Source organism: Vicugna pacos, chromosome 1, assembly GCF_048564905.1.
Source record: "Vicugna pacos chromosome 1, VicPac4, whole genome shotgun sequence".
Lineage (NCBI taxonomy): Eukaryota > Metazoa > Chordata > Mammalia > Artiodactyla > Camelidae > Vicugna > Vicugna pacos.
Window position 1 is genome coordinate 18,871,616 of NC_132987.1, and position 72,089 is coordinate 18,943,704.

A 72,089-nucleotide genomic window follows, 5' to 3' on the forward strand; every position below is an offset into this window, starting at 1 on the left:
AACAGGGCTGGATGGCTGGGCTGGCTCTGTCTAGCACAGTAGGAAGTGGCAACTGGTCAACCACAATTCTCCCAAGCCAAGAACTCTTTGTATATTAAAAGGTCAAAGGGAGCAACATTTATCTTGCCGTAAAGCTGAGCTCCCAGACTCCGAGGGATGTGTTACTGATATGCTGCAATATTTCAGAAGTGATTACCCAGACTGCTTTGGCTTAAAATTCATTTTGTGGTTAAAAAGTTGATAGGCTAAAAAAAATTCTAAATCTGGAGATAATGTTTGCTTCTCCCCAAATCTAATTCAAGCTTCGCACTGCCACTATAAAATCTATTGATCTGTCAGTTCGTCTCACATTGGAATAATGTAAAGTAAATTTATACACTCAAACACCTGGTGAATCAGTTAAAAACTGCATTGCTTCACAGAGCATCTTCCCTGCCTCTTCCAGCCTACTTCCTGCTGCTTCTTAGCATTCATTTATTTAGCTAACAAATGTGATAGTTGAATTTAATAACATTACTTTAGAGCTAGATAGATAGATAGATAGATAGATAGATAGATAGATAGATAGATATAAGACCAAGTTTCTGCCCTCAAGGAGTTCAGTCTGCTGATTAGTCTGGGGCAGGGTGTGCATCGTAGAAGGGGTGTAAGGCAGCCTAGACAGTGGACATAGAAGATGCAAAGTCCTAGAGGCAGATAGAGCTTGGAGTTTTGGAGGAATTGCATGTCGTTTAATGTGGCTGCAAGGCAGAGTGTAGGTAAAAACAGTGTCCATTTCAGGCAAGATGTAACCTACAGAGGCCTTGTTCCTTTCCATGCTGCTCTTTGTTTCTATTTCGTGGACCCCAGTCTATATTCCAATGCTTCCCCACCTTTCTAGTGTCAAACTCTGCACAAAGCCTTCCTAAGTACTGCCATGGTCCCTGAACCTCCTTTGACTCCTCATAGCTCTCAGGGTCCACACTCTGGACTGAGGTGCTTTGAGGGCAGGAATTGTGTCTTATGATTCTCTGGCTCCTCAGCAGACTTTTAGGAAAGGACCAGCTTTCAATGAATATTCTACTCTTTATTTCTTTTGGAATTTCAGAGCATTAACTTGAAGAGCTAGGATCGCTCATTCTGGGCACATTTGACTGAAATCCTACCTCTGGGATTCTGGCTCTGCAGGGCATCACTTGACATCACTCTGTCCTGGGTTTCCTCTCACTTCTTTGGTTGGTCCTTCTTGGTCTCCCACGACATCTTCTCTGCTTCAGTGGTGCCTGGCTTCCCTGAGGTTCTGTCCTTGGATCTGTGGTCTCTTCACTGTCTATCTGTTGCCTGGCCAAGCTCGCACACCTTGGTTTTAACTACTATCCACTTGGTGACAACTCTCAGTCCAGCTGAGAGCTCTGACTATCTCCAGACCTATCTCCACCAAGGACTGCCTCTGCCCATATGGCCTCCAAACTTACCATATGCCAAGCAGAATTCATCATCCTCCCCATCCCACCTCCCCAAGCCCGCTCCTTCACCTCCTGTGTTCTGTGGCCTGATGAATGGCACCAATGTCAATTCGAGGGGCCAGTCCTTGAATCTAGATAATGTTCTAGAATTCCCCTCCCTTCCCCAGTCCTATCAGACACAAACCCAGTAGAGTTTCCCATCAAATTTCTTCTGGACCTGAACCTTTCTCTTTACCTCTTTTCACTGACAGTTTAGAATTTATTCTCTTTTGCTGAGATGCCAGCCCTTAGTTGCTCCTTCTGTCTCAATGAGAGTCCCACTCTCTTTCTAAAATCCAAGACTGATCTTTCCATTCTTCTATTTAAATTTTTTAGGCAAACTATAGGGATGCTATTTAAAGGCTTTGGCTGAACCCTCAAGATGCTTTATAACCTTACTCCTGTTACCTTTTCCAAGAAGTTACTGGATGGCAGAGACCATGGAATGCAGGGCCTCCACAGTGTTTGTGCAGTGCATAAACATGTTTTGACTCTTTTGGATGTGATGTGAGTGTGTTTTTAGCTTGGAGTTGGATAACACAACCTTCTGCCCAGCATCACGTTTGAACCCTGTGGTTCAGATTCACAGGGTCTGACCTGTGACCTCTCTGCATGTTCTATCACCTCATTATCTGTTCCAGAGAAGGTCCTGTCCTGTTGTTAGGTCATTGTCAAATGTTCTGCCTTATCACTTGGGCTATGTCAGGGATGAGTGTTCTTCAAAAGGGAGCTGGTGTTCTTTTTATGAACAGGCTTGTTTGATTCCATAAAAAGAGGACTTAGAGCTTTATTCTATAGCAATCGTGAGAGAATCAGAACCCTAAGAGATTTTTATTTTGTAGGAATAAATTTGTCTAACATGGCAATGCTTACTGCATTGTTTATTACTACACTAGCAATAAAAGTATCTTATGTGTTAATGTTTTCATGATACAGAAGTGCCCTCTCATGCAGTATCTCATTTTTATTTTTGATCATTGTGAGTTTGGAATGGGAGGTCTTACTATCTGAGGAGCAGAACTGGAATTTGGACTAGAAGACAGTGGACTCCCTGTCCAGTGCTCATTAGTCTGGGGTTCACTGTGTCTTCTTTGGAAGACAACTCACCTTTGTAACACTACAGTTTCCAAAGTGGTCTTGTGTATGATTTTTTTAGCTTATTTTATTTAAGGAAAATATTTCACTTTCTGCCTTTATCACTTTGATTTATGTCTCATTCTCAGCACTAGTTGACTAAAACAGTGGGTAATGTTCTCTTTTTGTTCTAGCATTTTCTTAAAACTCACCAAGAAACTGCTGCTCTGGTACTAGTATTTTAGGACCTTGGACAGTGCTCAATATACCGCTTGGGACTTAATTAAGTCCCCGTCTTACATGAATTTCAGTCATGTAAGATCAAAAAGTTCTAGAGATCTGCTGTACAACGTACCTACAGTGAACAGTACTGTATTGTACACTTAAAAAGTGATTAAGAAAGTAGATTTCATGTTATATGTGTTTTTTTCCCCCACAGTAAAAAAATTATTATCTGAGCCCTTAAAGGTATTCTTGCCACGTTTGGGCACCAAAAAGCCATTGCAATGCAGAGAATCAGGTGACTAAGCTAGCAGCTGTCGAAGACAGTCTTTCCCTTTTATGTGGTGAAAATGAGTTCTGGAGAGCTTGAAAGCAAGAGCCAGGCTGCACAAATAGTGGACATGTCTGGTCCCATGGGACCTGAGTTCCTAGGGCTTTGACTTACAAGCATCACCATGCAATGACAAGGGAAACAGGGCTGGGGGTAGGTACATAGCTCAGGAGGACATCAGACTAACTGCTCAGTCACTCAGGTGACTCATTTTCTCTGTCCTCTGACTGTGCTGACTGAACTCAGCCTTCAGAACTCAGCTCTGATGTCCCCTCCTCTGGGAACTCTTCTCTCATCCTTCATCTTACAGTGACTTGTACCTGCCTAGGTGATCCCATAGCACTTTGTACACTTTTTGGTTCTGTTCCTTAGAAAAAGGCAATGTAGTGCAGGGTCAAAAACTTAGACTCTCCAACCATACTATGGGTTTGAATCCCAACTCTACTCGCTAGCTGTGTGACCTTGGGTGAGTTATTTCACTTTTCTACTTCATTTATGAAATGAGAATGATGATGATGATGATGATGATGGTGACACCGCCTGCCACACAGAGTGGTTGCAATGAACAACGTGTGGAGTGTCCTGGAATCACCATTGTCAGTGAGTAGCGTTAGGCCAAGATTAGCATCACCTACTTGAATCCCACGGCACTGAGCACATAGTTGGTTTAATAGGTATTTGTTGAATTCCAGACTTTACGTAGTAGGTGCTCAAAAGGCATTTGTTGAATCATTGATTGGATTGAAATTAATCAGGACTTATACAGGAAGAATATTATTGAATTAGCCAGCCAGTGAAAATTGTAAGTGCTGACCAAGGGACTAGCCTGTGAAGATTTATAGGTCTTAGTGTAGTATAAAACACAGTACTCTCTATAATGTAATATGGATGTTTACTGTAAATATAATTAATATATTCCTTTGAGTACCAAACTCAACAGTCTAGCATAGAGCAGGATACTTAGTAGACATTTAAACAAATGTCTAGTGAATCAAATTTTCTTTGTTGAGTTTAAATGAAAAGGATCAGTTTACAAAAAAACCAAAATCACCCGAACCCAGTCTGAAAATGACTCCCTAGGGCAAGTGGTAACAGCCTCCTCACATCGTATGCCGTTCACCAAGCAGTCTAGAATGAGTTCTTCAAGACCTGGTGCTTCTCTTTGAGTCTTTAACTTTAAAAAATAATTATAGATTCACAGGAAGTGGCAAAGACTGTACAGGGAGGTCCCGTGCACCCTCACTCAGATTCCCCCAATGACTGTATCTCATGTTACTGCAGCAGAATGTAGAAACAAAGAAAATGATGTTGGTACTGTGTGTATGTGTCATTCTCCCTTGAACCATAACTTTATTTTACCTGAGAGAGCAGGGGAAAGGGCTTCAGAAGAAGGCCCAAAGTCCCCTCCGTAGATGTTGGACCGAGGGCCCCTCCCGTCCACAGGAGGCCCCTGCAGGAGAAGCATGAGGGAGCTTCCTGACCGTCCAGGCTCTCACCACCAGACACGCAGATAAGCAGGTATGGAAGAGCAGGACATTTCAGACCTTGAGATTCATGTGCTAGCTTTCCCTAGCCCTGTCTCAACTTGCTTCTCCCCTCCTTTTGGAGATCACTCGTGCCCCAGGACATAATTCTTTAATGGATCCCCAGTCTTAGGCTGGGCTGGGTGCCTTCTGCGAGGCTCATAAACAGTCTTCCGAGGGTCTGATCCACATTTATGAGAAGGAACCGAGGTAGAGCCCAGTGCAGCTGAGACATCCACAACTTGCCCTGTTTATGAAGCTGCAAATAACCCACTCACTGAGGTGTCGGCGATGGTATTTTATAAGGGTTTAGAACACCTCATAAAGGACTTTTATTCAGCATGCTTAATTTTAAATAGATCCTTAAATTGTAGGGCATCTAAATGCCAGGATTCTCTGAATATTTATATGCCTTCTTTGAAGAGAAAAACAGCAGAAATGGCCAAGACAGAGAGCACAGGCCGCCATCCCCAGCTGCTTCAAAGGGCAAGGTTTGGAAAGGATGGGAGCGAGCTTTCTCTCTTATTAGTGGGGCTTTGAGAGATGTGGCAATTAAGAGCCGGAGGAAAATGGTAGGGAAACCTCCTCCGGCAAATAACATCACAGCTGGGGGACGAGCAGCTCCCGCAGAATGTCACGGAATACCTGTTACTGCGAAAGAGCCAGCACGTGATAGGGACCTACTACGCACCGGCTTCATTTCAGAAATTATTTTAATCCTCACTGCATGCAAATCAGGCAGGTGTTTTCATTTCCTCTCCAGAGAGGGCCAAAGTGATGCTCACTACTGTGGGGCCAGGGAGCAGTGGACCCAGAATTCAATTTCTGTTGGCCTCGGGGACTCACTCCCCAAGCTTCGTTTATTGCAAAATGGGATGAGAAGAGAAGCAACAAAGTGTGTAAGAGTCAAATAAAATCATCAGCACAAGCAGAGCCGAGTGCCAGGTGTATAATACGTGTTGGATCGATAGTAACTCCCATCATTATTTTATTTATTTTAATGAACAGGTACAGAGCACCTATTACGGGCTAAGTACTATTCTGAGCACTTTACAAGTCTCAAGTCATTTGATCACCCAGACAACCCTATTAGGTGGAATCCTTATCCTCTTACAGATGGGGGTGGAGGCACAGAGAGGTTAACTGCATCCCCCAAGGTCCCACAGCTAGGCAAGCGGCCGGGCTGAGGCTCAAACCTGAGCAGTCTGGCCTCAGAGCCCCTGTTCTGAGTCACTGCTGTGTGCTGCCTCTGCTGTGGGTGGGACCACTGTGAGAGTTCATGGTCTACATGCACTGCTGGCTAGACCCAGGCTTCTCCCATCACCCGGAGGGCTCATTGTAACGCTGCTTACTGTGTCCCACCCTAGAGTTTGGGTTCTCGGTGGGCCTGGGGTGAGACCTGAGAGTGTCCACTTCTAACAAGTTGCCAGGTGGTGCCGATGCTGCTTGGCTGGGGACCACACTTTGAAAACCATGGTGTAGAACAAAGGCTGGACCCTTTTGCTCCTACATCCAGCACAGGATGGGCTGTGAGAGCCTCTCTTGTCCTCTCTGCCCACTCCTCCCGCTCATGTCTCCCCAGGCTTTGTAGTGAGACCGGGTTTCACCCTCTCCTAGTGTTTGCTCTGGCTACCTGTTTCCCCTGCTCTTCTTTTCTTGACCCTTTAGAGGGCTGCTGACCCTCCATCTAACCGAGGCCTGCTTCATGGGTGCACAACCAGCGCCGTCACACAGGGCCCTGCATTTAGAAGGGCCCCACACTTAGAGTTCACTGCTCTGTGGTTGCCGTTATGAAATTCATAATAACTTGTCTTTGAATTTGCATTCTGTAAGCAAAGGGCATGGATACATGGAACAATGGAGCAGGCACCCAAGGCTGACCCTCAGCTCACATTTGGTCCCACCTTTTGCGGCCTCCCTGCTTCACTGGGGCAGATTCTCAGCAGCCTGTTCCCGCTCCCTGGGAGGCTTCCCTCCCAGCGTCCCGGGCCCTGCCTGGCCTCCCCCTCCCACCCCTGCCCTGCTCTGGGTGGTGACCAGCTTGCATGGCTTGGAGGAGTCCCATGCTGTGCTCTCACCCTCTGACTACCAGGAGGGCCTGGGTATGGCCACCGGGAGTGTGAGTGCCCCATGGCATCTCGGGGAGGGGGCAAATGGACGGTGTTCTGACTTGGGGCTGGCAGCGTCACAGCACATTGAGTGTGGACGGACTTGCAAGAGTCCCTCTGTCGCTTCCAGGGTGGGTGCCGAGCTTGGTGTGGAGGCGGAGAAAGTGCAAGGAGTTCGGCTTGCAAGTGAAGGAGCTGTGTTGGGGCGAGGACAGAGAAGGGTTCCAGACCTCCTCTCAGCACAATGCAGGTTGGCAATGATGAGCAAGGCAGGGAACTCCACCCTATTTTCTGAAAAAGTCATTCTGTAAAAGCCAGTATTTAAAGAAGCGTTTGCAGCCTTGGAAGGGAGCACCTCACGGCCACATGTCAGTCACTGCAGGAGAGGGCAGGAGACGTGGGCTAGCCACGTGCCCAGGGAACCATCAGCCAGCCTCCGCCAGGGGCAGTGCGGGAGTGCAGGAACACTGTCCAAGAGGGAGCTGGTAGCTTTTTGAGTAGAAAACCTGGAATCTTTATGCACTATAACGATGAGAGAGGGATGTCCCCCTCTGGGGAGAACATGTTTTATTTCTCGCTGCCCTTTGCACTTATACGTATTGTCACCCATTACTTAGCTCATTTTAAGACAATGTAGTGCTGGGGGTGGGGTGGGTGGGAGGTATAAACTATTGGGGATAAAACAGGCTCAGGGATGTGTTGTACGACACAGGGAATATAGCCAATATTTTGTAATAAGTGTAAATGGAAAATAACCTTTAAAAATTGTATAGAAATTTGTAAAAATTAAGAAAAAATAAAAAAACAACAAAAAAGTTACACTTAAAAAATATAAATAAAATAATGAAGTAAAATCAAAAAATAAAACCACCTACATGTGTGTCCGTGTGCTTCACAAGGGCCAGGGGACACTGGCAGGCTGTGAGCCCGTCCCCACCTGTGAGCTCCCTGTCCAGTGGGGAGACAGTGACCATGGGCTGTGCAGCATTTCACGTGCTCGGCTTGAGTCTGCCTGGAGGGGTTGTGCGGAGGGAGGCAGAGAAGCTTCTGGCAGAGTAAACAGGAATCAGGGGAGACCTCAGAGGAAGCAGGAACTGAACCCTGCGAGATGAGAGTCCAGCATTGAATCATCGAGTTTTTAAAAGCATAGAGTAGGTGGTGAAAGAGATCTCAGGTCAAAATCCTAGCTCTGCCACTTGCTAGCTGAGTTACCATAAAGAAGTTACTCAACTTTTCTATACCTCGGTTTCTTCATCTGCAGAATGGGTATAATAAGCCATACTTTGCAGTAATATAACAACAGTTCTCAATATGCAGTGTCACATGTGATCACCTACAGGGCAGAGCAGGGAAAGCATTCCAGGCGTGGGGAGCAGTGAGGGCACAGGTGAGCGGTACTGCAGACCCAGCACTTCAGGACAGCTGAAGAGCTGTGAGTGCAGGTAAGTGTGGGGCAGCGCTGGAAGGCAATGAATCTGGATGAAGGGTGCTTCTGAATGGCCTTACAAGATGGGGCGGGGAGTCTTTGAGGGGTTTTATACAAAGGCGTGACAGAGTCACTGGAGCACTGGCACCTATGTGTGCTGGAAGGCCCCTAAAAACATCCTTTTTTGGCACCCTGTGCCGTGGCAACTGTAGCTGTGGAGAGAGGTTGAAATGAGGGAAAGCACGGCATCTTGTCCTCTCTGCTGCCGTTGCCTCGACATCGCCCTCTCTGGGTGGTTCGTGGTTGTCAGTCGGCACGTCCCTGGAAGGACAAATGGTATCCCAGCGTTGATACATATCCCAGGAAAAGCCTCTAATGGAACCGTTTCGTTCCAAGTGAGCCAAGAGCTGGCACAGAGAGAGAAGTTGAGCCTAGTTCATTAATTATCCCAACTTCAAAACAAACAGAAGTTACGAGCTCAGCACACGGTGGGGGGAAAGCATCAACACCGTCTACAGGAAGGCACGGGAGCCGTATGCTGGCCACGCTCCACCCACGCAGCTCCTCCAGAAGCCGGCCGTTCACCCAGTGCCGTCGGCGGGCGACTGACAGGGAAGCACACATAGGATCAGAAATGGGCAGATGCATCAACTCCACCGCGACTGCTGTCACGGGGGCCCCCATCTCCGCTGCCTGTGTAGCTGGCAGCTGCTTGGCCAGGTGGGAAGGCTGACCCATGTGAGGGGCACTCGCTGGCTCCTCTCTTCACAATCTTAGGGTCTGAAGAGTGCCAACTCTGGGATCAGGAGTGCGGGGTGCAGGTAGGGGTCAGTTCTGCCTTTCACTGGATCCCAGGGGAACCTGGGACAGTTTGATTAATTTCTCTGACCAGATATCCCTCAACTAAATGGAGAAAATGATGCCCACCCCGGAAGTGAGTATGTCACTCATTCTTTCAGCAAATATTTCCTGGGTACTTACTCTGGTCCAGATGGTGTGCTGGGCCCAGGAGAGGGGGGATAAATAAGACAGGCTGTCAGGGAACTCCCAGTCTAGCAGGAAAGGCAGCCCCATGAACAGGGGTTTGTGCGGGGGCTTCATGGCTGTGAACATCTATCCCAGGTTGGGAGGTGATGGAGGAACTTTCTTAGAGGGCCTCCATCTTGGTGTGAAGCAGGCCACAGGTCACGGGTGGAGAGCAAGGGGCATGGGGAGACGGTAGGAACTTAAAGACTGTGTGAAGGGCGTGGAACGATTGACGAGGAGAACATCAGAAGCCGTTGCCCAGGGGTGGCCAAATGGTGGCTAAGAGGCTGTCTGGGACAGCTAAAGGAAGCTGTGCATGAGAGCAAGTGATAACCAGCTAAAGGCAACAGCGCTGTCAGTTTGTGCTGACCGTCATGTCTGTACTGACACTTCTCTTTACGGAACCTCCGTGGTATACTGGTTGGCTAAAGCAACTTCCCTGCTCTGTGTTCCCTGATGCACTCATGTGTCTTCCTGTCTGTCTGTCTGCTCATGTGCTCCTGTTCCTCCTCTCCATGAAGATAAACCCACCTCATCCTTCAAGATGTCACTGTTGCTTTATCTGTTGTGTGAGCACCTTCCTTTCCATCTGGGGGTGCAGGAGCCCTGGCAGTCAAGGCCTCCCGCTTGGCTGCTTCCTTATTCCCTTGGGTCTCTCTTAGGTGGCCTCTAGACTCCCAGGTGCACTCCTGGCCCAACTCTGAGAAGAATCGATAGGAGATCTTGCCTTCAGAGAACCAAGTGATGAGACGGGAGATGGACGATCTTAAGGGCTGTCATGTCTGAGGGACCAGGATGCTCCCGGTCCAGCAGGGGTCGGGACCACTCCTTGTCCATCTCTGGATCCCAGATCCTGGTGCACACAAGGACCTCTGCTTCCTCCTCCCTCTTTTCCTTTCTTTCGGCTTTGATCCCCTGAGGCCTTTGCAGGCACAGACACTATGCAAGGACCAGAGGATACACAGTTGGAAAGACCTTGTTTTCAAAACCCCACAGTCTTCACTCCTCCAGTTTCTGGCATATGGTTGCCTCTCCCTAAATATTTGTCAATCTGAGTAGAGGTTTCTGCTGAAGAGACGCTTCTGACTCCCTGGGGATGAATCCCCCAAATTTCCCAAAGCACAGACATTTCTAGAGTGCCACCTGGAAGGACTACACTTCCCACTCTCCAGGCTCTAATCTGCAGAGTATGAGATCACTGCTGAGCTGTGGGCCTGGGCGGAGGGCTGACTGTCTTCATGCTATTTGGGGAAGAAGAAAGCAGGACGGTTTAAAACAGGGGGGCCTGACAGAGAGCCGCAGAGACTCCAGCCCCACCAGAGCACATGCAGGATAAGGACCTCTTTCCCTATGGGAAGGATAGATCCAAACTCCCCGGAGGGCAAAGAGATTCAGGTGGGAGGGGTGTCTTGGTCGGTACAAATGCACTACCCAGTGCTTCCCAGGCCCCGGACGAGCAGAGTGCTAGGAATGCCCTTACTGTTAATTTTGCTGTCCTTTGAGGGAGGCACCACGACATGGCAGACAAGGGAAGATGGACCTTGGAGAGGTGAGGGTTGGTGAGTGGTGGAGCCTGGATTCAAGTCTGGGTCTGCCTCAATCTCTCTCCCATGTTCTTAACAACCACCTGCAAGTTGGAAAGAACTTAAAGCTTTGCTAGAATCCATGGGACTTACTAGGGCAGGTTAACAAATCCATTGAGAATTATATTTGGTTTACTATACATCTGCTACCTGCCACCTGACTGTCTGGGGCTAAACAGGGATGGGGCAGGTGGGGGAGGGATCAGGTCAGAAGGAGGAGAAGGCCCAGTCAACAGGTGGTCTGGGACACCCACCACAGGCCCAGCCACATCAAGGAGGACCTGCAGGTCATGCTGAGGAATGCAGACTATTCTGGGGGCAGGAGGGCTGTTGCAGGGTTTACAGAAGGGCCAGGCAGTTAAAATGAGAATTTGAGAAAGACCAATGGATGGGAGAGGTGTCAAGGCTGGAGGCTGTCAGAGAGGACTCTATTCTGTGGAAGGTTCTATGCCGGGTGCTATGGGGAAAGAGGCTTGGAATATTTTGGTGCTGCCCTTGCAGAGCTGGGGACCAGACCTGGGCAAATCCCCAGTAGATGTTCTAATGCTATAGATGAGGAAGGCCAGGGGAGGGGGCAGAAGAGACCTCCAGAAGAGAGAGGGGGAATGCAAGCAAGGGGAATTCCTGAAGGAGGAGGCATTCACACTGAGCACTGAAGGAAGGAGAAGGGTCTGAGAGGTCAATACCGGTAAGGTGAAGCGGGCCAGGGTAAGGCACCCGGAAAGGCAAAGCTTAAGTGCACAAGATGAGGCTAAGACTGGCAAGGTTTTCTCTTTGGCCAGAGGAGAGCAGAAGGAGACGTAGCTGGAGTGGGCGGTGGTCTGGGGCCTGCCGAGGAGCCTGGGCTTTTGTGGGAACTGAGAGCCTCAGAAGATCTCTGAACACTCTGGGGTATTGTGGGGATGGGCTGGCAGAGGTGGCTAGGGTGGGCGGGCACTGGGTCAGCTGGTCCAGTGGAGAAAGAGCCCACACCCCGTCGGAGGAGGAAATTGGATACGGCTACACGGTTGGCGGCAGTGGCAGCTACAGATGCTGGGGAGGTGGGGGTGCGTTAAAGGGAAGAAGCTTGCCAGCCTGTGATGGGCGCTGCACACTGGGTGCTGGAACCACAGAGGCTGTGCCGTCCCTGGGGGCCATGTGGCCGGGATCAAAGAACGAGGGATAAATAGCCCGGCTTCTCTTCCTCCTGCCTTCCTCGTTGGCTGAGCCAGGTGGATACTGGCTGATCTTGGAGCTAGGGAAATGCAGCCTTCAGGGGCTGCTTCCCTGTCTCACAGAGCAGAATCAGGGAAGAGGAAGTAATGGACCCGAGGGAAACCAGTCCCAGAAGCAGCAAGACGAGCGTGGCCTGTTTTGTGAGCCCTGCCCCCCACCCTCAGTCTAAGGCTGCTCAAATGACAGGCCCTCCTTGGGTATGCTGCCGTGGACTGATGGACACCCTGACTCTTGTGCTCTGGTCCTTGGGGGCCATCTTTGGGGACCATGGGGCCCTGGTGTGCTGGCCCAGCAGGCTGGTGGTAAGAGAGGATATGGGGGGTGACTCCCAGGGGAAGGACGATCAATGAGTTCTGGCCCTTGAGCTCCAGGTCTCACCCCTCACCACCTCTGGACTCCTCGCTGCCCACACCTCTCACTCCCTTTCTGCCCAGTCAGCATTTTCCTGTCTTCACAGTAATCACCATTGACGGCTATTGACTTGTGGTGACAGGGCTGAAATCTGAAGGTGAGGGAGTAAACAATTTCCTTCTGTCTGTGCTGCCTCTGATGCAGCAAGGTGAGGTGTCTGAATCATCTCTTGTCTAAATCCAAAAGACCAGCGTTCCCTCACCTTCCATTTCTCCTCCTTCTAAAGAGACCATCTTTGAGTAGCAGGAAAGGATTACCTCCTCCAGAAAGGTTTCCCTGACTGCTCCAGCCCACAGTGGTTTTCCCCTCCAAATCAGACATCAGGTGTGTTTGGCATCAACCCTTTCATGCCAGGACTAGGATATCTCAAAACAGAGTTCCCCAAACTGGGCGTGTGCCACATCACCCAGAAGGCATGTTGAACCATAGCCCACTGGGTCCCAGCCCTCTGACTCGGTAGGTCTGGATGGGGGTGCTGAAGAATTTGCATTTCTGACAAGTTCTCATGCTGCTGATGCTTCTGGTCTAAAGTGATCATTACTGCTCAGTGGGCCTATGCCATTTCCTTTATGACCCAGTAAGAGCCTATGGGGCAAAGGGACTTTATTGGGAATCTTGCTTCATGCTCCTTTGGTAAGAGCAGGTGCTTGAGAAGTCATTGCTCATGTATTAACTAAAAAAGACTTTTTTCCCTTTGTGAGTGGCAGGGGAAAGGAAGAGAGAAGAATTTAAGGTTATTGGCTGAATTTTACGATGCTGTAAAACCTTGAAATTTACCCTATAAAATGGCTCTGTCTCCTGCTGTTAAATGAGTTAATATGTGAAGTGTTTAGAATAATATCTGCAATGTGTTAGGTGGTACAGAAATGCTTATTATTATTATTGTTGGCAGGGGTGGGGCACTGAAATTCTGCCGAATCCCTTGACTGAAGTGTATCAGGACACACGTGGAGACAGGAGGGGCTGCCTCCCTTGGTCTGTTTGAGATTCTCTCTCTTCCTGGGGCGAAATACAACAAAGTGTCAGCAGCACCTACCTTTCGAAGGGTGGATTATGGATGAGCTTTATTTTCTTCTTTACACTTCTCTGCACTTCCCTAATTTTCTACTGCAAACATGTATTATTACAATTATAAGTAGAAAAATGTTATTTACAAAACCCTGGGCCTCTCCAGCATGACAGGACATGAGACGCAATTTCAATACAGTGGGCTGAACAATCACGTCCCCCTGAGCCTGAATATCGTTCTCTCTGGGGCTGGGGGCTACAACTGAGTTGTTCTTTATTTATTCATTTATTCACTTAAAATATTCATTGGGTATTTGGCACGTGTTACCCTTGTTCTAAGACTCAAAGGTACAAAGGCAGAGAAGCAAGAGGCTTAGGGCATGGCTTTTGCATCAGGAATACTTGGGGTCTAACCCCAGCTCTGTCACCTGCTCCTTGGGTGACTGGATAATTTCCTTCCCTTCTGTGTCTCAGTGTTCACATCTGTAAATGGGGATCATAGTACCACCTTCTGTACAGGGTCTCTGTGAGGATGAGCTATGAGTAAGCAGCCAGCACTAGCTGAATGCAGGCTGTTATACCAGAGTCCCTGCTCTGAAAGCCGACTGATCCCAGACATCCCAGTGGTGTGGTGACATCAGGGATCCCAGGACACCCATATAGATGGATTTCTCTCCTCCTACAGTGTTAGGTTCGATGGGGATCATCACCCTTGTCTTTGAGATGAGGACTGTGAAGCCTGGAGGGTGAAGGGACAGACTCAGAGCACCACACAAACCCCCCAACTCCTGCCTGGTAGGGACCCCCATGTCACATCACTGGGCAGAGAAGGTGACACGGCATCACTGACCTTCTCAGCGGATGGCCTGACTCTGTGCTCCGCATCAAGGAGCTGAGTCAGTTTGGCTGTCTTTGGTACAAATTCTCCAGCTCCAGTGTCCACTAAACGGAGGGAGGTCTTCCTTCCCAGGGAGTGATAGCCAGAGGAGGGGTTCTTACTCAGGGCCCGTGGAGCGCATCTCACAGCTGCCACCGCAGAAATGAGGCCCCACGGCACCGCCCTCAGCACGCTGAGCTGCAGCAACCCTCCTTAGGAGCTGACAGCTGCCACCTGCAAATAAGTACTTCTATATAAGGTGCATATGGAGCCTAAAACACTAATGAAAATACCCTTCAACATTAATAATGTGATTAGACAAAATTGAACACCAATGTGGCATGTTGAATGAAAAGGGGGGCGCCCTGGGAACGTGAGAGTCAATGGATTGTGGAAGGTTTGCTTGCTTCAGGCAGGATATGTGATTTTGGAGAGCGGGGTGTCACTCTGCCAAGGGAGGGACCTGGTGGGTACATCAAAGGCCACTGGTGTCCTCCCCAGAAGGGAGCAAACGTAGAGAGGTGGAAGCCCAACCTACCAGCAGGGCAGGTGAGCCCCAGGCTGTGGTCCCAGCTCCAGGGCTGACCAGCTGTGCAGCCTCGGATAAGTCGTTCAGCATCTCTGAGGCTCAGCATTCTCACCTGCACAATAAGAGGAGTAAAATGACATCATCACAGGGACGTTGGGGGCATGAAACTAGAGAGCACTTAAAGTTGCACAAGACCTAGGGCGGGTCATAAATATATACGGCATTTTTAGAATAAATACAAATTTGGTGCCGCTCCATGTATGGTGTTAGAGGCTACAGTCTTCCTCAGATGAGTTTTTTCAGGTAGGTGGAATTTATGTGGGTTTTCTGGTTCCTTCTTTTATTGAGAAGGCTCTTTACAATCTATTCCTCGCCTTTGCCTTCTTAGATGCTGCCTGCTGTTTGTTGCTATTTTGTTGTTTTATTTATTTGTCTTCTTGCTTCTTTCACTATGAGACTGTCAGCTGCCTTTTTTTTTTCCTTGTATTTTTCCTTACGGAAAGTTTAAAACATACACAAAAGTAGAGAACATGGTATAATGCACTCCATTTATCCGTCATCCGGCTTTAATAGCTATCAACTCATAGCTAGTCCTTTTTCCTTTATACTCTCTCTACCCACTTTCTTCCCATCCCACTCCAGGTTATTTTAGAGTGAATTCTAGCTTTGTATCACTTCTTTGCTAAATATTTCAGGTTATACCTCTATAAAGTGAAAGCTCTTTAAAAAATCATAGACTCAATACCATTATCCTATCGAAAAAATGAGCAGTAATTTCTTAATTTCATCAAATAACCAATCCATGCTGAAATTTCCCTGAAAGCTCCATACATATTTTTAATAGTTCATTTGAATCATGATAGAAATAAGGTCCGTATATTGTGATGGGCTGACGTAACTCTTGAGTCTCTTCTAATCTATAGATTTCCTTATATTTGTTGCCTTGCAATTTATTTGTTAGAAAGACTGGTCTGAATCATTTGTCCTGGAAAGTTTCTCGCACAGTAGATTTTGCTGATTGTATTTGTGTGGTAGAGTTTAATGGTTCCTCTGTTACCTGTATTTCTTGTAAATTGGCAATTGGGTGTAGAGGCTTGATATATTCAGGTACAGCATTTACAAGCACTTCATAGGTGGGCTGTGTGCTCCATCAGGGGGCACGCGGTGCCTGGCTGTCTCTCCCGGTGACAGTGATGCCCACTGCTTACACTATTAACTCATCAGCAGCGGCAAAATGGTGATACACCAATTCTATGATGCTGTCTTTGTTTATTAACTGGAAATGTCTATAAATAGATGTTTCTCTTCGTCAGTTCTGCAGTTACCCCAAGGGATAGTTCATTTAGGAAGAGCAAGTTAACGTTTGATTTCTACCCCCACCCCCCTCACCAGTTTTTAAGATAATTAATCGTTCATCTGTGCCTTCCAATGATGACTAAATCATTTATTTTTGATTTGGATTGAAAGGTATTTGATGTCTCTGAATCTCTCCCAGTCATTATCAGTACTAAAGTTCAGACTGCCTCCCCTGGGCCAGTGCGAGCCTCTTTGAGTTTGCTCCTGAGGGCTTTTGACCTGGCCCTAGAAGACTGTGATTGTGTCCTACAAGATGTCCTGGCCTCATCTTCAGCAATCCTGGCCCCAGACTGTTAATCAAAAACTTCCCCAAGGATTCGTAGTTTCTTTTTGTAGGAAATGGGCTTGAGGGGTGCTTAACGTTGCTGGTTTAGTCCTTGTTTCCAGGGCTTTTTAGTGGACAGAGATAGGACAAAAATGCATGTATGCAGATTTAAAATAAAATACTATGAGATAATGCTGCTGCTACCAAATCAGGTTTAGGATTATGGAATTTTATTTAACCTCATTGATCTTACATCTATATGCTTTGTCTCTTACATTAAAAATATCATTTCTCAAGGTCACCAGATAATGACTCATTTGCTTTATTGTCCAACAAACACACAATAGTCTAAGAATAACACTACAAATACCACTTTAACATTATAATTCAAACATCAAACGTGGGTTTCAGAATTTTATGCAGTTCTTTTTGTCCTTAGGGTATATTCCACAAGGAATGGATGGAGAGTCAAATTGCTATGTTATAAAATCGGATGGAGTAATCCCTCTCTGTGGTTATTCTGCCGACTGAGTACAGAGCTAAGTTCACTTATTTCAGTTTGCTTTTGATTGTAAAGGACTACTTTTTGAAAATTCAACTTTATTTTATATTTAGGTGAAATATTTACATGGTTCCAAAACTGAATCTATAAAGCAAGGTATAGATAGTTAAAGAAATCCAGCTCTGTCTTACTTTTTTAATGTATGCTTCTTTGTTGTTGTTGTTGTTGTTTGTTTGTTTGGGGGGAGAGGTAGTTAGGTTTATCTGTTTATTTTTAATGGAGGTGCTGGGAACTGAACACAGGACCTTGTGCATGCTAAGCATGCTCTGTACCACTGCGCTACACCCTCCCCAGCTCAGAAGTTCTATTACTTTTAATAGAAGCAAATATGTTTTATGTATTTATCAATCCTCTTTTTGTAGCTAATTGGTAGCACACTATGCCTTTTCTCTACCTTGCTTTTTGCACTTAATGTATCTTAGAGATGTCTCCATGGTAATATATGGACTTATTCCTCCTTCCTTTTTATATATGATACCACCTCTTGTCAGTATCACTCTGCCTGCCTCTGGCAATCTACCTTCTACCTTAAAGTGCTGAGTCTCTGCTTTGGAATGCAGATCTCCCAGCTTACAAAGATTGTGTGTTAACTAAGAGTTAACAGGTTCTGGGAAAGGACCCAGGGAGCTCTACAGTAAGGAGTGGGTCTGGTTTTTCTGGTAGGTAACGTGGTTGCTGAGTCTCTAGTACAACATTTGCTACTCAATAAAAATTCGTTGAATTGCTTCAAAATGTTTTTGACATCTTTACAACGAGCAGTCGTTGTAGCAATAGAACTACTACATTTACATCAGACTTATCCAGAGCATTTGGTCCCTCTGGCTGGCAAAGACATTGGTATTTGAAAAATCATTTATTTTGCTATTAGAATTTCCCTTGGAAAACCTATCATTTCTGGGGGTCATGCAGGCTTAAGGATAAAAACATCATTTGGTAAGACTCATTTTAATAAAAGGTCGTATTGTAAGCCACGAAGGGGCTCATTGTTTTTCTTCCTTAGCATTATTTGACTGACTGATTGATTGATTCATTTATTCATGTGTTCACTTAATTTATGAAAGTTTTTTGTGCATCTACTACATCCTGGCACCATGTTGGAAACTGGAACTGAGGGAGTTTCCCTTCTTCCTCTGAGCCCATGGACCTCTTTCTTTATCTGCCTGGAACATTCCTATATGACTTGTCCATTCTCAGACCCAGACACTGATTTCTCCTTCTATAAGGGTGTGTTGAAACCTGGGCAGGTGGTGAGGACTGGTTCATGTTTGTAAACATTTGTTCAGATGTAAGGAGAACACTGGATGCCTTCCGTCACGTATGCTTGGTTCATCCTGCTGAAAACATCTGTTTATTTCTTGTAGTTAAACCTTGAATGGATTCAGGTCAAATATATTCAGGTCTTCATAAAATACTTGGGCATTTTTTTAAATGAAAGCTTTCATGGGTTAAGCATTTAAAATGTAGCTATTTGTGGCCTGGAAATAATTGGCCCTTTTCTAAATATAAGCTCTTCTCTGTTTTCGCCCAGCTGACAGGGTCTTCAGTTCTGGGCCACGGCTTGCCTTGTCTCAGAACCTGCTCTTTTTTCAATGACATCTGAGCGGATTAGGCATCATACTGCTATTATAATGCTGTAGTCTTCTGCTTAAAGCAATTTGCTGGTAAAGGCTGTTACAGATTGCTCCACACGCACCTTAGCCTGTGTTATTGAACTGCCCCTTGGGGTTACTGTGAGGAGAGTGCCAGGGGGATAAGCACAAACTGGTACACAGATTCACGCATGCGCATGCTCACATGCACACACACACACTCACGTGTGCACATGTATAAACACGCTCTACCTGCTCACACATGCACACACATCTGAACACTCACATTCATTCATATACACACTCACATCCCAATGAATACATGTAGACCCAGGCACACACACTCACATCCATAATCCCACATGCGCATGCATCCTTACCATACACACTCATAAGACACACATTCACAGACACACGGGCACAATCCTGCCCAGGTTTGAATAAACGCATACACTTATATCATTCTTCATCATTAAAGATGTTTGAAATGGTCATCTGAGATGGAAGCTATTCTATTTTTCCCAACGCTACCCTCTCCACTGGGTTCATTTGCACTTAAAAAAAATTTTGTCGGGGGTGGTAACTAGGTTTGTTTGTTTGTTGGTTTGTTTATTGGTTTAACGGAGGGACTGGGGATTGAACCCAGGACCTTATACTTGCTAAGCACACATGCTACCACTGAGCTTTGCCCTCCCGCTTTCCACTGGGTTCTGAAACCAGATATCTGGATGGAAAGTCACCTGTTGCCACTAATTTCGTCCTGAGAAGCCTCCTGGGCAGCAGGCTCTTGATGGCTCAAACCCAAGGAATTGGTTTTGCAGGAAACTCTGTGCCCAGAACCAGTGTCTAAGAATCAAGGGTAATATTCTCTGGTCTCCCGCTTGGGAAACTGAGGCAGAAAGAGGCTCTGGGATTTGCCCAAAGTCATCCAGGAAGGTCACCGGTACGTGAACAGAGGCCAGAAGTCAGTTCCCCTGAAATCAGTCAGGGTTTGAGCTGATGTGACTTGCTCAGCACTCCCAGGACAGGAGGCTTGTTTTAGGGTTTCTAAACCTTCTCTAACATTAATGATTCCTTTAATCAAACTCACTAGTTGTGTTTTTCATTCTCTAAACTGACCCCTGGAATAAGGCCCCTTACAATGTTCAGAGGAAGAAGCTGTATATTTGGCATCTCATTTATCAAACTTTTATGAAGTAGCAATTACGGGCATGCTTCATGAGCCAGGCATGCTCTGAAATTGCTGGGAGTGTAATGTTTCTGAGCACTATTTCACTGCTGTCTCTCTGAGTGATAGAGAACGAAACTGATCATACAAGGGAGACTCTGCCTTCAGAGAGGAAATTAAAGAAATGCTTGCTTAATGCAAGTCCTCTTCCGGGAAGACCAGATTTACACTGATTCTGTGCTCTGGACAGAAGGGGTCTAAAATTCAGACCCTCACACCCCGCGGGGGCCCCTCCCTGTGCCGTACCAAGTGGAGCCACGAAACATGGCCAAAGCAGACCTGCCCTGAACGCCATCCCTCCCTTAGCACCTCTTTTCAGTCTCTCCTTCTCATGGATTTTGAAGGAGCTGGAGAGATGAGGTTTCTTTTCATTAAGAATCATTTTGCATTTCTCTGAGTACCCTGGGGGGGTCTCCTGTGTCAAACTCCTGCCAACTACTGTTCTGTTAACTTAAGAAAAAAAAAAAGTACCATTTCCTATAAACCAACACTGTTCAAGATGGGTTTAATTTAATTTTATTATTATTTCTGTTTTTTTTCCTTTTTGGGGGGAGGCAATTAGGTTTATTTATTTATTTATTTATTTTACCAGAAAGTACTGGGGATTGAATCCAGGACCTTGTAAATGCTAAGCATGTGCTCTACCACTGAGCTATACCCTCCCCATCTCTGTTAACTTTTTGGATAACCCATTTCCCTTCCTTTCTTCTGATCAGTCATTCTCAACGTGCAGTCTGTCGACCAGCAGCAGGAGTAGCAGCCTCTGGGAATTTTTAGAAATGCAAATTCTCAGGCCCCAGCCCAAGATACACCAAATCAGAAACTCTAGGGGCTGGGGCCCAGGGATCTGGGTTTAACAAGCCCTCCAGGGGCTTCTCGATGTTTGCTCAAATTTGAAAAACATGCTCAAGATGGGGGAAAGAGACATATATATCACCCCACTGAGCATTTTCAGATCTGGCCTCTGCTCAGTGATGAGGGAGAAAACTGTGCTGTGACTGAGACAGGAGGGAAAGAGGCAGGGCACAACCATTAAAAGAACGACACAGCCATTGAGGATACACCACAAACTGGTCAGAACCAGTGCAGACCAAGATGGCGGAAGATTCTACTCCCAGTAGACCTTGAGCCCCATTGAGGCTCGTTGTAATACACAAGCACGCTAAACCACACACCCGCAGGTGCCGTGACAGTTCCCAGGCAACCATAAAAGGACAACTCCTGGAAATCCCCACCCCTTTCCCAAAACAGAATAATCCACCCACTTGTGAGCACATGAAATTACCCAGCCCATAAAAAATAACAACCTAATACCCTGGGGCCGCCTCTCGTGCCTTCTGAGACGGCCCACACTCTGTCTATGGAGCGTGGATCTCCCTAAGTGAATCTACCTTCACTTTACTATTGCTCGTTTTTGAATTCTTTCCTGCATGAGACAGGAACCTATTCACTGGCAACATACACAGTGACAGGTTTCCTGGGCAGGAGAGAAAAGAGCTAACAAGCTGGATGACACTGGGACCCAGGCGGGGGTGGCAGGGTGGAGCAGGGAGGCAGTGAAGGGTCCCCTGCCCTCTGCACTGACTGAGGGGCTTGCCCAGAGCAGTGCCTGACCCAGTGGCCCTCCAACTTCGTCACCCGTTGGAATCACCCAGAGACCTTTAAAAACTGCTGACGCCTGACTCCCAACTCCAGACGCTCTGATTGAATTGATACGGGGTGTGACCTGAGGATCGGGAGTTTTAAAAGCTCCCCGAGTGCTTCTAATGTGCAGCAAGGCTTGGGAGCCAGTGGTTTAACCTGGAAGGCCTTGGACGGTGGGGAAGGAGGATGCAGGTGGCGTTTAGCTGTACTTTTCATGCCTCTCGGATTGCAAAGTTTAGGAGGTCACCTACTCTGCCTGTGTAAAAGCTGGTCTTGGTGGTCGGAGTTGCCTAAGACAAGTGCACAGGGTGCACAGACAGCTTCCAGAAAAATCATGACGTTTCTGAGGCAGAAGACACACTGCTGCTCTCCTGGTTCATTGGGTTGTAGACATGCCATGTCCAGCCTGGCCAGAGCCCCTCGGTAGCACACCTGTACTGCACACACCCTGATAGCAGGACAGCTACAGTGTCCCCAGGTGTCCCCAGTTACTTGCGGGCGGAATCCTGAGAAGAAAGAATGCCCTGGGGTCCCACTGGTGTTGGCTCGCGCTCTGCTGTTCACCTCCCCGAGCTCTGGACATCTTGTCGCAGAGCTTAGGATGACAAAATGCCTGGAGGTGTCAGCCGTGGGGGTCAGAATGAGGCTGGACCACGTCAGCATGGCATCTGCTGGTTCCTCAACACCTGTGTGCCCTCTCCTTTCTCTCAGACCGGGTTTGCCTGAGAAGTTCATGCCCACCGAGCTGTGATGGAGGGGTTTCACCTGAGCACACACTCGAACTGCCTGGGGAGTTAAAACGCTCATGTCTGAGTCCCTGTCCCGGCAACGCCTGGTGTGGTCTGGGTCCGGACTGTAAGAATCTCCCTAGGTGTGTCTGCTGTGCAGCCGGCGTGAGGCAGCCCTGGCTTACCGGAGGAAGTAATGACTTCCCACCGTGTGCTCTGTGATGTCCGAACAAAGGCCCACGGAGCCCTGGCCCAGAGGGACATGTAGGGCAGTTTGGGGCTCTGAGGCAGGCCAGAGAGACAGGTTTTTGGTAAGAGGGGGGCCCTATGGCTCCCGATCCTGCCTCCACTGCCTTCCCGGAGGGCCAGCCTTGGCGAGGCGTCCAAGGCTGGTCCGATGCCCGACTCCCTGAGCTCTCTCACATTCCTCAGCTGCTGCGGATTTGTCCTCCCAGCGGCCTCAGCAGCCAGCTTCTCTAGGGGACTGATCCTGGAGGATGGGGGTGCTTGCATGCACACCTACGCCCACCAGGGTTCCCCTGCCCTGCCAAGTCTCCCCTTCCCAGCTGCCCAGCCCCGCCCCTCCCTGGGGAGAGAGGTGCTGCTTCCTTTGTTTCTCCATTTGCTTAACCATGATGCTTCATCTCTGGTTCTGGAAGAACTGAGATTGTTTAGGCCAAGGTGGTCCAAAGCCACGGGTTACGTGAGGAAGGATGGTGTTTTATTTATTTATTTACTTATTTTTCTATTTTTTAAAATAAAGCTAACTTTATTTATTTACTTATTTTAATGGAGGTACCGGGGATTGAACCCGAGGCCTTGTGCACGCTGAGCGTGCACTTTACCACTGAGCTACACCCTCCCCCAATAGTAAGATGACTTGCATAGGCGGCACTGCGGGACGCCACGTGGACCTGGGGGGTGGTGGAGGTCTGGGGCAGCTTAAAATGAGAATGAACTGTTAAGCAAGAGGAAGCTTGGGAAAATTTATCTTAGAAGTGCCCCGGGGGTCAAGCAAGCCCTTGTCCAAACCTGACAGAGAAAAAGAGCAGTTCACCGAGTTATTGTGAGCTAAACTTGCTGCTTCTCCCCCATTCACCATCTTCCCAGTGTAACCACAGATCTGCCCAAACCACCAGGGAGAAGAGGGAACATCACGGGGCATTGAAATCATGATCTTGCCTTGAATGAAAGTTCCTGTCTGTCCCTGGGTGAGGCTCAAAGGTTAGCATGTTTCAACCTTTGAAATTCCAAAGGGTCATGTCTCCAGGTCTTGGTGCTCATAAGCCCAACACCCACATATAAGCTGGAAGGTGCGCTCCAGATGTCCCACCTGTCCTGCTGCACCCAGATCCTGGCTGGGGCCTGGCACACAGTAAACATCTGGGAGGAATGGCGGAGGGTGGATGAATGTCCCAGCCTTGCAAAACAGTAGCGCGATGGCAAGGCCGTTGGCCAAACAGTTGTTATTGGTCATCTGCCTCCTGCTGGACCCTGGGCTGAGACAATGAACAAAGGAAGTCCCTGTGGATGCCTTCAGGCAGCTTACAGCCCAGAGAGCAGTATTTCAGCGTCTTCCAACCTGAACCTCTCAAGCAGCCTCTTCTGTGTAGAACTCCCTCCCAAATTCTTAGGTTACTGTATTTATTTCCCTAAATATAGTCATTGCTGTGCATTTTCTGAGTTACAGATTAGGACTCATGGTAAAATGAGGCAGGATATTTGAAGTCTGGACTTCCCAGGCAAATCTAGAGTGTGCTGTCAGGATGAGCTCTGTGTGGACAAGCCATTGTTCAATGGGCTCCGGTGGGGATCCCCAGAAGAAGTGGTGGGGGGTCCAGCTCTGGGGCAGGTACATGGGGCTGATTACTGGGGTCCTTGGTGTCCCCCTATCTGCAGGATCCGAAACCGATTGCCTGGATTGAAGTTACAGGCTAGAAGGGAAGTGGGTTTAGAGCATGGTATAGTCAGGAGAGCATAGCATAGTGGGGAAGGCATGGGAGCCACTATCATGGGTTGTGTTAGATATGTGCTCAGGACAAATTACTTAACCTCTGAGCCTCAATTTCCTCATCTATAAAAATGGGCATGATAATTGTACCTAAATCAGCAGGTAGTTGCGAAGATGAAACGTGAGCATGTATGCAAATGTCTTAGCACTGACTGTAGCCCAGCAAGCACCTAGGAAATGTGTCCCATTCTTACAAGCTGCACCCATGTGTGTTGAGCTATCAGCCCTGCTACTTGGTAAAGGTCACCCTGATGACTTTGAGAGCTATATTTGCCACCCACTTCTTATCATGATCTATGTGACATCTGTACACAGACATCTCGATCTTGGGAAAACCTCACATACTCTAAATCAGACCACCAGGACCAGCCTTTCCAAGGCCAGCAATGACTTAGACAGTATGGGTAGGAATGGATAGAGGTGTGGGGTGTCCCCAGCCCAACTCAGGACCATGGACCTCAGAGCAGTTGGGTTTAGAAGATGGAGAGAGCTAAGGAAGGAGGGAAGATTGGCATCTTGGGGGAACCAATAAGGTCGCACAGATCTGGGATGGGATCCCAGGTCCATCCCTCTCACGAGCTATGTGAACTTTGACAACTCACGTCCATTTTCTGAGTTTTGGTTTTCTTGTGTAAGATGGGGTAATGTTGACCCTGCAGAGAAGAATCTGTGCTGTTGTAAATAAGATGCCTGATGTCTTGTAGGCTCTCAGTAGTCAGCTAGTGCTATATTTCTGAGCCATACTTTCTAAGCTGGTTGTGTCTGCTCCTCCCTGTCCGGTCCCTCACCCTGCTGACAAAGCCTTTGATTCTGAATGACAAGGCTGCAAGGTTCCCTCCATCACAGGCTGGAGGATGAGGACTCAGCTTACAGAGAGAAGGGGGCTTGTTTTGGTGTCTCTGAAGCCTGTTCAGCCCGTGTGGCCCCATGCTCTGGGGTTTGCATTGCTGACAGTCCTCAGATTCCCGATGCATTCCCCTGCAGCCAGGCCAGGAGAGGAGCACCACGATGGAATGTGGACAGACATTCAGCCCCGCTCTCCTGCCCCGAGGTCTGCAGCAGCTGCTCTGCAGTTAAGCATCGGGGTTCAGACAAGGCCACTGACCCCCAGTTCACCTACATACATCCACTTCTTCAGGCATGCCGGGGCTTCACACAGGCCTCACAAAGCTTCCCCTGGGGCTTTTGAGTTTCAGAGACTTTGTATGATCACGCGGTGGCAGCACTGGGTGCTGGGATACTGGCTACACCTTCCGAGCTGGGAGGGCACAGGGCATTTCCCCATCAGTTGAAGTATGGCCAGTGTGGGTGAAGCCTCCTCATCAGGGAGTGAGTTCCCCTCTGGAGGTTTGTCATGAATTTACTCTTTTGGACTAACTCCTCATGGTTAATACCCAGAGGCCCTTCTCCCTCGTCTGAGACGCCTCACACTGAGAGTCAGAAATCCATGGCCCAGAGACAGACTCACAGACCTAGGAAACAAACTTACGGTTATCAGAGGTGGGGAAGAGTGGGTGTGGAGGGATAAACTGGGAGTTCAGGATTTGCAGATATGTAAAATAGATAAACAACAAGGTCCTACTGTTTAGCTCAGGGAACTGTATTCAATACCTTGTAATAGTCTATAATGAAAAAGAATATGAAAAGTAATATACATACCTGACAAGGGTCTGTAGCAGTGAACTGGATGGAGGGGAGTGAGTACCAAACCTTTCAGGGTGTCGTCAAGTTTGGCTACCGGGTGAATGGATGCAGCAGATGGTGGAGTTTTGCTGACTTGCAGCTTTCTGGCTTGATGAACTTGAAAAATAGGAAACACAAGAGAAGGAGTAAGTTTTTACGAAAGGGAGGTGAGCTCGCTTTGAAGCACAGCCATACCTTGTTTCACTGCACCTTGCAAAGAATCAGTATGCTGTACACCAGAAATTAACACAATATTGTAAATCAACTGTACTTTAGTTAAAAAACAACAACAACAAAAAGAGAGAAGATTATAGCCCCTAGGCCAAATGTGGCCCATCACCTGTTTTTGTAAATAAAGTTTTATTAGAACACAGCTGTGCCCATTTGTTTACATATTGTCTGCAGCTGCTTTCCTGCTGTGACAGCAGAGCAGAGCAGTTGCAACAGATACTACATGGCTGTCAAACCTGAAACATCGACAGTCCAGTCCTTTATAGAAAAAGTTTGCTTACCTCTTCCCTGACCATTTAGGCAGACTTGGTACCAATCGTATGTTGGGCCTTGGATAGGAGGGGATTCGTTCAGGGGGAGATGGGGTCAGTGCTTCCCTTCTGAGAAGAAGCTCCTTTTCCTGGGAAATCCCAGAAACATCTGGCGGAGGCCCACCTGGGGCTACATGATGCAGGTTGTCCAAGGCATGTTCTGCAGACGCCTAGTCCTGTAAGGTGCCCCCAAACAGAGGATTTGGAAGTCAAAGATGCTTGAGAAACACATTCCTTAGCCTCCTCTTGAAGCGGTACAACATGTACTGGTATATTAAAGCTCTGAGGAGTCCTGTGTTCCTTCATCTGTTCAGCACTGTTTCTCCAATGGAAACTGATCACAGAATGTGTTTTACATGAGTATCCCAATCATAGCTCATAGAAGCTAGAAACAGATGTGGGAACCAATGGTCTAAGAGAAAAAGTCAACTTTATAGATTTTAGAAATGATTGATTTGTTAACTCCAGAGTACTCTTACCAAGTTTTAGGAAGGGTGGACAGACCACTGGTACAGCCTTTCCCTGTGTACCAGACCTCCTTTGTGGGTGCTGCAGAATCTGGGGAGCCCAGAGTTCGCTCTCCTTCTCTTGGTGGTTCTGGGTGTGGGAGGCGTATGTTACACAGGAGTTAGGGAGGGATGTAGGCACCAGCTTTCTGGATGGTGAGGCTGGGCGGCAGAGAGAGGCCATTTTGCATCTGAGATCATTTGGAGTCTTCTTGCTCCTCATCTCCCCTGAACTATGCTGAGGTCAACACCAGCCACAGGGGAGGAGCCTTGCCTGGGTGGAGTCACCTTGTACTCTGGGATGTGGAGAAGGACGGGCACCTGGAGGGCAGGCAGCCCCACCAGGGAGCCTCTAGAGGATGGCTTGATGTGCCCAGCCCTGCTTGCCAGTCCGTCCCTCTCACAGGCTGGCAGGAGTGACTGGGAATGGAGGAGGGACATACATGTCTAAGTGGTACTTCTGGCCAGAGTTTGGGGTTGGATGTTCCTATTTTGGATCAAAGATACAGAGAGCCCCTCAAAGAGCTTATTGTCTAGCAAGAGAGGAAGACTCATGCCATCACACACTCGGTCCTGGCTGCCAGACCTGATGTGTGATGCTCTCCTGGAGGCCTCCTAAGATCCTGAGTCAGTAAAAGGAGAAGCCAGAAGCAGCCACAAGCAAGTGGGACCAAGGTGGGAAAATGACGGGGACATACTGAAACATTGAAACAAGGTCCAGGGAAGGAATTTTGGTTCAGCACCCCACTGTGGGTTCAGACCTGTCTCGCAGGAGATGAGATTTAAGAAACAGGTTTATGTGAAGGAAAACAAATGAACAAATCTGCCAGACAGAATTAAACCTGCTCCGAAAATGAGCACAACACCTAACAAGTAATTTAAAAAGTCTGAATGAAACAGCAGTGAGGATACATTTTTTTTCTGGATCAGAATAGCAAGACTTTTTAAAAGGAAAATAATCAAATGATGGAAAGGCAGTGGGAACTTGGCCCCATCTCACTCCGCTGACAGCTAGGAACATTGCTGTGACATTTCTGTATGCCACAGGAGGCTTCAAAATGCTGCTACCTTTCGACCAGATGGCGTCACTTCTAGAAATCTGTCTAAGGGAATGATCAGAAGTGGAGAAGAAAAAGCTTTATGAACAAGGATGTTTGTGCAATACTTATAATATTGAAATACTGGAAGCCTTTTAAGAGTTCAAGGAAGGATTAAATCAAGTGACCCCTCCTACAATGGAATATTTTACAGAATGTAAAGTGATATTTATGAAGGTTTTTTTTTAGTGGTGTGAAATTCTTTTGATACAGCATTACATGAAAAAATGCAAAAGTGTAGAGAATTATTGTCACCATTTATATATATATATATATATATATATATATATATATATATATATATATATATATATACACATATACATGACATGAGAAACAAAATTTAAAAATACCTGTCGATGCATGGTGGAACTATGAGTAATTTTAAGCTTTCTTCTTTCATGCATTTTCCAGATTTTCTGCAATGATCACGTACCATGTTTTTCATCAGTGCATTTAAGCAATTTCTTTAGCATTCCAGAGAAAGGACAGAACATTGGCCTGAAGTCATCAGGAGATGCTTCCTGAAAGAGCTGAGCATTGAGAAAGACTCTCCGTAAAATGCCCAGTGCCGCTGCCCGAGGTGGATCCGGTGGGCTTACTCTTCCCGCTTGGCAGCAGGGGAGCCTGAGACAGGTGGGTACGTGCCTAGCTGAAGGTCACTCCCTGGCATTAGCAGTCAGGGTGCGAACGCAACTCCCAATTCCAGGCACGTGGCTTTTCCATTAGGCCCAGCTGCCTGGCAACAGAAGGAGCCTGTGGGCATCTGCTCGTTATCTCCCAGCCCTCGCCCTCTGATTGTTTATCTGGAGTGACTCTGCGGCAGAAAGCCTGGGACCCCCGCCCTGGCCAGCCTGCATCTCCGAATCATGAATCACTGGGGCATTGCTTGGAGCTGCCGGCTTTGGGAGCGCACTCCTCCAGGTTCACTGTGACTGAGTCATCCCCGCCCAACGAGCAAGAGCAGGTGACATGCTCCTGTCTGCAGCATCTTATTCTGGGGCGATTCTGCAGACCCTGGGGTGCCTTCCAGAAGCAGCTATTGTTTTGAGCAACACCTGATCAGAATGTGTACTCTGGGTTTTTGCACCTTTCCTGGAAGGAAACAGTGGCAGAGGCTGGTGCCAGGGGGCAGAATGTGTAATGAAACAGCCCACACAAAAAGAGTGGTGACTTGATGTGAAGAGTAGGGATTTTGGCGTCAGACAGACTTGAGTTTGAGTCCTGCCAACAACTGTTTCCTAGTAGAGGTTCCTTGGGTCAAGTCACTGAATCTGGGCCTCAATTTTCCTCATCTGTCAAGTGGGCATGATAATACCAACCTCAAGAGGAGAATTAAACAATTTGACAGGGATGCTCCAAAAATGTGCTACTATGACTAAGGACAATGATGATTTTAAAATAAAGTTACTACTTACCTTTAAATATAATTGGGTAACATTTTATAGAATTCTAAACACATTGTAATTGAATGATGCAATATGGAACATGCAGGATCAGTTGGGAACCATTGGAGCTGTTTGTCTGAGAGACTATGAGAAGGATGAGCAGACTGCAGTGCTTTTAGGACCACGTGGAGGGCGGTGCAAAGCCAAGGGCAGATGCTGCGGGCCCCAAAGCTACTGAGAGCACTGTGAAGGGGTCTAAGTTTGGCTTGGTTGAGTCTTTATACAGGAGGGAGGCAGAGCCCACAGTCCCCTCACTCTGCCCACAGGTCACATCATTCTCATCACGTGCATCAGCTCATTTCATTCCCATTATTCTTCCAAATCTGCTCAAACCTTCTCTTCCCGCTCCCATTCCTGCCTCTCCATCCAGGAGTCCCCAAGTGGGTCAATGTGGTTTCATCCAGTCTCTGACGCTATCGCTGTATCTTGTCTGAGGGGCTGTGTGGAGTAGTGGGAAAAGCCGTGGTACCAGACAGAACCAGACAGTCTCTGCCCTGCATCAGTTCTGTGGCCGAGGGCAGGTTATACAGCTGTTCTGAATATCAGTTTCATTCTATGGAATTGTGAATTGTGATCATAGTTATCAACTTTGGAGCACTTGTGATGTACCAGAGACTGTGCCTAGTGATGTGAAGACATTATTTTTCTAAGTCTCTGTGCATATGAAGTAGGCAGTGGCATGCTGGTAAGTGGGTCTCTAAAAAGAGCAAGGCTTGATGTGTAGTTTGCCTATTTTTGTGGTGCAAATATTTTCACTGTGGTTAATTTCAACGTGCCAGCTTGTCGTCACTAAACCCAGAGCTGGGAATAGAGGTGCACAGTCAGCTGTGATAAACTGGGAGAGCTGGTATCTAGCATGGAGGGAGGTGCACCATCATCCCAGTTCTGTGGGTGCAGAAACTGAGTCTCAGGCTCAACTGACCTGTGTAAGCTCCCCCGGGTGATAAAGGCAGAGCATCAACTCTGACTCAGGCTGCCTACCTCCATAGCCTGTGTTCTCTCTGCTTCACTCAACCGTGGCACTGATCCAAGAATCACATAGGACAAGGGCACTTTTGATGTGGCATGATGCCCAGTGCACACAGTAGGTGCTTAGAAACAGTGGCTCTGGTTGAAATCATTTGAATGACAATGTCACCTGCTGGTTTTCCAGGCTTTGTCTGAGGTTGGGCAGAAGCGACTCTGGAAGGACTAGGGTGGAGAACTCCCAGGCTGCTCCCCCATTGCTGTCTCCTTCCTGCTAGCAATTTATATCTTTACCTACCTCCCTGGTGAGCACCTTTGAAAAATGCTGTTGCAGTTAAATGATGACCCCTGCAGCTGCCAGAGGGCAGCTCAGTATTTCACACTATTTAGCACAAAGTTTCATAAACATATTGAAGATGGTCCGTGTCTAAAAGAAAATGCATGGTTAGAAATCCTGCTGGTCACTGTGGGGGAGGAGAGAGCACAGGCCTCCTTCGTGGGCGTCTGCAGGGACAGAAGCTTCCAGGGAATCTGTTTGATCACCCCTTGGTCATTTAAAGAAACTCGCTCCCTTCTAATTAAGCTTAAATGTTTTTGCACAGCAAAGGAAACTGTAAATAAAACGAAAAGACAACCTATGGAGTGGGAGAAAATATTTGCAAACAATGAGATCAATAAGGGATTAATTTCCAAAATACATAGCTTATGTAGTTCAATAACAGAAAAAAAATCAAAAAATGGGCAGAAGAACTAAATAGACATTTCTCTAAAGAAGACATACGATGTTGGCATACAGCTGTGCCAACAGGCACATATAAAGATGCTCAGCATTGCTAATCATTAGATAAATGCAAATCAAAACTGCAGTGAGATATTACCTCACACCAGTCAGAATGGCCGTCATCAAAAAGTTTACAGATAAATGCTGGAGAAGATGTAGAGAAAAATGAAACATCCTACACTGTTGGTGGAAATGTAAATTGGTGCAGCCACTATGGAAAACAGTATGGAAGTTCCTTAGAAAACTAAAAATAGAGTCACCATATGATCCAGCACTCCTGGGCATATATCCAGAGAAAACTCTAACTTGAAATGATATATGTACCCCAAAATTCATAGCAGCAGTATTTACAATAGCCAAGACATGGAAACAACTTAAATATCTACCAACACATGAATGAATACAGAAGATGTGGCATATACACAATGGAATACTACTCAGCCATAAAAAAGAATGAAATAATGCCATTTGCAGCAACATGAATGGACCTAGAGATTATCATGCTAAGTGAAGTAAGTCCAACAGAGAAAGACAAATATCATATGGTATCACTTTTATGTGGAATCTGAGAAAATGATACAAATGAACTTATTTACAAAACAAAAACAGGCTCACAGACATAGAAAACAAACTTATAGTTACCAAAGGGGAAAGAGGGGGAGGGATAAATTAGGAGTTTGGGATTAACAGAGACACACTACTATATATATAATATAAACTAGATAAACAACAAGGACCTACTATATAGCATAGGAACTATATTCAATATCTAGTAATAAATAACCTAGAATGGAAAAGAACCTGAAAAATTATATATATATACATATGTATATATATAACTGAATCACTTTGCTGTACATAGTGCAGTTAGGATGCTGACTGCACTATGGAAAGGAAGGATGTCAATATGGGCTGGGGGTTCCTTTGGGTATCACTGAAGGAAATACTAGGAAGCCACATGTTTCCTCATACGGAGGCAGAGATGGAGGAACACAGCTTCCTTCTGGGGTCTGGGCTGGAGGAGGGATTTTCCCGAGGCTCAGCTTCATCGTGAAAATCAGTGTCAGGGCACACGGTTCTGAGTTGCAGAGCCCAAGCAATGGTCAGAGCGGGAGAACAAACACTCTGTGAATCATCTGCTCTAATCCTCAGGGCAACATGGTGACATAGGGGCAATGTCATCTCCCTGTGTTATGGCTGAGCGGACTAAGGCTTAGGGAAGTTAAATAACTTTCTCCAGGTCAGGCACTGGGCTAAGGATTTGACAAATACAATATCTTATCTGACTGACCCAGCCTATCATGCAGTTGGTGCTATTGGTTTTCCATTTGATAGAAACAGGGGCTCAGAGAGGTTAAGTAAATGACTTAGAGTCACAGAGCTAATAGTGATGGCGTGAATGGGCACACAGATGCCCTCAACTCTGGAGTCTGTACCCATGATGACTACCCCGTGGGCTCCCCGGAAAATCTGAGATGGTTGGGCCCACCCAAGTCCTGGTTCCAGCCTGCCTTCACAGAGCAGCTCTGGGGCTGCGGCCCAGCATACAGTATGGCCTCTGGGGGGAGAAATGTGTTCTTATTCCTCAATACTAGACCTCCAGATGCCTCCTCATTGCTTACAGGCGCTGCCCGGGCTGCTTTTCTCTCTTGCCCAGTGCAGGCCAAGTGGATGAGAGCCATCCGCTCTTGGTTGGGTGTGTTGTCCCTGCCTGGTTGGAGGAAGGCCATGCATGTCTTTGGCCTCTGGATCCCTTTGCTCAGTTGCCCTTGTCTTGTACTGGACCTGCCACAATCAATTTTCTGCAACCCCCAACCCCTGTTCATAGCCAGTGCCTGGGACTTTGGGGTGTCGAAAAGGTGGGTGGTGCTTTCCCAAAGAGAAGGGTGGCCCTGCTGTTCTCATGGCCACTGCCCTGGTTCAGACCCAGTTATCTCTCCCCGAGGACTGGCTCCACGGTTTGCAAGACCCAGTGCAAAATGAAAACACAGGGCCCCTGTTCAACAGTGATTAAGAATTTCAAGACAGTGGCAGCAGAGCAGTAAACCAAACGCGGTCCTTTCCAAGCACAGGGACCTATGTGACTGCACAGGCCACAGGCCCATGAGGCCGGCCTTGCTCTCGCCTGGACTATAGCAACTGCCTCCAAATTGCCTTCCTGACCCTCTTCTCTTGCCTCATCTTCAACCATTCTCCACACTGCAGCCTGCAGGGGTTCTCCCTGATGACAACCCCAGGTAAGTCAATGCACTGATTCCCAGCTGTGCAGAGTAAAGGTCTAGGCGATCACAGCAGGTGCTCCAGAACTGTTCCCTCCAGACGCAAGTCTCTCAGCCTCAGCGCTATTGACACGTAGGGCCAGGTAACTGTTGGTTTTAGGAGGCGGTCCTGTGCACCGTAGGCTGTTTAGCAGCATCTCAACACCTAAATATCTAGATATTTTTCCTCTGTCTACCCGATGCCAGCAGCCCCCTCCTTGCTTTGGTATATCCATGACAATAAAATCGCCTCCAAGCATTGCTGGATGTCTTGGGGTGAATGGAGCAAAAGCATCCCCAGCGAGAACCACCTGCTCTAGGCCCAGAGGCACTGAGTCAGGGCAGAGCCTATGGGGTACCTGGGCAGCAGGTGAGGAGGGAACCAGACTCCACTTGGCCCCAGAGGTCACCATTCAGACTGGATCTGGCTCTTTGTGTGTGTGTGTGTGTGTGTGTGTGTGTGTGTTGAGGGGGCATGATTGTCCCCAGTGACCTCTCTCCCTCTTTCCTGATACCTAAACACATCCAGGTAAACATCAGATCTGAGCCACTAAAACTTTTTTAAAAAAATCCATCTCAACTTTCTGCATAAATCATCCTTTGGGTGTTGGAAAGGATTTTAGAAATTTCCTAGATGAGGCCAATCCCCTGGATCGTAGATGAGGAAACCGAGTCCCCAGGGGGCACAGTGGACATCTGATGCTTTTGCTGGCCTGGTCCCTACTCCTCTTTTATAAAGTGGCAATGCTGTGATTTTAACCCTCAGGTCATGTGGTGAGCCTTGAGCTGACCCTCCCTTCCTGCCTTGGGGGTTATCACATGACCCCATGCTGGCTAATCAGAATTTGTCCTGGAATTTGTGCTGAGACTCGCTGGAAGAAGAGGGCCCTCTTTTCTTCCAGGGCTGCTGGACTGGTAGGAAGGAAGTCAGGGGTTCTGGGGGCACCCTTGTCTGGGGAGTCCGAGGGATGGTGATGGCTGCATGGAGGAGTATGGCCGTGGAATAGAGAGCCAGGTCCTGTAGGCCTGGGTTGATGTCCTGAGTCCAGTCAGGTCTGGTCTGCAGGCAGACGTACCGCTGGATTTTGCAGTGCTGGGAGACCGTAGAGTCCCTTTTGTGCTTCAGCCAGTTTGAGTTGGGTTCCTGACACTGGTGTCCAAGTGGATGGTAACGCGCGGAGTTGCAAGCACACTGGAGGCCCACGATCACGTCTCCCCTGACTTCAAGCTCAGGGCTTATTAAGATGCTGCTGATTAAGCTCATACAAAAGCTCTGAAGGGGCTGATTTTGTGAGTGATGGGCTTGGAAATCAGCCCCCGCTCCTGGCAAGGGTCACAATGAGATACACACTCTGGTGGTACATCCTCACCACGGCCACTGTGACATTTCTCTACTACTCATTGATGCATTCGTAGGAAACATCTACCCAGAGACACAGCAAGGAGCAGGTCTCATAAATCTTTTAAACTGACATGAAAAAAAGGCTTTGAGTTTTCCAAATCCAGGGTGGAAAGGGTCGCTTCTCTGTTTCAAAAATATTTATCTTTTAAGCATCTTCAGGCCCAGAGTTCATCAAGTGAATCTTCCTTTTAGACATTAAAGGAAGCTTTTAAAAGCAGCCAGAGTGAAGATCTCGTTCTCTTTCATTTGCTACCCCACGGCGCCAGCTCCCACAATGGGCTCCCTTTCCGGGGAGCCCAGACTGTTCTGGCCAGCACGCTGGGTTCTGCATACTCTTGTTTGGTCCCAGAGCAGCTCCCAGCCAGTGGGAGAGCCAAAGTGCAAACAGGAAATTGAAATACGGGGGACAGAGTGCACTGCAGAGGGGAGCATGGGGGCTGTGTGAGCACACTGGTGGGGTGCCCAGTCCACCTTGGGGATCAAGAAAGGCTTCCTGGCACAGGTGGCAGCTTACTTGAGTCTTGGAGGATGATGGGGATTAGGTAGCTGGAAAAGGAGGCGGGGCATTCTGGGCAAAATAAGCAAATATGTGTCTGGTGGGGGTGGGAAATGAGAGCTTTGTTTATTCGGCCCCTTACCCCAAATTCCCCATGTAAAACACCGCTGGAGCCCAGTGAAATCTTGGAAATGGAGCTGGGCAAGCAGGGGCCATAGCCTCAGGTCCTGGTCAGAAATAGCAGGGCACAGCCTGAAAACAAATCTGATGGGGGAGAGTGTGCAGGCGAAACGGACAGGTGACAGCTGGCGATGCAAGTGAACGGCAGGTGAGTCATTTGTTACCACTGCCAGCCCGCATTTGTCACTGTTCACTCTGCGCCAGGCTCTGGCTGGGTCCTGAGGACACAGGGACCCTGCCTTTGAGGAATTCACAGACCAGATGAGGGAATGGAAGAGGCTGGTGCCGTGTGATGAGGTCTCTGGAGATGCTGAAAGCACGTGATGATAGCTCTGTCTCTGGTAGAGACAGCACGAGGGGTCTGAGAGTCCCAAAGAGAGCAGCCTAATCTGCCTGAAGAAGTCCCAGAAGGCTTCCTGGATGAGGCGGCATCTATGTGGAGTCCTGAAAGACAAATAGAAGTTATTAGCTAAAGAAGAGTATGCAGAGGGAGACTGACCAGGTGGAAGGGGGACGGAGAGTGAAATCCTGGAAAGGAGAGAAAGATCTTTCCTTCAGGAAATTGAAATCAGCTTAGTATAGCCAGAGGGCAGGGTTCTAGGGGAAAAGGGGAGGTGGCAAGACGTGCCCCTCAGGAGTACACTGGCACAGATCATGAGGGACAGCGTGAGGCAGAAGTGGGGAGAAGGACGAGGATTGTTATGCAGGCAGCATCAGCAGGACAAGGTGTGGGGAGAGGGTGAGAGGGAGAACTGAGCCAGTGTTCTATGCGTGGTAATCAGGAGGGGGACATAGGAGGAGCGGATTTGGGGAAAAGCTGGTGAATTCCTCTTACCATGTTGAGCTGCGAAGCCTGTGGGATATCCCATGGTGGTGGCTGGAACCATGGGCTCGAAGATCCACCTGGAAACTAGGGTGTACGGACTGGTGTGTGAGTTATCAGCAGGCAGTAGAGGTTAAAGCTATGGGGTCAGCTATGCCCACAGAGGGTAGAGGATAGGGGAGGGGTCTTGGACGAGAGCACCGCTGGACTGGAAGCGGATCCCTGGGCACTAGGAAGAGTCAAGGACTGGCCAAAGAGGACCGACGGAGAGAAGGAGAGAGAGGAAAGGAACCAGGAGCAGGGGGACAGAGGGCCAAGGAGGGCATGGTCTCCAGTGTCCACAACCTCAGAGAAAGGCGTGGTGGGGCTGGGCTAGGTAGCACACTCCTGCTCGGCAGACAGACTGGCACTTGGGGTCTAGAGGGTAGGTAGAGGGGACTTGGGTCATAGCATGTGGCTTGGCCTTAGCAGGGAGCCCAGTTCTAGAATACATGCAAAGATAGATGATTAGCTGATTTGGAGCTGAGTCGCTGTATGACCTAGTGGGGGGAGATGGAATTTTTCGGGGGGAAGTCATTGCTTTTTCTCTCCTCTCCTGGTTCTTCTGTCCCACATCATGGTATCCAGACAGGGTATCCAAACTCTCCCTATCCTTCATTCATTCACCGGATTCCGTACTTCATTCATTCATTGCTTAGAGAGGGCTGAGAACAGTGCCTGGCACAGAGTAAGAGCTCAATAAATGTTAGTTTTTAAAAAATTATTTGTCATATTTTGAGTTGTTGATTGGGGCAGACTACCCCAAGGTGACCTCCAGTGAGTCATGTCCTGGAGAAACACCCCCACCCCACCTTGTGCAGGTGGAATCTGTCTTTCCAGCAGAATATGGCAAAACTGATGGAATGTCTCTTGCTTGATTAGGTTACAGTGCACAGCACGTGCGTTGGGATATGCACCCCCAGTCACATTATGTTATGTGAGACTCCTTTTTAGCCAACTAGAGAGAGAAAGAAACTCTCTTAAACTCTCTTGCCAGCTGTGAAGGTGGGCTCTGCTATGATGTTAGCTCTCTAACACAACAGCGAGCAGCCTCTAGGAGCTGAGAACCTCAGTCCTACATGCGCAGGAACTGAATTCTGCACAACCACATGAGCTTGGTAGAGACCTGCAGATCCAGAGGGGAGCACAGCCTGGCTGATGCCCCGACTTCAGGCTTGCGAGACCCTGAGCAGAGATTCCTTTGCAGCTGTTCCCAGATTCCCAAGCCACAGAAACCATGAGGTAATACATGTGTGTTGCTTTAAGTTGCTCAAGCTGTAGTAATTTGTTCATGCAGCAATAGCAACTAATAGGTTTGCTGGTCGACAGGGGACGAGAGAAAGAGGGAGGACTTCTAGGCCAAGGGAACAGCTCGTGGCAAGCACCAAAGCCCTGAAGGGGCTGAAGCATCCCAGTGGGTGAGAGCTGCTGTGGAGGAAACGTGGTACCTGGAGTAGGCTGAGTGGCCAGCACGTCTCCTGCGGCCGTGACAGTCACACCAGAGGTGCTGCGGAAGCACTCTGGATAGAGGAATGACAGCGGGGAGTGGATGTGGGTGGAGGGCGGGCACCCTGGCTTTGCTGTTGGCGCAAGGCCAGCATGGCCCTGATGTGCTTTTCCTGGCATGTGAGCCGTCATCCCCGCAGACTCCCTGGAGCCCGCTGGGCAGGAGGCAGCATGGTCAGCGTAAGGCTGAAATACCAGATGTCAGGTTCCCAGAGCAGGTGCGAATGGTGCTCCCTCCCAGAGCTGTGGCTCCATCTCAGAGCAGGGGCGAATGGTGCTCCCTCCCAGAGCTGTGGCTCCAGACCAGGCATTCTGGGGTTTCAGACCTTCCTCGATTACTGGAGAAAATGCTTTTGCTCTGTACCACATAGAGGAGGGAGGAGATAATTCAACCTGGAGGAGGTGACGCTGACTCCTCACTCCAGGAGCAGAGATGCCATCAGACCTCTCCCTGTCTCTCCCACCAGCTATCCAGGAATGAAGAAGCCAGACAAGGGTTTCTAGGTGGATACACAGTCTAACTTCTGAACTCAGCTTTTATTCTCTACCTGGAGCCTCCCTGCTTGGAAGAAACAATGACGCTGTGTCTCAAATGCACCAGGATTTCACCTACAAGGAATCGTCTTACTTCTTCTCAGGGCAGGGCTGGAACTAGGGCAGGGCCTCATGCTGGGCGTTTGACTGGAAAGAGGTGAGTGTGGGCTCTGCACCTGGATCAGATGCCTTTCTCCCGCCTCTTCGGGCAGGCAGCTGTGCCTGGTGGTGTCTTGAGGATCAGCCACACCTGAAATGCATGCAGGAAGGTCTGGGAGGAAGACCGTGGTCTTGCCAACCCTGAGACTGATAGACAGTTGTTATTTTCGTTTGGAGGTCTCAGGGCTGGGAGACTGGCGTCGCCTCCCGTCTCAGCGTGAGCCTTGGGAATCACACGCTCGGTGGCAGCTGTGTTGCTGTAGATGTGACAGTAAATATCCAGAAAATTGAGTGCTTTCTGGTCCTCAATTTAAGAAGTCATTTGCTGGATTGTGCTAACTAAGAACAGTCATTAAACTTGAAAAAGCACTCTTCTGCCTCACTCTTTAATTAAATGGGAGAGAGAAACAAAAACCTGGCTTTGGGAAGCCGCAGGCTCTGAGTGGAGCTGTCCCAGAGGGAGGAGACACAGACGTGGTCTGGCTGCTGTTTCTCTTACACGCGTGGCCGGGCTGGGCGCGGGGAGGGGGTGAGCATGTGCATTCAGAGACCTACATCCTGCATTATCAAAAGGCTGAGGCAGGATGGGAATGGGGCAGTCAGGAAAGGCAAGAAGATGTAACTGATAAGCACTGAATTGTGTTCCCTCAAAATTCATGCTGAGGCCCTAAACCCCAATGTGACTGCACATGGAGATGGGGCCTTTGAGGAGGTAATTCAGGTAAAGCGAGTTCATAAATGTGGGCCCCTCATCCCCTGGGACTGGTGTCCTTGTAATAAGAGGAAGAGACACCAGGGTGTGTGCACTTGGAGGAAAGACCTTGCGAGGATACGGAGAAGACGGTCACCTGCAAGCCCTGGAGAGAGGCCTCAGGAGACACCAAACCTGCCGATGCCTTGATCATGGATTTCCAGCCTCCAGAACAGTGAGAAGATAGATTTCTGCTGTTGGAGCACCCAGCTGGAGCTGTCTGATGGAGGGGCCTCCATTCCCTGAGATCAGAGCAGGTAGAGGGGCAGGAGGGCAAAGTTTAGAGGGTCAGACAGGCCCCAGAGGAGGGTCACCCCACCCAGAGGAGGGTATTAAGGACTTAGGTGCTAGGGGTGGAGCTTTGCTGTGATGGACACAGACTTTCAGGGCTCTGGTTTGCTTGAGGCATCTCTCTCTCTCTCTGTCTCTCTCTCTCTCTCTGACTTTCCCTCACCTGTTAAGTCCTCTTTTCTGTTTGGCTGGTGGGTCAGAGGAGCCCAGGTTCCCCTCGGCTTGGGAGGATGCTCCTGTCTTTGCCTCCCAGTGAAAAGCCATGGAGGAACCAACTCACGTGTGACTCATGCAGGGGCCAAGGGGCACCTGGCTTAGGCCAGTGTCCCTGACTGACGGCGGAATAAGAAGGCCCTGCAGGTCAATACTGGGCCGTGAGCCTAGGGAAAGGGGCCCTGGGAGCTGCTGGGGCTGCTTTGTGTCGGATCAGTTTAGGTGGGTCTCCAACCCCAGCAAGAGGAATCTTCCTGCTCGGTGGGGCTGCCCACATAGGGCTTGGGGCGGGGCCTGGAGGGATGGTGTGATTGGGCTGGGACAGCCCCTCTGCCCAATCTCGGCGACCTTTAGAAGAGGTGGGCAGCTGGGGCGGGCCCAGGCTGGGGTCCTAGCCACGGCTCTTTCTTTCTAACACAGAGCTGGACTCAGGAGTCTGGGGTGTTCAAACACTCCGTTGGGCTTCCAGGAGCCTTGTCACGTCCAGCGGTGTTTGCTCCACCGCTGAAGCACTGATCTAGGAGATGCTGCCCATCTGCCTCAGCAGAAGCTTCCTGAGAGCGACCAGTCCCCTGGCAGGAGGATACCCCTGGCCTGAGCGTCTGACCTGGACTCCCCAACACTCCCGGGTCCCCTGCTCCTCCTTTCCGGACCCCAGGTGTAGCGCGGCTGGCCTTCCTGAGACTGGCCCTCTCTGTTCTGTCCGGTAGGTTCCATTGCTTTGTCTTCCAGTTTGTTGATTTGTTCTTCTTTCTCATCCAATCTACTGTGGAACCCATCTAGTGTGTTTTTGGGTTCTGTTATAACTTCTGTTTGCTATTTTCTTATATTTTCCATCTCTTTGTTGAACTTCTCACTGTGTCCCAAATTTGGGGAGAATTTTTATAACCCTGATTTTGAATGCTTTATCAGGTAGATTGCTTATCTCTGTTGTATTTAGGCATTTTTCTGAGATTCTGTCTTATTCTTTTACTTGGGACATATTCTGTGTCTCCCCATTTTGCCTTATTCTCTGTGTTTGTTTCTATGTATGAGTTAAATCAACTACCTCTCCTTCTTGAAGGAGTGGTCTAGGTAGAAGATGTCCTGTGGGGCTCAGAAGTGCAGTCCTTCCTGGCCACTGGAGCCAGGCACTCAAGGGGTGTCCACTGTGTAAGCTGCATGTACATTCTTACTGTGCTGGGGCCTTGGCTGTTGCTGTGATTTGCTGGTGTGGTGTGATGGTGGGCAAGGCTGGCTCCCAGAACAGCTGCTGGCCCTCGTCATGGCTGCTGTGAGGTGCTGGGGGGTGGGGTTATCACCTGTCCAAGTGTGAGTCCCAGTGGATGCACAGGGGTGAATGGGGCCCTCGGCAGGACGTGCCCACTGATGCTAACAGGTAGAGAGAGATTTCCAAAATGATGTCCACCAGCATTTCCATTAGCACGGTAGCCTGAGATTGCAAAAATGGCTTCCACCAGTGTCTCAGTCCCCAGAGAGAGTCCTAACTGGTTTCTATCTCTCTGGAAGACACTTTGAGATTAGTAAGTGGGTCCCCTTCTATGTCTATTAGCCTTTCAATCTGGAGGTTTTGCAGTGTTTTATGAGTTGAGTGAGTCTGCACACAAGCCCTTTAAGAGTAGGTCTTTGGTTTCCTATAGTTCTATAATTATTTTGGATGTATTTCCCATTGGTTTCTAAAGCCAAGGGTTGTGGGGCTTGCCTCTCCTGTGCAGGATCTGAGGGTTGGGTGCCTGGTGTGGAGGCATCTCTCACTCATCATTGAAAAGATCCATATCTTTGTGATCCTTCCGGATTGTGGATCTCCATGCTTGGGGCCATGGTTTTTTTCCTTGACGAGTCTGTATCTCTGTGTCTTCTACCTGTCTTGATGCTGTCCTTCCACCCTTTGTTATGGAAACTCTTTTCATCCAGTTTTCAGGTCCTGTTCAAAGGTATTTATTCCATATGCAGCTGTAGGTTTGTTTTGTCCATGGGTGGAGGTGAGTTCAGGATCTTCCTATACTGCCATTTTGAACCCTCCCTCCATGCCTTATCTTAAATACTTTAGCCAAACTATTTGAGAGAGAGAGTGGGTAAACTTGAAGAAATTATGTGGCAAAAATATACTTTGGTTATGGATGAAGGGTTTATGGGTCTTCTTGATACCATTTTTTTTTCTCTTTAGGATTGACATTTTCTAGGTAAAATCGGAGAAAAAAGAATGCTTAAAAGTCATTCATACTATATAAAGTAAAAGTGGGTAATGTTTTTGTCAATAAACATCCTAAATCAGGTATACATGTATTTTGAAACTGACACATTTTTTATTAGGCATTTCAGGTATTTTTGTTGAACCATCTGTAATATTGAGTCATGTTCTCAGCATTTATAGCTTTAGAGTTTGCCTTGACCTATTTCTCACACCTGCTGTTTTCTGCCTCCCCATACCATTGGCTGTGACCTGGAGGTTCATTCACCTCTTTCTACTATTTTCTTACTTGGCTTTGAAAGTGGGTCCTTTGGAGAGCAGATCTAGTTCTTGGAGCTGACCATGCTGTCTCTGGTGGCTGTAGGTAAAACCCCTACTGGTGGTGGAAATTCTCCTATACCATGGGGCACTCCTGATGCACAGACAGAATTCATATAAATGAAACCAAGTTTCCCTGTGCTTATCTGTTATTGCAAAATATAAAAGAGGTAGTTTTGATCTTTAATTTAGGACACATGGCCTGCCTATTAACACATGGTCCCAGAAAGCAGACCTAAGTTCCCAACATGCACCCTCAAGTCAAAAATCCCAAGTGCAGGTCTTTCCAGGTAGACAGATTGATCTGTGACTGAGCTGCTTCCCATGCAGGCAGCCTCATATAGCACGCTTCTGGTGAGCAGCAGTGGGAGCTGCATTATTTAAAAACTGTGAACAGTTACAAACAGCACAGGGCAGAAGCTAGTGAGAAATGAAATGGTGAACCCAGATGTCCTGCAGAATAGTACAGAATCTCCTCCCTAACGGTACAGTTTTCATACCCAGCTGAGAGCTCCCTGTTCCCAGGAATCTTTCCATGCCTTCTTGGCTGTCTGGGAGCCATCCTCCCGGCTCTTTGCCCCTCTCACTCCTGTTTAAAGGGAGTTTCCCATCTGCCATTTCTGTTCCTACCTTTTCTCTTACCATGATGGCTGGCTGGATGCTGAGAAACATGGTTTATGCAGGAAAGGGTGAAACACACATTAGTTTAATGTTTTCTGAATATTAACTCTGTTTTTCTTATTTTATCTACCAGCACGTGTGACTGTGCAGTGTGCATAGAATTGTGTCAATAATGTTTTACTTCCTTGAGGCGTTCACAATTAGCAAAGGAAGAAAGAACTTAAAATTAAAAAAAAAACCCACCTAACATGTAAGGAAAACCAAGAGCCAAATCTAATGATTACACTCAAAAGGGCGAGCAGAGTTCTGGAGGACTCTTCTCAGTTCTCTGGGGAAGCATGGACTAGAGTTTAGAATTAAGAGTCAAAACTGTTAGTAGCCTCAGTGTCCTGGCTGAAGAGCACACCATAAGTTTACAACATGGAAGTACATACAATCAGGAAAACTGTTTACTGGGGTTTCCTTGATGTTCCATCGTCAAGGGAATCATCTATCTCCCTTATATTAGAATCATTATTGCCAACGTGTATGGTGTACTGCGTAATGCATACTGTCTTGTCTTTCCCAGCCAAGATTCCAGTTCCACCTGCATTTTCTTGGGGTTCAAACTTTGAAGTCTCTCTTCAAATAAATGACTGACCTTCCCAGGGGAAACAGAAACAAAATTCTGACTTTCAGGTATTGTGATCATTTCTGCTGGAGACATGCATTGGCTCATCATCCCAACCTTGAACTACTAGATCCTTATAGCACTGCAGGTTAACTGCCTTGCAGTTAATTCAGCCAGTTACAAACTCTCCACGGCAAAGGTTTAACTTTTAATCTGATGCTGTATCCATCTCATGGCGTTTTAAGACGGTCCAGTGATTTCACTACCTTAAAGATTGCACACTGTTTGATTGATAACTCAGAGCTCAAATGTTTCCAAAAAGAAAAAAGTCATTTCACAAATCAGTTTCCCCAACTGTTCAATTTTTTTGCCATGAGTCCTCAATTTAACCACTGGAACTGGATCATTAAAAAAAGAAATCCATTCTCAGATCATAACATGTGAGAGACCAGACATCCTCCTTAATAATAATGTCAAATAGTACTTTTAATGCTACTAAGTATTTGCATTTATTTTAATAGGTTTTTCTGATCAAGAGCAATGTATGCATGTGTGGAAGAAATTTAACTATAAAAAAACACAGTGAAAATCTTTTTGAAAGCACCAATAAGGGATCTGCAACAAGCATTTTTGTGTACATCCATCAGATTTGTTTCCCTATTAGTTTGAACTGCATGAAATTGCCAATATTCAGTCATTTTGGGTTTACAAAGTGGCAGTTTCAATGGTTCTATCTCGTACAGATATATTCACACGAGCTTCATTTATTTCAAAACCTGCATATTTTTGCCTAATATCTCTGGAACAATTCTCCATGTTTAAATAAATCTTTTATGAAAGTATTACATGGATTTTATTAAATGACTCACACTATTTATTTAGTTTTCCATTACTGGGATTTCTGTTATTCCCTCCTCCCACTTTTAAAATTTGCTATTGTAAATACGTCTACGATGAGCATTTTTCTTCCCATCTGACCAGTTTCTAAGGAGAGATTTTTAGAAGTATATTTTCTGGGTTAAGAGGATTGAATGTTTTAAATAATACTGACGCTGCAGACTGAACAAGGAAGCGTAGGTCTTGGAAAGAGTGTTAGGGCTTTCCACATGCCTGGGTTTGAAGCCTGCCGTGTCCAACAGCCTAACCTGATTTTACCCTTTGGTGAATTGTGTTATAATGACCTTAAACAGTTGATTAAAAGATTAAATAAGATATATTATACAAAGTGTCTGTAGCCTTCTTGACCTTTGGAAGAAGCTCATAGGACATTAGCTCCATTCATACTAAGGCCCCTTAACACAGACCATGGTGATGTTTTGTCTAGAGAAACGGAACCTTTAAAGATGGGACTTCAGGCAGTATAGAGGCCGGTAGGGGGCCTAAGACCATTTCCTCTTCCTTCTTATTTTCAGTTTCTCTTCTTTCCTCCTAATTCCCAAATCCCAGAGACCAGAGTCTGTCTCTCTCTGCTCTAACTCTTGGAAGGCTAAGACTTTTTCCTAAATTCTCCTTCTCTAAGATGAGAAGAAAAGCCAAGAAACTGTTCAGTCTAGGATTCACAGCACAGGGATGCCTGGGACCAAATCCCAACTTGTCCACCCTGGAGCTTTGTGATCTCAGGCAGGTTAATTGACTGTTTTGTGCTCAGTTTCCCTCTTTGTGAAGCAGGACTGAAAATAACTGTCCCTAGAAGGCCAGGCCAGGAGAAGTTAACATAGGTAAAGCACTTAGAACGCTGCCTGGCATGTAGTTAGCATCCAATAAATGTCAGTTATTACCAGAAAGCAGGCTCTGGAAGGGCAGAGATTTTGACTGCCTCATTCACTGCCAGTCTCCTGGTGCCTACAACGGTGTCTGGCATGGTGCAGGTCCTCAGTCACTTGTTGAAAAAAAGAATGGTTTTCTGAACCCCTTCATCGCCCAAGCATGGCTGTGGACGCTGTTTGTGCCACTTTTGTTGTTGTTGTTCATGATAGATCCATTCTAGAGTTTGCTCCCAACTTCTTAAAGATAGTTTCTCATACATAAATATTTAACATGACTTTATTTATTTAGCAAGGGTGCTGGGGATTGAACCCAGGACCTCATGCATGCTAAGCATACACCCTACCACTGAGCTATTTCCCTCCCCACTAATGTGACTTTAGCTGCAGAATCACTTTCCTTTAATGCATTCAGAGTCCCTCCTGTGTCTGCACAATCAGGAAGGCACTTGCTTTATGCAACAAGTAATCATGGATCCGAATCACATAGTGCAATAGCCCAGGCGTTTCACCGTGGAGCATCATGTGGGAGAGCAGTCTCCAGCCATCAGACACCTGGCTTCAAGTAGAGCAAACACACACACACACACACACACACACACACACACACACACACTGCCCAAATCGTCTGCCCTCAGCTGGGGCTCCAATCTCTCCAGTCTAGTGGGAGGCACTTCTCGCCATGACCCATGAGTGCTCCGGAGGATGATGAGAGCAGGAAGAGAGCGGCAGAGAGAATTTATGGGAGGTTGATGTTGCTGAGTGACATCTCAGATCATTTCAGCTCAACTCTACTGAGCCCGTGCCATCCACAGGCAGGAGCTGGAATCAGGAGAAAGATATGAACAAGACACAGGGCAAATAAGGAAACTGTAAATCTCTCAAGGGCAAGGACTCTGTTTTACTTTATCTCTGTATCTTAGGGATGTCACAGGGTCCAGCCCAGAGCAGTCAGTAAATGTTAAGTAAATGCACAATGGAAGATGAGTGCTCAGCTCTCCGGATTGCATGAGCTCCTCAAGGTCTGAATGGATGGAGCAGTTGGTTCTAAGGGGTTGGGGTGGAGCATACCCATGAGATGCCCAAAAGGCAAGGCTCTAGAAAAAAAGTGCCCTTGGATTATACCAAGTCATTTTTCTGTACCAAAAATAATTGAGATGGACATCTCTTGAGAATAGAAGAATTTGAAGTGGGGCTGTGTAGTAGTCAGAAAAAATGGTTCCTCAAAGTGTTCATGTCCTAGTGCCTGGAACCTGGGAATATTTTAGGTTATCTCTGCAAAGGGGACTTTGCAGACATGATTAAGTTAAGGATCTAGAGATGAGGAGATTATCCTGGATTATCTGGGTGGGATCAAGGTAAGCATGAGGATGATAAGATGGAAGCAGGAAGATCAGATTTGGAAAAAGTGATGTGATAATAGGAGCAGAGAGAAAGAGACTGGAAGATGCTAAGCTTCTGGCTTTGAATGTAGAGGAAGAGGCCACAAGCTAAGGGATTTAGATGGCCACTAGAAGTCAGAAAAAGCAAGGAAAATGGATTCTCCTCTAGAGCCTCCAAGGGAAATATTTCCCTGATAATACCTTGATTTTAGGACTTCTGGTCTCCAGAACTGTAAGAAAAAATTTGAAATGTTGAAGCCACTAAGTTTGTCGTAATTGGTTACAACTGTAATAGACATAGGCAGAATGTGGAGAAACACAGGCTCTGAAGCTTGAGGAAGGGAGAGAAACTACAAATACAGGTTTGGGGGCTGTCGGGGAACTGGCAGAGGTGAGTGTAAGGGGCGATTAGAAATGGGGGGCAGGGGAGGTGCTGAACAAGCCTGCAGTCCTCGTGGTCCTTATGATCAAGAATTTGGGCTTTAATGCTAGGCCACTGGAGAGTTAGAAACAACACCAATGTGGGTGCTGGAGGAGAAGTGGGGTATGAGAGCAATGGCCAAGACCAGCAAGGAGGCTACTGCAAAGAACCAAACCATGGGGGTGCAGAGAGGAAACCACCTGAGGGAGCAATAGAAGTGGTTTCCTTTCAGATACATCCTTCAGATATATGAACACCCATTTTGAATAACTTCCTCCAAGCATTGTGATTAACAAGTCTTCTTAAGTGAAGCTAGGCAGGATGCCTCTACCAGGCAGGGGAGGATCAGTTAGCACCCGAGGCCCCAGGGGGCCCCAGGACCCAAAAAGCAGCCAATAATGGGTCTTACTGTGGCAGGTGCTCCATACCTGAGGATGGGCTCTGTCCTGTGTCCAGCCATCTCACCTTTTCATCTGCATCTTTAAGTCACAGCAGCCAGAAAAAGGTGAGCTAAGGGGTTGTTTCCGAGCCTTAACCGATTGAATCAGGCTAATAGTGATTCCATTTTGTGGATAAGAAGATTGAGGGACAGGGAGGCTAAGTAACTCACTCTAGGGTGTCTGCGTAGCAGATGTCAGCACTGGCATTCATTGCAAACTCTGTGCACTCAAGCCCGACTCTACATTTGTGAGCAAACACAGAGGTCTTCCGAGGGATGTCGTGTGTGGCTTCATTCTGTGTTACCGTGAAAGATGCATAACGTGACTCTGCCTGTATCATCCCCATTGATGCAACCTGAGGATTTGTCAGAGGGGATTTGTCCTGGACCTGCCCATCTTGGTGTCTGCGTGGTCAGAATCCTTCTCCAGCCAATGAGGCTCTGCCCTACTCCTAGCAGAAGCAGCAATGTGCTGTTGCACCTCCAGAAGCTGGGGGAAGGCATAATTGCTGGTTGGACCAGGGATCAACCCTTGATCCAGGAGGGATCTGTTGATAGGGCACCAAGAGCCCTGACGGAGGCAGCAGGAAATGAAGAGCTGGCCCAGCAAGGGGGATGGTTGTGATCTAGGTCCATCAGCAGCTTCCCTGTAGGTCGTTACCTGGAGGATACAAATGCAATTGGCCCAAAGGTAACAAAAGGTCATAGGGCAGATGTGCAGAGTCTAGGGAGAAGATGGACAAGAAAGCAGGAATGACAACAGAGACACCACGGCCACACTTCCATACCTGAGTTTCCCTTCCCAAACACTCCCTCTAAACAATGATGCATTTTTCTAATTAGGAGTTTTCATAGAAGGCTTAAATGCCTCCACAGGCATTTTCCTGGTAAGAAGACTGTAGGGCAATTAGGCTGCCTAGCAGCTGACAGGGGCTTGCCCACTGCTCTCAATTTGCATTCCAGGGAAGCAGGAGCAAGGGAAACCCAGACTCACTTGTAGGCAGAAGAAACCCAGCTCCCTGGTTACAGCTCCTGTTACAGAAGGGACTGTGTTTTGTTATTCCAGTAGAGCAGGGCTGGCTGGGATGCATGGCCCAACTCTCTCACCTCCCCAGATGCCATCTTTCCTGGGGACAGCAAGCTTTGCTTCATCTTTTAGATTCTTAAATTTATGACATGCCACCACCTGCCTGCAAGTCTAAGACAGCAGCACGTTGTATAATTCTCAGAATTCTGCAACAAGGAAAAGTCTTCAACATTGCCTTTTCCCAAACTGAATTGACCACAAAAATCTTTTTTCATATAATAGCTGCAAAGAATCCATGGAACCAGGCTTCTAGGGAGTAGACTTTGGATATTTTTAATCTAGGAAATCTCAAGCATGTTCCTTCAGTCTCCAACAGATCCTCTGCAGCTAATTCTATCTCAGGCCTTGAAGCAAGCACTGGGGCCACAAAAAACTTCAAGCTCTCCTGTCCATGGAGAGCTTGGTGAAGTGAGGGAGACAAGACAGAGGCCACAGAGAGGGGGTCCCCAGGTCATCTTGAGACAGTGAAGGCTCCCTGGAGGAGGGGACACCTGAGATGAGTCTCTAAGAACAAGGAGTATTGCACCCCAAGGCCTGTAGGAGCCATGCTCAGCACAGAGTGGGTAATGAATACAAAGCATTCCAGGATGGACTAAGCACAATACTTAATGTAGTAAATGCTTAGCCATCACTTTCTAGTTAAGGAGGGAAAGTATGGATTTTGGTTCTCAGCAAAAGCACCTTTAATGATTAAGCTATAGACATTTTCCAGGCTCATTTCCTTTGCAATCGAGAAACCAGTGATTTGGAAGAGCCATCTTGGACCCCTACGCAAAACTTACTGACCTGTTTCTGACTTCGCTGGGCATGTGGAGTTGATGCTGCCAAGGGCCAGTTTAGATAAGACTGGGCTGAGAACCTGGCACAAACCTGTCTGCCTACCTTTGCAGAAAGTGAACAGATGGAGGGAGAGGCTTGTACTTTCTGGACAGTCATTAGTAAGGCACTTAGAAACCGTATCAATCTACTCTGGAGAGAACCAATTTCTTCCAAGTGTGCAGGACAGAATATAATATTTCCAATACCTTCTATACATCTAGCCCTGTGCTCGGTATTTTCACATAAGTTTTCTCATTTCACCCTCCTAGTGATCCTATGAATAAAGGGAGATATTTTGTTCATTTTACTTAGGGAAATAACTGTGACTTGGAGAACTGAAGTGACTGGCTAAGAGGGTATGGCTAGGACTCACACTGAAGAATGTTTGAGGCCAGATCCAAGTGCCCATCACACTGTTTCATAGTGTCTCTTCAAGAGATGGGAAAGTAAAGGTTATCAAGGATAAGCCTCTGACCCATGCTTTCCTTAAGGGGTAGACCAGGTGCTCAGTGCTCATGCTTCTGATCAACCATCCTGTGTCCTGGAAAACTAGGGTCAGACTGATTTCTTACTCACTCCTGACTATCTCCTATGACAAAGGAGAATGTGTCCTTTTTCCTCCTGTGCTTCTTGTGCTGTGGGGGTAAACTTTCACCTTGACATGTGAGGTGATTCCTTCTGCAAAACTCCCCCCTGTTACCATCAAAAACCCATTACCCTCAACTGTGGTTTATTGGCTGCTCTATTAGCATTTAGTAGAAAACACAGAAAATATTAGGGTTCCTCCCTCAGCTCTCTTTTCATTTGTCATGTCCTGGAGGTGAGTGTTGTACCTTTATATTTAGCATGCTATTAAGGCTAATTATAACTCTGAATCAAAGGAGATTGTTCAAATTAGATGGGAAATGATTAAGTGCAGCGGAGTCTGATTTTCTAGTAAGATGGGGCCCCAAAGAAGTCCAAATGTAGAAGCAGGATTTTCATGTACTGGAGAGATGCAGACAGGCACAGCTCATATGGGTAGAGGAGTGGAGAGCCTGAAGCTGGATTCTTCTGCTAGATCTCCCTTGAGTTGAGCAGCCCAGAATGGAAACATGTTGGTACTGTCCTTGGTGCTGAAACTTTTTTTTTTCCCCCAGAGCGAAGAGGGAGGGTGCAGAAAACTAAGTTATGGCTTAGCTCCTTGGATAAGTTGGGTCCTTATTTCTCTTCTAAAGTCACAGGCCTTCTCTGGAAAAAGAAATTAATTCAGTTTGTCCTGATCTCACTGCATTATTCCAGCACCCATCATTATGGCTGAATGACAGAAACAAAGTTCCTGGTTGAGTCTGGGGCTCCGTGGGACCTCTTCCCCTCACCAGCTGCCTCCATGCTTCCAAAATGGATCCACAAACTCCATGAAGCACACCTCAACTTAGGAGGCACAGACTCTGGATTATCGTTTACTATCTCTTGATTTGATTTTAGATGTAGATTGAAAATCTTAAATTGAGCCCAAGATATACAAGAGATTAAAATTCCCTGCTTTTGTTGAAGTGAGGAAAGTATCCAAAACTTTGGCCACATGGTCTTATCCCCACGAAGCCCTTCAAGGGTCTGTGCAGATGCCCTGTAAGTCCATGGTGCAAGCCTGGAAACCACTACTTTTAGTCAAATCCTTTCCTGGCCCTTGAATGCTCAGTTAGTTCCTTTTTATCATTTGAAACTAAGTTCAGTTCACCTCCCACAGGAAGCTCTCCCTGATCCCTATGTTGAGTTACGGGCTGTGCTCCCTGAGCTCTGTTCTCCTTTTTATCACTACACTGATCGCTGATTGCAGAGTTGGGTGACTGTGCCTCCTTCACTGGACCCAGATGTCCTTGAGGGTCAGGATCATGTGGCCTGGAGCATGGTAGATACACACTGCATGTTAATAAGTTGATGTTTAATGAGCCTCTCACTCAAGGTAAAACAGCATTTCCAAGAAATAATTTCACAGTCCCTGCTTCAACACCTCCGGGGATGGGGAACTCACTCCAAACTGAGGTATCCAGTTCTGTATTAAGGCTAGTGTGATAGCAAAAGGCTCTCTCTTCATTTTGAGCCCAAACGCCTCTCCCTGTATCTTCTACATTCTAGAGTTATATAGAAGAAGCCTCACCTTGCTTCCAGAATTGGACCTTCAAGTACTTGAGGGGGGAAAACACATTGCTCAGTTCTGGGCTCAACTCCTTCTATTCCTTGTGGGACATTATTTTGAGTCCTTTTCCCTGTTTGTTCATTGTTTTCTTCCACACACAAAAATGTTAGCCTATGTCCCTCCCAAAAACTGAGTTGGATTTTGAAGGGTGTATATGCATAAGCATTTCACTTCTGCTCTGAGCTTGTTCAACTATTACTTAGTTTTATCACATTGTTCCATTTGGGCGTTTCTCCTAAGTTTTCTCCTCTATACTTCTAAGATCCTTCTCTATCTCATACTGGAAAACTTTTAAAGTCAAGGGTAAGAAGATGTCCTATAGCCCTTTACCTCTTCTTTCAGCAGAGTGACTGCTGGTGTGAAGACAGTGTTTCTTTTTATATTAGGTAACTTTGAATTATCATGAAAAAGCAGGCTCCATGGGGCAGGCAGCCTTGCCTGTTTTGTTTACTCCTGTATCCACAGTACATGGAAAAATGTTTGGCATATCTTGGGTGCTCAATAAATATTTGTTGAATAATCAAAACATATAAGGCTAACGGTGGCATTTCCTGGACCTAGACACAGTGGAGATGAGGCCAGAACCCATGTCAGAAGAATTAATTGACTATCACTTGAGGGTCCTCATGCTTCAACATATAATGTAAGATTCACTCTCACGCCTCACTCATGTTTGCAGGTGGGACAATGACTAGGACAGGGTTAATTTGTTTCCAGAAAATGGTACCTAATAGCAGAAAAGTCAAATGGAGACTGATGATAGAATATAAAGAATAGAAATTGTGATAAAAGTATCAGTGATGGTTTATATTTGGGGGGAGGGGGTCTCCTTAGTGCTCAGCACTTCACATGCATTTTCTCACTTGAGTTCTCACAGTATCCCTAGTACTTTAGGAGGACAACGTAACTCACAAGCCTGTTCCCTATCTATAGCATCGATCCCCTCAGGGCCTGCCAAGCTGCGAGGTTCCTGAGCGCAGGACCTAACTCTGGCTTTGGCTGAGTGGTTGCTATGTCTATGCACAAAGCTGAGCTTAGGCAAGATCCGCTTCCCTAAGACAAAGGAGACTGGTGAGAGCAAGTGCAACTGAAGACAGTGAGCCCAGTAGAGAAGCTGTTCTTCCTGACATCAGGGCTGGTATGGTAACATAGCAGCACGAGAAGAAAACAAAATATGTAAATGTAAACATATACATGTATGCAGATGTGTACATATACACACACATACATATATACTTAATAATAAATGCAAATGTGTTTTTTTAAAGCTAGCTTTAAACACATTGATATTTAATGCTTTGAAAGCCAGGATTTTCTTTTTTTTAAGTCAGCATTTTTGAGATATAATTTAATACAGTGAAATCCACCCATTTTAAATGTACAGCTCAATTTTGATAAATGAATGCAGTCATAACCACCACTACAATCAATATATAGAACAACTCCATCACCCCAAAAAGGTCTTGTGTGCCCCTTTTCATCCGATCTCCTCCTCCCACCTTCAGCCTCTGGAAACCACTGATCTTGCATCTTTCCCTATAATTGTGTCTTTTTCAGAATGCTATCTAAGTTGAATCATGCACTATGGGGCTTTTTGTGCCTGACTTTATCACTATCATTCAGCATAATGCTTTTCAAATTCATGTGTGTTGTTACATGTATCAGTAGTTTCTTCCTTTTTATTGCTGCCTCTTCTATTTTCTGGAAGAATTTGTGTAACTGATATTATTTCTTCCTAAAATGTTTGGTAGCATCTTCCAGTGAAACCCTCTGGGACAGAACAGTGTATCTTAGAGAAAAGGAATTCACTGGCTATTTTGGATACTTTGACTGAAGGTGCAATGATCCCTTTGCCCTTTCTTCCCTCATTAAGAAGGGACTGGGGTGTCCATATATCCCTGAGAGACCCCCAGCTGCTGCTGGCTGGGTTGTGGATCAGAATGTGCAGGGCAGGGCAGGGGAAGAGGGAAGGATGGAGATTCCTCTGTGACTTGGTGAAGACACTGTGGAGGAGTAAAATGTCAGAGAAATGGCATTTCAGGCTTCCAGAGCAGAGCCCAGAAAATGGGAAAACAGCATGCCTCCAACCTCCTTGTGGCCTGTTTATGCAGAAAATCACATCGTCAAGGTCGCATTGCTGTTTGTTTGCTGTGTTCATCCTCCCTGGAAAGAGAAAAAGCAAGCTTTAGAAAGAAGCTCCTTCTCAGGGGATTTCCAACCTCGTGTCCAGACCAAAGTGGTTTGGACAAGCTTTAGAGAAATATCTGATTGCTTTTACAGGCTTGGTGAGGCAACACTTCCAGATGCTATGAAGTGTTCCTGTTACTACTGAAACTTCTTAGTCTTTAACCCCCCAGGATCTTCCCAATGGAAACAGTATTGATTTGAGCAACACTAGTCTCATGTCCTAAGGAAAAATACCCACAGCTGTCTTCAGGCAAGTTTGTTGAGATTTAGGTGCCTGTAGAAACTTTCTCCTGCTAAAAGCTTGAGAGGATATGGATTGAAAAGGGACACCCAACTTGAGTGCTCACAGCAACACATATTGATGGTGTAAAACATGGAATACTGACTGCAGGAATACTGAGGGGATTGGGAGGCCAGGAATAGGTGTCCTTAGAAAGTCTTCAGGAAGCTTGGCCTCACCCCTTGTTTTTGCCCTCACCCCTCACTTTGGTGCCCCATATTATACCTCCTGCCATTAGCCTCTCATTCTACATTCCTAGCCCCTTGGTAGAGTTTTCTGTTTTTTTTTTTTTGGTGGGGTGTGGTGGTTCACTTCAAATAAGCTGCTTACCCACTCACTTTTTAAACAATTATTTATTGAGCAACTCCTATTTGTTTGACCCATGCTCAGTTAGAGATCCCATCTTTGTTTCCCCATAGCATCATCAATTGATACCTAAGGTGTGACATCTCCTAACTGATACCTAAGGTGTGACATCTCCTAGGTGCACTTGCCTGGCTGGTGGGTGGGCTATCAAGGATGCAAAAGCAATACACACTTCACACCCATTAGGATCATCATTATAAAACAAAACTGAGCAAGACAAAATACACGTTGGTGAGGATCTGGAGAAATGGGAACACTTGTACATTGCTGGAGGGAATGTAGAATGGTGCAGCTAGGTGGAGCGTGGTATGGCTGTTCCCCCACAAAATTACACGCAGAATTACTATACGAACCAGCAACTCCACTTATGGGTATATACACCAAAGTCTTGAAAGCAGGGGTTCAAACAGATGTGTGTATACTCACATCCAAAGCAGCATTTTCACAATAGCCAAAAGGTGGAAGCAAGTGTCTGTCAACAAATGAATGGATAAACAAAATGTGGCATTTATGTACAGCGGAATGTTATGCAGTCCTCAAAAGGAAGGAAATTCTGACATGTGATACAACGTGGATGATCTTTGAAGACATCGTGCTAAGTGGGAGAAATCAGTCACAAAAGGACAACTATTGAATGATTTCACTTATACCGGGCTCTTAAAGTAGCCAAATTCATACAGACAGAAAGTAGAATGGTGGTTGCCAGGGGCTGGGGGGAGGGGCAAGTAGAGAATTTTAGTTTAATGAGCACCGTTTAAGTTGGGAAAGATGAAAGCATTCTGGTGATGGGATGGCAGTGACAAGTGATGGTTGCACAACAACATAAATGCACTTAATGCCACTTCAAAATGGTCAAAATGGTAAATTTCATGTTATGTATATTTCACCGCAATAAAAACCCCCAATAAACTCAACCACTCTTCCTCCTCAACACAAGACAGAGTAAAGACAGAGTCACCAAAGTCACCAAGCTGCTTCTAGACACTTGTTGGGAAGACACATGAGATAAGAGCTCAGGAGCTGTCCAGATGTAAGGAACTAATAACATTTCCTGGAGGACAGGGCTCTGTATTTGTTAGGGTGCTTTAGGTTGCAATTCATGAAAAAGTCAATGTAAACTGGCTTATAAAATAAAGGGGATTTCCTGGATCACATTAGTGAAAACGTCCACTGGTCGGTGAAGTTCATCACGGTTCTGACTCAATGTTTCTGTAGAATTTTCTTCTACTCTGCCATTCATTATGTGCCAGTTTCTCCATCTTTGAGGTTACCTTCTAATAGCAAGATCACAGCTTTCTGGGAAACAGGTCCTCCATGAGCAAAGAGAAGCAGAGAAAACAGAAGAGAAGCAGTGCTCTTGGACTCCTGCTAGTTTTCCATTCCTGGTTGTAGGCCTTTCTGGTTTCCAGTTGCTTTCTGATCCTTGAGTGCTGACACACACCTTTAAAATAAATTCTCACTTTCTGTTTAATCCAGCCTTGGCCAGTTTCTGTTACTTGCAACCAAAGAGTCCTAATAAACATGATAGAACCCCTCCTTTAACTTATACCTTGCCTCCCCCACCCTCACCTCCCAGTCCTCTCTACCTAGTCATCTTAGTGAGTTTTTCCACTATAGAAACCAGACTTTGGAGCCAGAAAATGCTCAGAGTTACTCACCTACACTTCCCCAGCTCATTAACCTGCAAGCAAACTTGTATGTTTTGCCATATTCCCTAGGAGGCTTCTTGGTCCGTCATATAAACATTGCCCCACTGAGCACAGCCCAGCTGCCCTCCTGACTACTTAAAAGGGAGCACATTTTAGGATAAAGGTGTGACTCTTACTAACCATGTCTTTCCAAACTTAAGGTAGATCCAGGGAGTACAGGTGCGGGGTCAGCTACTTCCTGTCCCCTCCCAGGGCCTAGTTTAGAGTTAATGCTCACACTTGAACTTAGAGGTGGATTGATGGATGGATGATGAGGAGATGGCCTTACATTTCTGATTTCTCACTGGCAAATGTCTTCATTTAGAAAATAGATCCCTTGACATGATAACAAGATACACTAGTTTAAAGTGATTGCTTACACTATTCAAATTGCTCTGCTTGATTGCTCCTAAAAGTGACTAGAACTCGAGAAGGGAATAGCTGTAAAAGCGGAGTCTGCTCTCCAGTTGGATTCTCTTATAAGCAGATACGAGTGACTCCTAGTTTATAAGTTTCTGAATGATAAACTAGTGTCTCATCTAGTTTCCATTAGGCACCAAGGGTAATGGGAAAAAGGAAGTGTCTGTTCTGAACAAAAGAAAAACTTTTGGTTGCTCAGTTTCTTGTTATTAAAGCCAATTGTAGAGCACATTGGGGACCTCCTCCCATCCATCAGAAAGCAAAACAAAACAAAAATTCAAAACAAAAATCAGGCACACCCTGCTGTTGCTCTGTGGTTTCTTTGTATTCTCCCAGAACTGGAATCTGGGGGAAATTGGTCCTCATGAACGTGCTTTGTTATCTATCTTTTTAATATTTAATCAATGGAAGTGAATTAAGTAATTCCACTGAGCAGGTAAGATATAGAGTTCTCTAGAAGGGGATAGGCGTATAAATTAGGAAAAAGTTCTGATGAAGTTTTGTGTGTTGAGTCCAAGAATTCTTGATCTCAAGAGGTGATAAAGAGGAGAGAGATGTCTAGGAGTATATGAGAAAATAATACTTGCCTTCTTCGAATTGGAAGGAGAGAGCTGGGGCAGAGAGAAGACCTCCCAGAAGTCAGCCTTCATGGGTTTTCAATGCAGTTAACTTTGAAGAGTATAAAGGAAATAGGTGGTGGTGATGGAGGAAGGAGATGGGGAGGGTAGTGGTGGGGAAAATGATGGTTCTGAGATGCATTAGGACAGAGAAGAGCAATTTGCAGGCTTTTCTGTGTGTTCTGAATAACACCTCCTATTTTCTGTGAAAAATGATCAAAGACAAGATTCAGGAAAGAAAAGGCCTTCAGCAGAGGCTCTGGGCTGGTGATGAAAGATTGTATGGTTTGAAGTGTCTGAGGGGTCAGCCTGAGTCCTCTTCATCAAAGTCACCACACAGATGTTTGTCTGAGGAGGACAGATGACTGTCAATGGTCATGGACATGCTTTCCTGCTTGGAGAGGAACAGGACAGAAGGTCACTGGCCAGAACCAGTGTCTACTTGAGTGGATGAGACAGCCAGAGACTGCCTGCAGCCACACATGGAGGCTCCAGGCGGTTGTAACTGAGGATGAACCTATCAACATGGGGGCTCAGAAGGGGGCACAAACCACTGCAGAGCCTCCTGGAACATGAAAGACAGGGTTATGGGGTACAGGGTTTTGCGGGTTGAAGCAGATCTCTTCTCTCTCTGAATCAGCTAGCCATTCCCAAATAAGAAATATTTCCTGAGAAAGGAAGGATTTCAATTTCAAATGTAAGCCTCAGTGCAGCCATTATGGAAAACAGTATGGAGCTTCCTCAACAAACTAAAAATAGACTTACCATATGATCCAGCAATCCCACTCCTGGGCATATATCCAGAGTGAACTCTAATTCAAAAAGATATATGCACCCCAGTGTTCATAGCAGCACTATTTACAATAGCCAAGACATGGAAGCAACCTAAATGTCCATCAACAGATGACTGGATAAAGAAGTTGTGATGTATTTATACAATGGAATACCACTCAGCCATAAAAGGAATAAAATAATTCCATTTGCAACAACATGGACCTAGATCATTGTCTAAGAGAAGTTAGCCAGAAAAAGAAAGCAAAATACCATATGATATCAATCATATGTGGAATCTAAAAAAAAGACAAAGAAAAAAGAGGACACTAATGAGCTCATTTCAAAAACAGAAACAGACATAGTAAACAACCTTATGGTTACTGTGGGAAAGGGGAGGGAGGGATAAATTTGGGAGTTTGAGATTGCAAACCATATCCACTATAAATAAAAATAGATAAAAAACATAGGGAACAATATTCAATATCTTGCAATGACCTTTAATGAAAAAAAATGAAAACAAATATATGTATATATGCATCAGAAATTGACATCTTGTAACTGACTATACTTCAGTAAAAAAATAAATTAAAAATAAAATTAAAAAAATATGTAAGCCTCAGTTTGTATAATCTGTCATATCAGGGTAACAACATGCCTACCTCATGGAGTTGATGTGAGGAATAAATAAAACTATCTCAAGCCCTTAGCACAATGCTTGGCATATATAGGTACTCAATAAATTTGACTGCTGTTGGTATTCATGTTACTGTAAGTATTTATTATTTTCTCCAGGACTCTTCTTATCATTCAGAAAAACAGAAACCACTCTAGATCTTTCAAATACAGGAATTCAACACAGGGAGTTGGTCATGTAAATAGCAGAAGAGCTGAGAAGCCAAACCATGGGATGGCAGGGACTCCCAGAGGTTAGCCACAACAGGAAACTGCTATCAGTGGGGTCTGTACAGTGACAAGTGGGACAATAAAGGAATGATCTGTCTCTCTGGGGTCAAAGGAGAAGAGTAGCCATTACTTCTAGCCCTTGCTAAGAAAAACCACCAGGGGTAATGTAGACAAGAAGTAATACTCTGATTTCTTCATTCTGTTAGAGCAGGCAGAGAGCTAGATTTGAGCAGAAAAAGGGGGTATCAAATGGCAGGAAACCATACATCTTGTGAACAACAGGGGTCCTTGCGCAGACTGAGAAAAGCAAGAATCTTGAGACTGATAAGAGATCATAACTTTTGGGGTGACAAGTGTCCTGGAGGCAAGTGAAGAAAGGTGGGAAAAGGCAGGAATCTCCAGTGTCCCAATGTAACCTTTTGCTCATTATGCCCTCATTACAATAAAATTAGCCTTGCAGATAAGAAGTACCCATGATGCACCAACGCCATAACACTTCAGATCCATATTAAATGAGGACAAAAATCCCTCCTCCACTCGGGAAGGTAGAGCTGGAATGAATATCAGGGAATATGACCCCAAACACTCCCTCCCCAGTGAATATTCCTCCCATTCTTTTTTACACCCTATGTAACCAACTTGCCAAAGAAACTCAGCGCAGCTGCTCACCTGAGCCTGCCCGCTCTCCCCTTGAAAGTGTCCTACCTACAGCTTCAAAAATCTTCACTTTACTTTCTTGACCTCTGTGTTTTGTCTCTGAATTCTTTCTGTGATGAGACAAGAACCTAACCACTGGCAACATTTTCCCCCTGCTCTCCAGTCTTCCATTTGTGTCTTCCATTAGCTGAACCTACGTGGGAGTACGTTAGCAAGGGAGCCTGGGAAATGCAGATTTGCATCATAAAGTAGAGAAGGAAAAGAGAAGGGAATGGATACAAGACCAGTTTTCTCCATAAGGGCCGAAGAGCCGACCTGCTGCGGTCCTGGGAAGTTGATCAAGATGGTCTTTACTCTTCCTAGACTTTTTGCCCCTGGGCTTGTCCTCCATTAATTATTTCATTCCATCTTCTTCATTTAAGCCTGCTTTCAGAGATTTTCTTTCCTCTAGATGTCCGTGGCTGGCAATAGTTTAAAGGGCTGCCTCTTGGGGAATTTATATAACATGGACCATGGCCATGAAATAAGGGAAGATGTTTCAGTGGTGACATTTCAGGCTTTAGATACATGAGGGTTTTTTGGTTGTGGTTTTTTAACTTTTTGTTTTTTGGGTTTTTTGTTTTGTTTTTTTGTTGGGGGAGGTAATTAGGTTTATTTATTTATTTTAATGGAGGTGCTGGGGATTGAATCCAGGACCTCGTGCATGCTGGGCATGCACTCTATCACTTGAACTGTACCCTCCCCACCTCCCGACTTGAGCTATACCCTCCTCCATGTTGTTGTTTTTTGCTTGATTTGGTTTAACCCCAGGGCCTTCATTCCTAGAGTCCTGAGAATTACAACACACAAGCTCCATTTATATATACAGATGGTTTCATTTGGCATCACAATCCTGTGATGTAGATAGACAGGAATGGATTTCCCATTTCTAAAAGAATGCTTAGGGAGTTGAAGAAGCATGTTCAATGTGATGTAGCTTTAACTGGGAGAGCTGGGATTCAAATCCAGGCATCTCTGACTCCCAAGCCAGGGCAGAAGTCTCTCCACTCTACACAATGCCTTTCTCCAGGGAGAAAGAATGGACTCAAGGATAATATCATTCGTTGGAGCAGTTCATTCTTTCTGCTAGTGAAACGCCTCCTTTATCACATATTAAATCCCACATATGTGGGTGTGTTTCTGGAATATCTTTTTCTCCCCAATTTAATCTGTTTATCTGCTCCTGCATGACTATCTGGTTGCTTTAATTACTTTAGCTTCGGAGGATAACATACGGCAAAAAACTTCCCTTCTTTCTCCTTCTCCTTTTCTTAACATTTTTCTTGGTGGTTCTTACATATTTTCTTTCACAGGATAAACCTGAAATCTACTCACCAAATTCCAAAAAGAAATCTATTGGATTTTTGATTGGACTATATTGAATAGCAAATTAATTTGAGGAGAATTTCATCTTTGCAGTAGCAAATCTTTCTGTGTAACAGCTTGGGATTGCTCTCCATTTACTCAATTCCTTTTCATGTCCTTTGGTAAAGTTTTACGGCTTTATTCAAGCAGGTCTTGCGCATTTCTTGTTAGATTTATTCCTGGACTTATTACAGTCTTGGCTGTGGACGTGAATAAGGTATTTCCTCCCATGACATTTGGTAACTGGCTGTTGCTGGTGTAGAGGAAGCCCCTGGTTGTTGTATGGTCTTACATCCAATCACCTTCCCACTCTCCTTTGTCGGTTTTTATGGCTCTTCAGTGCACTGTCTTGGGTTTTCTAGGTAGGGAATCAGATTGTCTTCCCTACTATATTTAAAAGGCTCTTTCCTTTAATGCTTTTATTTTCCCCACCAAGCACTCTATAATTTATCTCATTGCCTTTATATCCTGTCTTGAGTTATTATAATGTCTGTGTATTTTATTGCCTTTAGTAAATTGAGAGTAGAAATTGTCTTATTTATCTTTATGCCATCTCTCCTCATTCCCCCACGACTTCTGTGTATTACTTGGCATAATGTACATAGTATATGCTCAATAAATGTTTCTGTATTAATTAGTCATGCCTTGTAGTGTAGTGAATTATGCATGTTAACTTCAGATTGTGTTAAAATAACATTTTGTTGTAACTAACTGTATCCTAACCTGACTTCTCTGAAGCCTGAGGCTTTTGCCCCAGTTCAGGCAACCGGACTGGAATTGCACTGCCCTGGAAAAGAAGGACCTCAGAGTACAAAACAGAACAAAGATATCAAGCTCTTGGTTGTGGAATTCAGAATTCAGGCCCAGACAAAAAAGGCAAGCTTTGTGGTCTATGAAGTTTCATTCTACTTCCTATTCAGCCTAAAATACACACCACCCCCTAAGCAAACACACACACAAACACACACACACACACCCTAAAACTAGACAAAGATTCCAAAGAGGAGGCACTGTGAAGCTATCCCCAAATCAGCAAGAAGAATCTTGTGCGTGGAGCCCTGTCTGAGTAGGGCCATCAGTGACCCCAGGAAAGCTACTGGCCTTTCTGTGGATGAACAGGGGACACCGCCCCAGCCGAGGAGTGAGGAGCAGTGCTTGTTATCCTTTAAGATGCAGCAAGGAGATCACCCTTCAACATCAGTCACCAGGTCAGTGTGGGTGAATTACCAGGAGGAATGCTCTCTTGGGCCCTGAAGCTTTGCTAAATTTACATCTTACCCACCCCAGGCTAACACTGTGTTCTCCACGAGCCACAGAGGAGAGAGGGCCTTGACATGTAGAGGGGTGGCAATGACCTAGAAGGAAACACCTTCCTCTGTACCCCCCAACTCTTGGCAAGAAGGCCTAGAAGAGACTTGCTCCATGTCTCCTACCTGGTGGAGGCAGAGTGGAAACAATCACCTGTTTATAGGGGCAGAGACTGGCTGAGTCCACGAAGGATGTTCATCTGCTGGGAGAAGGTGTGGAACTGAGCCTGAGGGCTACTCCGCAGATGCAGGTGGAGTGATGGCTTAGAGCAGCAGGATGAGAGGAGGTCCCTTCCCCACTCCTTCTCAGACCAGCCGCCTTCCCCATTGCTCTCACTTACAAGGTGCCAGTCAGGAGATGAGGCTCCAGGCTCTCTGCTGGAAGGGCCTTCCCGGGAGCCTGCTGCAATAACGGTTCCAGGACCTCCGTCTACCTACCTCTTCAGCTGGTAGAGGAATTAGCCACAGGGAATGGGGCCTGGGTTTCCAGGCAACAGAATTGCTTCAAAGCTGGGTTTCGATGCTCCTGTGAGCCGCCTTCTAGAGTGCTGTCACGCTGGGATTCAGAAGTGTGGGGTGGGATGCAGCGCTGTGTAGTCTGGAGACGTGAGATGGGATGGGTACCATTAAGGTGTTCCAAGCTGAACCTCAGCCCTGCGTACAGTAACTTTAGAAAACCAGAGAATGTTCTAAAGTGGGAGGGCTTCTAAGATGTTAATTTCAACTTGATTCTTTTACTGCTGGGACCCCAAGAGGGGTCGTGGCAGGCCTGTGGTCCCACAGACAATCAATGTCATCTCCATGTGCCACCCCCAGGCACTGTAAGTCTTCCCACACCTCTGATCACAAAGCAGCCTAACTGCCAGCCTTTTAGCCCAGTCCACTGCAGCCTGGTCTTTACCCCTGCGTCACCGCCTTCAGAGAGGGTGCTGTGAAAGCAGGCTGTCTTCTCTTCTCTCCTGGAACACCCAGCATGCAAGCTAGTGAACCATGGGCAGTCCATGGATGTTTGTTGAGTGAATATGTAAACTTCACCTCCTCACTGCTGAATCAAAACATGGGACTAAGAGACAAAACAAAGCAATTCTTCCTCTCCCACCCTACCCTGACAGCTGTGTGCCCTGGAGTAAGTCAGGTAGCCTCTCAGGGCTTCGCCTGCAAAATGGGAGGAATTGTGGATGCTCCAAGGGCCCAGTAGGACCAGGCAGTAACAGTGGTCCAAGAGCTATAAGTCTTCTGCAATGTCAATGTGCTCTTCTTTCCGCACACATACTTGGTCCTCTCTGATCTTTCCTAGGACAGCGGTAACAAGTACCACAAACTGAGTGGCTTAAAACAACAGAACTTATCATCTGACAGTTCAGGAGACCAGAAGTCTGAAGTCTAGGTGTCAGCAGTGTTGGTTCCCTCTACAGACTCTGAGGGAGAACTCTTCCTTGCCTCTCCCAGTTTCTGGTGGTTGCCAACAACCTTTGGTGTTCCCTGGCTTAGAAATGCACCCCTCCAATCTCTGTCTCTGTCTTCACTTCAGTGTCTTCTCTGCATCTCTGTGTGTCCCTTTCTGTCTCTGACAAAGACACTCATTGGGTTTAGTGCCCACTCTAATTCAGCATGATCTCATCTTGATCCTTATCTTAATTATACCCACAGAGGCCCTGTTTCTAAATAAGGTCACATTCTGAGATTCCAGGTGAACATGAATTTTGGGGACATTCTTCAGCCCCCTAAAAACCTGTAATTCCATTAACCAGATTTGGTTCTCTGCTCCAGTTCATCGAGTCATGCAGTTTCTCTGGGTAACTGGGTCTACAGTTGACAGCCCCCAAATCCTGTGAAGGAACAGGAAGAGAAAGAGAAAGATGACTGCTTGTTGGAAGGGTTCTGAGATTATAAATGGGATGCTAGGATTTAAACCTAAGTCTATCTAACCCAAAGCCTATTTCTTTCCATTACACACATTGTACATGAGCAGCCACTGGGCACTGAGGACACAACGGTGGAAAAGGCCCATAATATGGACCTTGCATTCTGGTCAGGGATACAGGCAACAAATACACAGGAAAATATTAGGAAGCATAAGTGCTGTGATGACAATGCACCAGGGTGGTGTGATGGGGACCTGGGAAGAGTGGTGTTCAGCAAAGAGATCCCTGGGAAGAGATGCCAAAATGAAGACTCAGTATCAAGAAGAAGCCAGTCAATGGCAGGGGGAATAGGATGTGCAACAGCCTTGAGGTGGGAATAAACTTAATGAGTCAAAAGAACAGAAGAAGATCCAGTGGGTTTGGAATAAAGTGGGAGTGGGAGATGGATTAGAGAAGGAAGCAAGGGCCAGATCAAGTAAGGTCTTCTTGTTCATGGAATAAAGGTCTTGTGTGTTTTTTAAGGCTGATGGGAGGCCTTGGGAGGGACTGGGTCAGGGGGTGTCACGTGCTCTAATGGTGCTTTTAAAATATTCTCACTCTTGTGTGGAGAACTGAGTGTGCCACGCCAAGGGGGAAGCAAGAGAAGGGTTAGGAGGCCCTTGTGGGTGTCCAGGTGAGAGAGGATGGAGGCTGGGCTGGGAGGGAGGCTGTGTAGACAGATGGAAAATGGTGGAGGGAGGGAGTCTGGGGAAAGAGCTGGACAGGGTAATGGATTAGACACAGGCTGTGATTTGAAGGAAGAAACAGAGAAAGTCCCTCAGTTTTGACTTGACCAACTGGGTGGAAGAAGGTGTCCCTTCCCAAGAAGGATGTCTGGTGAAGGTGGGAATTTGATTGTGTTGGGGTAGGGGTCAGAGTGGGGATGGGAGCCATTCTGCCACCTCCAATCCCTTCTCCACCCTCCTTCCCCGGGAACTTTGTGTCAGGTGTCAGTCACCATCCACTTGCTAGTGTGCTGTAGGCTGTCACATAATTTCCCTTTCCATCAGCTTCCTGCAAATGGAGTGTGGAAAACCCAAGATGGTGTTGGAAGGAGGGTGAAGGGAGGGAGGATTCTGGAGCCTGGTGCAGCTCTGAAGGCAGCTTGAGGAGGGAGGGACACTTCTGGGGAAGCTTAAAGGCAGGCATGGGGCTTTTGGGGGAACAGGAAAGCTGCTGGCTTGGAAAAGAGGGTCCCAGCACCAGGAAACTGGGGTGGGGAAGGGCAGGTGTCACCAACTCGATGGTGCCAGGAATGGCAGCCTGAGTAATGGGGTCAGAAACTGGGAGGGTGATAGCAGCTGGAGGTGGAGGAGGGGCAGCAGGGCCACGAGCTGAGAAGTAACACTGTGGCCATTAGCGAGGCCAGGTGTGTTCTTGGGGTGGTGCTGGCAGATGGCAAGGTGCAGGCATGGTGCCTCGGTGACCCATACAGGACAGCCCCATCCCCTGTAAACCGTGCTCCCCCCAGCCAACCTCCCACCCGGGAGAGGATCCGATTAGCAGGAGTGCATCAAGGTGGCCATGCCTGAAACCAGTTAGCACATGACCCTCCTTCTCATCTTCCACGTTTCCTGAGGGATTTCAAGTTTAACAGGTGATGAAAATGGTAAGCTGGAAGATGAAACTCTCACTGTGGTGTATCAGGTGTCAGCCAGACGTGGGGGATGTATTCTACCTGACACATCCAGCCTCTACACACCCCTCACATCACACCACACGAGCGCCAGCCTCCTGCTCCACTTGTGAACAAGCTCTGCCCGTCTCTCCAACCGTCAGAATATCCTATTAATCAGAACATCTTACTTCCCAAACACACATTTTCTGTAAGGGGGGCTGTGTAGACACGATATTTAAGTGTAAATATTTTTAAGTTGGTATTTATTCCTGATGTATTCCCAGTAGGGATCTGAGGCAGCTTACCCATGAATTAGGGCAGTTAAGAGAAAAGATTTTTTAAAGGCCTTGCTGAAAGGACATAAAAGAAGGAAAGGAGGAAATTGCATCAGGAAATCAGAACAAGAGATAGTGATCTCTACATTTAGCTCAAACTCATGGCACTCCTAGAAAAAAGAGAAGTGCATTTGCTTATCTCTGTACCTCAAAAAGACAAGCACACAGAAGGAAACATCTCTGGAAGTGGAGCGATGTGCGGTACTGGAGGGGAAAAAGTGCCTTAGAGACAAAGACCTACGATCCAGGCGTGACACTAGACAAGACATAAGCTTCTTCGAGCAAGAGGTTTCTCATCTGTAAAATGAAGGCAGTTATTGTAAGCAGGGTGCCTAGCAGGCACTCTCTCCATCCCTGGCTCATAATTCTAGGAGGAAATGTGTTATGTGTCACCTTATATAAGAACCGGCAGGAACAAAGAGACAGCGCCATCTGGTCAAACCCGCCTCCTCTCTGGCCTCACGGCCCAACCATCTCTTGGAAGAACATCTCTCCCAAAGGAGAGAAAAACATCTCCCAGAGCCCTGGAAGTGGGAGCAGAGTTCTCTGGAGGGGGCCGCTGTTTCAGGCCCCCGGTGCGGCCGAGGTGGGGTAATTCTGTCCGCGCCGGCAGCTTGTCTTGAAGCAAAAAGCTGGCAGTGCTGGAGTCTGCTGAAGGTGCCTCCATTTCTCAGAAAGCCCAGACACGACTGCACACCTCTGAGTCTGGCCAGGCTTCTCCGTCTGGACCATCCCACCACGTTCTGTGGCATCCTGCTCCCTCCGGTGCTGCGTCCTCACGGGACCCCTCTCTCATTCCCTGTTTCACTTCAGGCCTCCTAGGACAGAAACCAAGACTGTGAAATTATTTCTGCTCGCTCACCTCTCATTAAAAACTGCCTCCCTCTCACCCCGGCAAGACCTTGATCTCTGCTTGAAAAACTGAGGAAAGGAACAGAGAAACACATTCTCAATAAGGGAATACCAATGTCGATCATAAAGACACCAGCCAACACTTACTGAATATTCTTGGTGTACTAGCATTGTACAGGGATGGGTCTCATTTTATCCTTGCAGTGACTCAATTCTATCTCCGTTTTACATGAAAAGAAATTGAGGCTCAGAGACGGTCAGCAACTTGCACGGAGTTAAACAGCTGATGTACTGTGGAAAGGGCAATACATTCTTGAGTCTAGAGTATTAGGCACTTCTCTTACCCATGTAGTGGTCAACCTGGACTTTTTTTGCTGGGGACATTTTATTGCAAAAGAGCTCTACTTTTTGTTCTGCAAAGGGAGGTACCAATGATAAAACTGGCTATTAGTGGAAGAGGTGTTTTGAGTTCGATATCTTCCTAGAGCCCCTAGGTGACATTGTGGGTATTTAGCCTCTCTGTACCTCATCTATAGCTCAGTTTCCTCACCTATAATATGGGTTGAGTAATACATACAATCTGCAGGGGTCGTGGTGAGTTTTCAATGAGTTACTGTGTGTAAAATGCTTAGAACAGTGCCCAGGACAGGGTGGGTGCTAATGAATATGATTATTATCACAGTCTTATTGTCAGGGTGGTGGCATCCATCTCCAGCCATGTGTGGGGGAACATGTCTTATTGGAGAGCAGGTGGGTTCCCAGGAGAAGCAGAGCAGCAGGTGCCATCTGTACTCCCTGGTTCTGGCTCCTCTGGGAAACCAGACCTTGGCCACCAGAGAGAGCAGCCAGGAGCCCGGGCCAAGCACAGGTGAGACGCCTTCTCCCTGCCAGGCCACTTCCAGTATTTCCCAGCATCCCAGGATACAGGCCACTCATGGCGCTGATGCTGGGCCAGGCTGGATGTTATTTTCAATAACAAGAAGAAAGGAGGATTCTCTGACATTCCTTGCATCTGAAGGGGAAGGACTGAATGGTTCACAGAGCTGACTGTCAAGTTTCATCTTTTAATGTTCCTCTTGAGACAGGAGGGAAGGCGGCAGGGCACAGCCATTAAAAGAATGACACAGCAATTAGCACCAAGATGGTGGAAGATTCAACTCCCTGTAGACCTTGAGCTTCAATATACGCTCATTGAAATACAATAGCTGCTAAATGGTCCTCCCACAGGCATCATAACAGTTTCAAGGCTGACCATGAAAGGTCAAAAAGTGGGTGACGGCTTAGTTCCTGGGAACCCCAGCCCCCTCCCCAAAGGAGTTGGAATAATCCCTCCACCTGTTAGCATGTGAAGTTACTAAGCCCATAAAAACTAGTAGCCCCCACACCTCTGGGCTGATCTCATTTTTCCTAGCTGCCCCCGTGCTCTGAGCCTCCTCCCCAACTCCACCCCCAGCTCCCCTCAACCCTTGCCCTTCTGAGTAAGATGGCCCACATTCTGCTTATGGAATGTGTAACTCCTAGGCCTTTCTCTTGCCTTCTGAAAGGGCCTACACTCTGTCCATGGAGTATGTATCTCTCTGAATGAATCTATTTGTACTCAATCATGGCTCATTCTTGAGTTCTTTCCTGCATGAAGCCAAGGATCCTCACTTGATGGGGTGGACAGCGGGACTCGCCTGGGACCTGGGACATGGCCATCTTCTGGTGCCCTGCCGTTTTACCTCTATCACTCTCTCCTAGCACCCTCTGGTTCTCAGTTGGATGGTTTGATGCCTTGTGGACAGGGCATGTGATGAGGAAATGTAGGGAAAGGAAACTCGCCCTTGATGTAGCAGCATGTACTCCCATCCTCACTGCCTGGGTCCCTGCTGCCCTGAGCTGGGCCCCCACATAGATCTGGACCTTCTGGGACATTCTTTCAGCAGCATCTACATTATGTACATCTACAACCCAACTGCCAGCTTTGGTGGGCAGCCCTTGAATGCCTGACTCCCACTCTGCACACAGCCCTGGGCATCACAGGGCACTGAGGAGCCTCAGAGGGTTGGGGCTGCAGTAGCTGTTGGCATCCTTCCTCCTGGGAAGGCTGGGCCATTCTCCCAGATACGTAACATCCCAGGAAACTAAGAAAATGCAAGTTCACTTGGTAGATGCAGATTCAAGCCCATGATAATTTCCAGATACTCCTAATTAACCTAATTAGTGAGATCAATTTGGGTCAACCAGTGCCAACAGTGCCAGCTCTTTACCTGTATTATTATTTTATTAGGAAATGCTTTCTGAGCACCCACTACATGCCATGTGCTGCTGTAGAGATGAATCGAAGAGACATAGGCCCTGTCTTCTGGGAGCTGAGACCCAGAGGAATGAGGGTCAGTGGGGAGATACCCTGCCACCAAGCAAAGACAGAGACGTGAGAGACAGGAAGGGTAGCGCCATATGTAAGGCACTGCACAGTGACTCATGCTGGCAGCTGCAGCTGATATTATTATCATTACTGAAGTAGCTCAGATTGAGGAGTGACTGATTTTGTTGGCAGTTGGTCAGTAAAGATCACATAGAAGAGGTGAGATTTTTGCAGAGATTTGAAGGTGAAACATGTTCACCAGGCTGCCTCCACCCCTGGGAGAGAGGCATGGCAGACACTGAGATCCCCATCACAAAGTACAAAGCACAGAGGTAAGACTCAAGGAACCAGGCAGCTCCATGCTAACCCAACTGACGGCTCCCACAAACATCTCAGTCCTTCCCCTCCTCATGCTTGTGGAATAGGACTAGGGAAACAACTTCCTGCCCGCTTACAGAGAATATGCCGACATCTACCCAGTCCCGTGTGAGATCCAGCACAGGTGGGCTGACGGGCCACTATGCTGGGACCTTCTGTCTCATCCATGGCTCTGGCCAGCTGAGTCTGTAGCCTGCACTCAGCCGGCGTGGGGAGAGCTAATTGGCAGATGAGGCACCACAGGAGGCTGGGCATCCTCGTCCCTGACTGTCCCTGACGCTACAGCAGATGGTCTGCCTTCTCCAGCCCTTAAGAGACACCCCCTCGCAATTACCACTCCACAGCTGCCATGCGCGAAGGTTAGATTGATGCCTCCAATGTGTGCCTGGAAGATTATGTAACCCGCTGGCAGGAGAAAGCCGCCACACTTGGCGAGTTTAGCAAGATTAAATGTGTCAACAGTCGGCTTTGAATATGAAATAATGCAAATGTCTCCTTAGTTTCATTTGCATTAAAAAAAAGTCAAGATTGGTCCGTGTTCTGTCTAAAATATTATAGATGGAGGGCACGTTTAACTCATTCATTCAGCCCACAAATGTAGATTAAGGGTTTATGATGTCCCAGACCAATGGGACTTATCAAGAATCAAAGACCACGAACGATTCTTGCCCTCAGGAAGTTTACATTCTAGTAGGTGAAACAGACAATAAGTTGTAAACACAATAATTACATACATTACCTGGTATGACAGAAGCTGGAAAATGTCATGGAATAAATTTTTTTTAAATGAAGCAGGAGAAAGGTGGCTAAGAGCTGGGGGTGGGTGGTACCGCACAATGAATGAGGCAGTCAGATGGGTGTTCCCTGAGGAGTGGATTCAACCTTGTTTTAGCTGATTTTTCACTCTCCTGGTTAACAGGTGTTTGGTAGATAGGTCTAGGGGGAGTGGCTGAAATTGCTCCAGGATGTTTTGATACCTTGTCCCCAGTCCTCATGGGGAACTTCATTGAGGAAGCCTGCAGAAGCACCTTCTCTCTGCCTAAGGTGACCAGTTGTCCCGGGTTGTCTGGGCTGCAGAGGCTCCCAGGACATGGGTGATTCAGACCTATAACCAAGGAAAATGTGGGCAAATGATCACCATAGCCCACACCAGTGCCTCAGTAGAATCTTACTTCTAATTTAGCCCCTGTGAAACCTTAACCCAGCCACACAGAGTGGACTGGCTGTTCAAGGCTTCAGCCTTGTCTTACGCATCTTTAAATCACCCTGTGCCTAGTTAAAAATGTTCTTTTGTCTTAAACCCATTCTGTTTGATATATAAACTAGAACTCTGAGAGGTTGGGGATTTCATCAAGATTAAATGGAAGAAGAGCTTTCTCCTCCCCTCCTGTGATTCCTGGTCTATCTTGGGGCCCAGAGGACCGAGAGTGAGCACCCATTTCCAGTGTGCTTTTGAAAGTCTCCAGGGAAACTTTACTTGCAGACATTGGGGAGTTGAAAACATTTGCCTCAAGTGAGGTTTGAATATTCCCCAAAGATTTTCATTGTCCAGCTCCTCTGGATGGGTTGAATTCAGAGCTCCTCCAAGACAGGGATTCCCATGTGCTCCTGGCCCTGAGCAGAGGGCCTGGCTTCTGGTAGGATGTTGGTCCACACCTTATTGGTGTATCATCCTTTCCTTCCTTTCAAACTTAACTTGAGCAGAACTAAACTCAGCAATCCCCATCTACCTGACTCCTTAAACACACTCCTTCTCCCAAGCTCCCACCACAGTGAATAGTCTCACCATCCTCTAATCACTCAAGCCAGAAGCCTGGCCCACCCTTCCCTCTTCCTCGTACCCACAGCCTATGAGTCACTCCCCTCTGTATTGCCTCTCAGACCAGCCCCTGGTCCTCATCCCCCACCACCGCTGCTCCAGTCACCATCATCTGATACTTGGATGAAAGCAAAGCCTTCTCATTGGTCTCCTATTCCTTCTCAGACTTTCTTCAACACTGACAAAGGGATCTTTTAAATATACTCAACTGATTCTGTCACTTTTTTCCTTAAAAGACCTCCAATGGTTTTCAGTTATTGAGATAAAGTCCAGGGTCCCTAGCCTGGCACACTGTGCCTTCCAGAATCTTGTCTGCTTACCTTGTCTGGCCTCAACCCAGCCCCATTTCCTAACACTCCATCCTCTGAGGAACTTAACATTCGTTAGGAGACCCTGCCATTCTGTTTTTATTCACATCACTCCCTCTGGAACTGCCACCTTTCTTACTTCAAGGCTCAGCTGATGTTACCCTGCAGGAGACTTTTCTTGACCCTTCTGGTTAGAACTAGCGTGCTGTGCCACCAGTTG